The sequence below is a fragment of the Quercus lobata genome, chromosome 7, assembly GCF_001633185.2.
Source record: "Quercus lobata isolate SW786 chromosome 7, ValleyOak3.0 Primary Assembly, whole genome shotgun sequence".
NCBI classification, from domain to species: Eukaryota; Viridiplantae; Streptophyta; class Magnoliopsida; order Fagales; family Fagaceae; genus Quercus; species Quercus lobata.
The window spans coordinates 39,135,003-39,205,847 of record NC_044910.1 but is presented as its reverse complement, the minus strand read 5'-3'; the positions used below and the strand labels follow the sequence as shown (position 1 = coordinate 39,205,847).

At 34.7% G+C, this 70,845-nt stretch overlaps 7 protein-coding genes and 1 non-coding gene across 13 annotated transcripts; 4 read left to right on the top strand and 4 right to left on the bottom strand.

Moving 5' to 3' along the window:
* The first annotated feature begins 3,631 nt into the window (after positions 1-3,631).
* LOC115954003 (NDR1/HIN1-like protein 10) lies at positions 3,632-4,593 on the top strand. The gene has a single exon (XM_031071853.1). The coding sequence runs from the start codon at positions 3,719-3,721 to the stop codon at positions 4,331-4,333; it is 615 nt and encodes a 204-aa protein (XP_030927713.1). The 5' UTR covers positions 3,632-3,718; the 3' UTR covers positions 4,334-4,593.
* Positions 4,594-5,059: 466 nt separating this feature from the next.
* Positions 5,060-8,807, bottom strand: LOC115954158 (iron-sulfur assembly protein IscA-like 1, mitochondrial). The gene is made up of 3 exons (XM_031072064.1): positions 8,560-8,807; positions 6,875-6,992; positions 5,060-5,652 (listed from the first exon to the last, which is right to left on the bottom strand). The coding sequence occupies exons 1-3, from the start codon at positions 8,738-8,740 to the stop codon at positions 5,559-5,561; spliced, it is 393 nt and encodes a 130-aa protein (XP_030927924.1). The 5' UTR covers positions 8,741-8,807; the 3' UTR covers positions 5,060-5,558.
* Positions 7,603-7,714, bottom strand: LOC115954360. Its single transcript, XR_004083897.1, has one exon. It is a non-coding gene; the product is annotated as a small nucleolar RNA U19 (small nucleolar RNA).
* A 66-nt stretch (positions 8,808-8,873) lies between the features above and the next one.
* LOC115954157 (transmembrane 9 superfamily member 4-like) lies at positions 8,874-12,682 on the top strand. 3 transcript variants are annotated; one of them, XM_031072062.1, is made up of 7 exons: positions 8,874-9,317; positions 9,899-9,942; positions 10,304-10,886; positions 10,972-11,115; positions 11,273-11,432; positions 11,538-12,022; positions 12,233-12,682. In XM_031072062.1, the coding sequence occupies exons 1-7, from the start codon at positions 9,130-9,132 to the stop codon at positions 12,447-12,449; spliced, it is 1,821 nt and encodes a 606-aa protein (XP_030927922.1). In that variant the 5' UTR covers positions 8,874-9,129; the 3' UTR covers positions 12,450-12,682. The 3 variants fall into 3 exon arrangements, with proteins under 3 accessions (XP_030927922.1, XP_030927921.1, XP_030927923.1); XM_031072061.1 differs by having other exon boundaries at positions 11,258-11,432; XM_031072063.1 differs by having other exon boundaries at positions 11,258-11,432; positions 12,217-12,379.
* A 13,470-nt stretch (positions 12,683-26,152) lies between these two features.
* Positions 26,153-29,540, bottom strand: LOC115952437 (MDIS1-interacting receptor like kinase 2-like). 2 transcript variants are annotated; one of them, XM_031069611.1, is made up of 3 exons: positions 28,509-29,540; positions 26,942-28,436; positions 26,153-26,711 (listed from the first exon to the last, which is right to left on the bottom strand). In XM_031069611.1, the coding sequence occupies exons 1-3, from the start codon at positions 29,454-29,456 to the stop codon at positions 26,296-26,298; spliced, it is 2,859 nt and encodes a 952-aa protein (XP_030925471.1). In that variant the 5' UTR covers positions 29,457-29,540; the 3' UTR covers positions 26,153-26,295. The 2 variants fall into 2 exon arrangements, with proteins under 2 accessions (XP_030925471.1, XP_030925470.1); XM_031069610.1 differs by having other exon boundaries at positions 26,942-29,540.
* A 12,333-nt stretch (positions 29,541-41,873) lies between these two features.
* Positions 41,874-45,321, top strand: LOC115954243 (transmembrane 9 superfamily member 5-like). 3 transcript variants are annotated; one of them, XM_031072154.1, is made up of 6 exons: positions 42,476-42,532; positions 42,888-43,504; positions 43,590-43,733; positions 43,891-44,050; positions 44,156-44,640; positions 44,867-45,321. In XM_031072154.1, exons 2-6 carry the CDS (start codon positions 43,104-43,106, stop codon positions 45,081-45,083), a joined length of 1,407 nt encoding a protein of 468 aa, XP_030928014.1. In that variant the 5' UTR covers positions 42,476-42,532; positions 42,888-43,103; the 3' UTR covers positions 45,084-45,321. The 3 variants fall into 3 exon arrangements, with proteins under 3 accessions (XP_030928015.1, XP_030928014.1, XP_030928013.1); XM_031072153.1 differs by having other exon boundaries at positions 43,876-44,050; XM_031072155.1 differs by lacking the exons at positions 42,476-42,532; positions 42,888-43,504 and adding an exon at positions 41,874-42,052 and having other exon boundaries at positions 43,876-44,050.
* A 7,963-nt stretch (positions 45,322-53,284) lies between these two features.
* Positions 53,285-53,920, top strand: LOC115952030 (transmembrane 9 superfamily member 5-like). The gene has a single exon (XM_031069126.1). The coding sequence runs from the start codon at positions 53,285-53,287 to the stop codon at positions 53,918-53,920; it is 636 nt and encodes a 211-aa protein (XP_030924986.1).
* A 7,817-nt stretch (positions 53,921-61,737) lies between these two features.
* LOC115952029 (MDIS1-interacting receptor like kinase 2-like) lies at positions 61,738-64,622 on the bottom strand. Its single transcript, XM_031069125.1, has 2 exons — positions 62,441-64,622; positions 61,738-62,218 (listed from the first exon to the last, which is right to left on the bottom strand). The coding sequence occupies exons 1-2, from the start codon at positions 64,620-64,622 to the stop codon at positions 61,803-61,805; spliced, it is 2,598 nt and encodes an 865-aa protein (XP_030924985.1). The 3' UTR covers positions 61,738-61,802.
* Between the last annotated feature and the right edge of the window lie 6,223 nt (positions 64,623-70,845).

Below are 70,845 nucleotides of genomic sequence, written 5' to 3'. Positions count from 1 at the left end.
ATGTGGTGTACTTTAAGTTCACCAATTAAGTCATATGATTGTACTAATCAATAAATCACATAATTGAATATAGTGAATCGATTCTTAGTGTGGGAATAAACATTGTTGACTGAGTGTAGGTAAAAGCTTGATTAATTCTTTCACTTGGCCATGCCTTCATAGAAAATTATATGTCCTTGATTATCCAAAATCAATAATAACATCTCTTAAATTAATAAAAAGAGAATTCAATTTCATTGACCTTATGTTTGGATGGAGGAAGACAAGAGAATAGGAGAATTGAAGATGACTAAAATCTACTAAGTTTTAATGTATTCCAAATTTTCCAATCATATTCTCCTCTATTAATTTTGTCTCCTCTCCCTTCATCCCCTTCATGCCCTTCAATTTGAAATAGCTTAGCTACGGAACCTTCCAAAAGTCGATGGCTTTGGACTTTGGAAGTCATAAGAAAACGTCCCGATTGTCATTTCCTCTATACACGCGTGGGATTAAGTTTCCTTCCTACGGATTAATTGCTCCAAGCAACAGCGTCTAGTTGTGCCATTCTCAATAGTCAATACTAGTTTTCGCTAGCTCTTGATTTGTCAGTCATGGCTAACTGATGTGGCTGCAGCTATGACTGCTGCTTCCTCAGGTTCAACTGCATCGTCACAATAATCCTTTTACTCGTTGGCCTCATTGGCGTCATCTTCCATCTCAACCACGTTGATTGTTCCAAAAGTTTAAACTTCTAAAAATTTGTGAATGTAATCATATATAATTCTAACACCTTTGAGTTTTAAGGGTCTATTTACCTCCTCTCTTCTCTCCCTCGATCTCTCTCAAGCCAAAAATAGGATAAGAGAATCTAGCAAACGGTTTTAATATACCTGGTGCAAGATTGTTTATTTTTTCACAATTGATTCTCACGCATTTACTATTTTACAAATTTTTTACATCAACTTTTATGTGTTAAAATGTGGATATTCTTGCATTAATTATGAATGTGTATGAAATAATAGATGTAAATGAGTATTCTAATGACATTATTTTAATAAAAGGATTTGAAATGGATAAAACTTAAAATGACATTGTTCTTATGTCACTCTCTCTCTCTCTCTCTCTCTCTCTCTCTCTCTCTCTCTCTCTCTCTCTCTCTCTCTCTCTCTCTCTCTAGAACTTGTCTTAAGACTTCCTATCTATGCAAAACATGATCTTCTCTATTTCAAGAAAAGATTTGATTTCTTGGATTTAACAATTTATATTTAGTTATATTAGTTAAAATTTTAAATGACGAGGTATTGGATATTCTTTTAAATTTATTATTTAAAGTTTTATGGGGCCTAACGTAAAAACGAAGTTAAAAAAAAAAAATGGAAGTTAATAAGGCTGAATTGGGCTTGAGATCTACCTCTGATGCTGGGCTCCCCCAAAAAAATTAGGTTGACCTTCGAGCTTAGTTTGCATTTATGTATATAAGGCCTAGCCTGATCCCGGCCCAAATAATCGTGTATGCTTCAATACTAGTGCTTTCATGAAGGGAAGGGAAATGCAATTCTCGTATCAAGATCGAGTTTCGTAAAGCAAGTCCTCCGCTTATTGAATGCAAAAAAACTAAAAATGTTGCAATTAGATCTCTCATTTTTAAATTTATTTCACTAATAACATTTCATCATTTTTTTCTTTTAAAGTATCACTATTATTATTTTTCCGTCCTTTATTGACTAGTTTTACTAGAGTGTTCTTTTGTCTTTCTTTTATATTTAACTTGCTACGTATATTTTCTATCTTTTTATCATTTTGTGTTTCAATTTTCTCTAACATTTCTTTTACTATGCCTTTCCTTATCATTCATTTTTCTTTGTCTTCATCCATTATGTCTAGCTTCTTCTTTTGCATTATTTCTATAGCACTATTTTCTTTCTTTTCTATCAGAGTAATTTTTAGTGTTTTCAAATCTTCTTTATTTAAGTCATCTTTTTCAAAGTCTTTCTTATTGTCTTTATATGTTATAGTTATAGGTCTTTCGGTTGCTTTTAGTTCTCTATCATCTTTTCTACTATTATTTATATTCCAATTTTCTATTGCACTATTCCTTTCATCATGCCAATTATCTGTCATGATTTTTGTTAAAGGTGATCTATACCACTCAAGATAAAGGCAGTTTTCATTTCCTCTAAAAGTGAACAATATTGTTTTCCTTTTCACCTTATAAAAACTCAAACAATTCAATTGCTTTTTATTTTGTTCGTAAAAGAAATACTGCTTGTTGTTTATTAGTTCAATAAAAAAATTAATGAGGCATAGGCTTTACAATTAGTGTAGTATTTATTACAAACAAATTATTTTACATAGTTTTATGACACTCAAAAACAAGTCTTTAGGACACTCAAAAACAAGTCACGATTTCTATGCTTTTGGGTGTGTGTATAAAACTGTGTAAAACAGTATGTGTATAACAAGTTTAACCCTTAATATTAATTCTAGGCTAAAATGGAAATTGCACTATCTAAAATTCATTTCAATTCTTTACTTTTACTTTCGTTCAATTGAGTCGTCTAAATTTCAAATTTATTCAATTTAGACATTTTGTCCAATTTTGTTAAAAATTTGTCATTAAAAAAAATATTTTCCTCACGTGATAAAAATCTACAAAATTAATATAAAAAAATTTATAGACTTTTTTATGCGAGAATTTCTTTTATATTTTTTTTCTTCTATTAGTTAATCGCATATTTAATGACATTTTTTTTGAAGGAATTTGACAAAATGATTGAAGTGATTAAATTTGAAACTTAAATGCAACTCAATTGAACAAAAAATAAAGTTAGAATCCAAGTCAAACTTAGAGTGTGCAATTTGCATTTTAGGGTTTAAGCTTAATTCTAATGTTATTGTTTATTGTTTTATGCCACCTCTCATATGAGTAATTCTTAGATATGCCCAGAGTACAGTAAATAGTAATTCATCTTCTCACATTTATGGTAAGGTCCATTCATTAAATTTATGGTAGAGTCTATTGAAGCTCATCAAGAAAAACACACTGAATCATGAAATGAAGATTTACTTCTTTCAAATTATCAGATCCTCCTTCTCACAACCATTTCTCGCAATACTTTCATCATTCTCAACACCTAGCAACCACTATTGCTTCATAATCATCTTGAACCCAATCTTTTCAATACATGTGAAAAGAGGAAGCAGAGTACTTAAAACAATTTTTGACTACGACTTATGACGACGGAGTCAATGGCGGTCCCAACTCCCACATGGGTTGAGAATCTTGAGTAAGTACGTACTACGTACGGTCACACCAGGCATTCGATTTCAATGGACAATAGTTCCCTCAAAGCTCAAGTTTTCCATGGAGACACGGTTGACCAATCTGAAGTAGCCGCCTAGAAACCGCACCAAAAAGGTAACCAACAGCTTTGGAAGTTTCCTACAAAACCAAATAATCATGTGTCGAACTAGCTAGAAACCTAGAAATTACGAGGAAGTAGGAACCATTGCTCAGCCTATCACACGGCGCAACTACCGTGTCACCGAAATTATTTGGCTGCTTCACTCACACGCCTTTGGATTTTGATTCTCCTGTATAAGAGTTCTAAGATTCACTTCCTTTGTCCAGAATATACAGAGACTCAATTTTTGAATTTTTTTCACTACTACTTTCTAAGACTTTCAACAAAACAAAGAAACTCTCATCCTTTTTCAGCTCTTGATTTTCCAAGCCATGGCTAGCTCAAAGTCTGGCGCTTGCTGGCTTTTCAAACTCATCTTTATTGCCTTTTTATTATGCTTCTTTGCAGTCTTAATTTTCTGGCTTATTTTCCGTCCCAAAGAGGTGAAATTCCATGTCACAGATGCCACACTCACGCAGTTCAATTTCAACACCACCACCAACACGCTTTACTATAACCTCTCTGTCAACATCACCCTCAGAAACTCTAACAAAAGGGTCGGTGTAAACTACAACAGCATTGAAGCCATTGCTTGCTACCAAAACAAGTTGTTCTCTACTGTGAGTTTGACTCCATTTTACCAGGGGCACAAGAACACGAGCATTCTAAGGCCGCTTTTTGAAGGGCAGAAAGATATGTCGCTTCAGGTTCACGACCTTTCGAAGATGAATGAGGAGAAGAGTGGTGGGGTTTTTGGTATTGATATAAAGCTCTCGGTTCAGATAAGCATCAATTATGGTAAGTTCAAGACTTTCCAATTCAAGCCGAGAATGATCTATTGTCCATTGAAAGTTCCTTTGAGTGATAATGGAACTGTTGCTGAAGGTTTTAAGACAACACAATGTAATGACGCTTCTTTTTTCTCAGCCCCCGATGATACAGATTGAGAGTTTGAGACTACATCTAACCCTGTATAGATAGAATCATCAGCTGGAGGGATTAGAGTTCTTAGCGACTTTATTATGAAATTCAATAGCGAGGATTAATTTGTGTAGCACCCCCACATATGGGCTAACATAATCAATAATTATAAATTTTGTATAGGACTCGTGTGAGGTGGTAGACAAATTGGGAGGTGAAATTGTTAAATTGTAGTAAATATTTGTTTTGAACCTATCATTGCTTTATGAAATTTCAAATTTCTTTTAATAAGTGTATTGAGTTTTACCACATCATCTACAATTTTAGAAATTTCATAATAAGTTCCTTTGAGCTATAACGCCGATGGGATAGTTGAAGCTTTTAGGACAACTCAATGTCACAATTTCTTTCTCCAACTCTAAAATGCTACCGATTTAGAGTTGAGACTTCATCTAACCTGTCCAAACAGAATGACCAACTTTGGGGACTAGAATTCTTAAAGAGTAACATTAGTATGAAATTCAATAAAGATAAGGGTGACAACAAAAATTCACACTCTCTACCACCTTCACATCTGGGCCACCATAATCTACAATTAAAATCATCCATATTCTAGCTTGGAATAATATTTTATTATACTTCAATAAGTTCGGGTTATTCATTCCACTAAAAATTAAGTTTAAGTTTAGCCTCTCTCTATTTACTGCAACTCCAATGATTAGCCATTCTATCATGACCTCACAATTGATATATACCTTGCATAAACTTCTTTAATTATTAGAAAAGTCACAAAATTACAATTTGACAAAATTGTTCCCAAAATGTCCTGAAACTTACATCTTAACCTGGCAATGTTTTCTTTCAAAGGCTAAAGACACGGATCTAACTCATCAAGAATGTAGGAGTTGTAACACTATAAGTTGTCTCAAGATTCATTTTCAACAGTTTTTACATGTAAGCTGCTTAACATATTCTGGTCCTTACCAACGTAACAATTACATAAAAAAAGAACATGGCAAGATTAACGTTTTTGTAAGCCCAATGAGCATCAGTTCCAGAGAAGAGTGTATACACTAGAGCCATGTTAGCATGGCCGCTACTGCTAAGAGAGGTAACTGGAGACGCCAAAGCTTTCATTCTTCATCGTTCTTCAGGTAAAAATTTAGCAGACAACCATTGATACTAAGCTTGGCTGATGAATAATAAAACAAAGGGTTCCTTACAGTTTTGATCACAAGTTTAACCATGACCCTACTTGGCAGCTCCTGTACTGTTTGTTGTCATGAAGGATTCCCCACAACCACACTCCCCTTTAGAGTTCGGATTGATAAATACAAACTCAGATCTGACCAAAAAAGGATATACAATACAATTATGTGCAAACTCAGAGATGCAACAGCAATAGGACAAAAGCAAATAAAGCCGACGCAAAATTAAGCACAATGGAATTGTCATTCTTGTTAGTACTTGTAGCATAACTGATAAAGGATTTCAAACAGTTGAGAAATGGAGATATTTATTAAGGTCACATCCATGGGCTCTTTCTAAGGCAGATTGAACTACCAAGGTCCTAAATTGTAGAGAAATCCAGTGACCACCACCTCTGGCTTGCATGTGTAACTGGTATTCAAATCAAAAGGATAAATGACAAGTTATGTATCCCACAAGATATCTCTATGATTTGCAGACAATATTAAGTAATGATCAAAGCATACATAGCCAATTAAAGAGGGTAAAAAAGGGGCCTGGGGGGTATCAACCATCTAAAAAAGCTATTTAACATCAGAATGGTTGGTGGGGATGATAGAAGGTTGTAGTGTTGCATCATCAGCATTTGTGGCAGAAAAGTAGTATGGGTGCTAAAAGTCAGAAGTTAAGGTTGGTTATCATATTCATGACAGTTCAGGTATCAGTCAATGTCATCTTGAAGAGATGCAGAGTATGGTGATCATAGCATCAATCTTGGATCTCTTGGTCATGTATGAGGTGGTCATGGCATGCTATCATGGTTAGTGGTGGTGCACTGGCAATGGATGGTGGTTCTAGTAAGAGTCCCTTACAAAATAGCTTCTTGGAGTGGGGTAATGAAGAAAGAAAATAATGAAAATGCCAAGCTTATAGAAATGGAAATGGCAGAAATATTTACTCCTAAATGATTATATAATGGTTTTTTAACCATTCAGCTCCTCTCAAATTAGAGAATTCACCTTCCTTAGAAATTACAAGGAATTCGGAGGCATATTTTCCTCCAATCAGTTTGCCCGTGTTAGTACTCAATTCTATTCTGACATCAGGTACCCTATGGCCAGACCAAAACAATGAATGAAAAACTAGAAGAATTTGAAGAGTAATTCCAGTTCCAGAATAGCAGAAGCTCAGTCAATGCAGGCACAATCTAGGGAGTAGCTAAGAAGAGCTTATTTTGATTTAGTGGAATCATGATTCAGATCCAAATACACTCCAACAATGTATTAAACAACCCCCACAACCCCAAACAGAAAAAAAAAAAAAAAAAAAAAAAAAAAAAAAAAAAAAAAAAAAAAAAAAAAAAAAAAAAAAAAGTGTACCTGAGTTTGTCATCTACAAAATCCATCTTGGTCCCAATTACATGCATGAGGGCCTTTGGATCTATTAATATCTTTACACCCTTGTCCTCAACCAATTCGTCAAACTTCCCTTTCTCATCTATCATATTGTACACGGTATAGAATTGAGAATCAGTTCAACAAAATACTTTCAAGGGAAAAAAACATGGATGATCAGTTCAATGAATCATATGTAACACCTTCTAGCACAAAAATAAAAAAGGCATGGTTAGTAGAAGAAGACAAATGTCCATCTGGCCACAATTTTTCATGACGTTATTTAGCTCATCAACATGCATAATCACTTAGATAATTTGCTAATGACTCTTAACATACTTTTCACATTATGATTTCAGATTTGCATCCATTGTCGAGAAAGATTAAGAAACAAGTTTGACCTTAAATATGGACTCAAAATTTATATGATTTCTTCCTGTGTCTTTGTGGCTTTTTGTGGGTTCTCATATAAAGAAAAGAAATAAGAAAAACGAAGAAACAATAAGCAGAACTATAAAAAGGCATATAGGAAAGGAACAACAAAGATAACTGAGCCTCATCCTCAATCTAATTCATGATGATGAAACTAAGCACCATACACCATATTACTTTTGCCTCTGTCTAAACTGAAGAGCCGCATTAGTCCACTCTGCAGCTCCAGTTATTCAAAAGGCAACTTTTCTGTTCTTAGGAAAAATATATGCTGTCGTAGATTATGTCCTAAGACTGCTTGGAGGACAATCGACAAAGAAGCAAAAGTCCTCTCAAAAGACTTAAGAAGACCAATAATGATCCATTAATCTTTGCCTCCTAACTAAGCCAATATGGCACATGATAACTCATATGGCTACTCAAAGAGGCAGTGAGTTTTAGAAGCAAAAATTGAAAAAAAAAAAAAAATTTCGGCGAGTTGCTAAAGTGATGACATGAGTTTATATTTAGAGCTGCATTTTCATATTAAACAATACCACATGGGGGGTTTTGTGTTAAACAATTAACGGTTTTACACATAAAACGATACCACAGGTGGGTTAAGTGTTACACTCAAAACCTCAAGTGGATTCTGTGTTTTTAGAACAAAAAGCAAACAGCAAGAGGTTTTTTGTATTTTTCCTAAGAAAAATGGTAAACACCCAGTGAAAAATGATTTAAGAATTTGTGATTTATCATCTATTTAATCTCTTAGAAACCTAGCAATTCTGCCTATTAAAGCCCATAAGAGAAGCCACATGAGATCAAAGATTGTTCAAGTATTGCAAAACCTCTAAGTGATCCTTGGTAATGGTTTTGCAATCTTTATTAATTTTGGTGGAAGAACTCAACATTAGTGGAACCTGAATACATGACCTCACTCACACTACACGGTTATTTTTTTCATGTGCCTGGGGGATTGCCATTTACAAATCTTGTTGAATTGTGGCACTGCAAATGTCAATTTTACTAAGTATGGTCTAGGTCTAGTAAAAAACAATTAAATCAAACCCAATTTATAATACCGATTTCCAACATATCCAACCCTTAAAATTTTCATTACTATTATTAATTTTTTTTTAATCTAACATACAAATTCATTCAAATCTAAAATTATATAAAAGCATCGCAAAATTGAAAGGGCAAAAAAGACATGTGAGATTGAAATCTAAGATCAAAGAGGAAAGAGTAAGAACCACCTGAGTAGTTGAGGGTGTAGGATAAGCCGTTACAGCCGCGTGCTTTAACGCCCAATTTGAGAAAGGGTCGCTGGCGCTGCTGTAGCAGGTGGCGTATTCTGGCGGCGGCGGCGTCCGTTAAGTTCAGGACTTGCCGCCTCGCCACGTGTCCCATCTTCTCCGCCACCATTCGAGAAGCCATGAAAATGAAAATATTGAAATCTAATGAAAAAGTCTGAATCACACAAAATTAAAGCAAAGTTATTATTGTCTCAAAAATCCCAAACCCAATTTAAATTCCCAATTCCCACTAAGGGTAATTTAGTCAATTCACTCCTAACCTCCCAGAACCAGAAGTTTCAAGAAGGATTACCGTGAGATAGCTATTTCACCAACATGTGACTCCATCACTGCCCGCAAAAATAACTAACTACCCTGCAGTCGAACAGAATCCAAGTCAATCTTTTACCGTCCAAAATATCTGATCAACTCCATCAAAAAGATCAACGAACAGTATATAAGCAAGCGACACTAACAGCTTTTCCCTCCTAAATTTCAAGTTCTTCAAAATCTCAATCTCACAGAGAATCCATGGCTCGTAGAGTACGAACGAGTTTCTTGGTTCTGATACTGGTTGCTCTTCCAGCTTTGGTATACGCGATTCAGACTATGAGATATGCGCCTTTCATGGAGGTAAAACGAGATGGGGAGTACAAGGAAGGCGATTACATTCCTCTCTTCGTCGGCAAAGCTTATCCTAATGAAGGAGATGATCCATGGTAATTAGTTTCTCCATTTTTTTTCCTTGAAAATCTCGTCTCTTTCAACGTTTTCTAATCATCTTCTATGTGAATTTGAAATTTTTTTTTTTTTTTTTTTTCTGATTCTTTTGATTTGGTTGTAATATTTCTTATTTAATATCTAGCTACCGTTCTCTATGTTATGAGCTTTTTACTTTGGTTGCTAAGAGTTTTATTTTATCTATTGAAGCCGGAGATGAAAAAGTAAAGTAAAATGCACTTTGATTTTTAGGTCTCAATGTTTTGATTTTGTTTAAGAAATCTTTAAATTTCTTGAGAAAATAATAATTTTTTTGTTGTTAGATTAGATCCATATTGTTAGTGAGCATCAAAGGTGTTTGATTTTGTTCTCAAAGTTTGTGTATACATTTTGCGAATCCCTGATATAATTAAAAAAAAAAAAAAACTTTCAAGTCAATTTTTAAGTCGGTTATAATATTGTGAGCTTTAACAGGAGAGAAAATATTTCTTTAAAAGAAGGTTTTTTTTGGGGACCTCCTTATAAATTTGATGCATCTCTGTTTGTATATTAATTTGTAATTTTTTTTTTTCAATTGCAGTGAGGCATATTCCTATTTTGATTTGCCATTCTGCCCTCCTGGAGGTAAGAATTACTTTCTTGGTTTGTGCTTAGTTTTACAATTTTTGCACATATTGTCTTATGATCTTAGTTTCTACTTTCTAACTAGGAGCCTAGGAGCACGGACATGGACACAGACATGGGTGGTACTGAGTAGCAATTTTTGAAAAATTATAACATGATAGGGCATATAGGACATATTATGACACGGGTACAGCACCTCAAATGAAGTGTACGTGCATCCTAGTTTTCTAGGCATAGATAACATAACGAATTCATTGGTTAGTTGCAAATTAGTATAAAATTTATCTTGTTAGACTTTTATGAACTTAGTTTCTGGGCAAATTTGCATTTTTCTAACCGACATATCCATCACGGTATGTAGATCCAATACCCAACAGAAAGAAATCGTTTGAAGAAGTTATAGCAGGGGATTGCTATGTGAACACTGGGTATGAATTGAGGTTCATGACGGAAACAAAGAAGAGACCCCTTTGTGAGAAAATTCTGACGAGAGAAGAAGTTGCGAAAGTTAAAGAAGCCATTGAAAATAAAACTGTGTACGGGATGTACTTTGATAACATTCGCTTCAAAATGCAAGTTGGAGAAAAGAGTGCAACCTCCTACGATCCTATGCATTATGTTTTCAATCACCTGGACTTTCATATCCTTTACTTAGAAAACAAAGTCAAATACATATATGTTATTGATGACTACGATATTGCTGAGGATATATCTAAGGACAAGGAAATCCATGTCAACTTCACGTATTCTGTCTCCTGGGAAGATTTTGAATATATAGAGTTATATTTGAACCAACAAATAAGTATTCTGTCTTCGGTCAGTGACTCGTCGGAGAAAGTTGGGGGAGACGATCCTATGCCTTATACTACAAATATAGTCATTTGCGCCTGGCTTCTGTTGCTTTGTATTGTGATTGTGACATACCATAGAAAGTATTTTACTCGGTATCTCTCCATTCCTTATGTTTATATAGTTCCATTCAAGCAGGCCATTGTATTCACCTAATGATGATCAAATCACCTTCTGCAGGAGGAATGCTTTTCAAGCTGAAATGATGACCAAAGCAACAGGGCTTGTTCTTCCAAGTCGTATTCATGGCTATAGGTGCAGGTGTCCTCCGTACTCGTCCCTACTTGGGGCCATTCTGGGTGTTGGAACTCAACTCTTCATTATGTAAGCCATATCTGCCACATGTTTGTTAATTCAATTTTTTCCCTCCAATTCTGAATTCTAGCTTCTTTGGTTGAAAGTCTATAGCTATTTTGGGTTTTTTGGTCCGATTTTATTCTGAAAAATGTTGTCACATGTCACTTAGGAATTCTATTTGCAGAGTTTGCATCCTCTTTGTTTTGGCTGTATATACTGGTCGCCAATATCCCTGCAATCATGAGAGCTTGTATACTTGGATCATCACGAGTTATGTTCTCACATCATTGGTTTCTGGGTACAAGGCTGCTTCATTCCACTCTAGTTTCACAAGAAGTAGATGGGTAATACGGTAGTTGTAATTAACATATACAGTATCACAGTAGTTTCTGTATTAAAGTCTTTACAGTTCAGGTTTTTAATTATGTGGCGAATGATTTTTCTTGCAGAGAGAATGTGTTTTACAAACTGGGGCCCTGTACTTTGTTCCCGTGTTCATAACAGGTCTTGCCATAATTACATTAAAGGTGATCACAACAGGGGTGTCGCTTCCGCACGATTGGTATAATTATCTTTGGAAAATCATTTCATTACCCCTCTCTTTCGGAATCCTTATTTTGGGTGGCATATTGGGGCAGTCTTCCCTAAGAGAATCTGAAATAACTTGTTCCACCGTACACTTTCAAAGTGAGATTCGTAATCAGGCTTGGTACATGAAGACACCTGCTCACATGTTCTTTGGGGGCCTTCTGCCTTTCTGCATGATCTTCTTCATGATGAATGATATCTATGCAAGCTTGTACAGTTTGAAAGTCTGTGGTGCATTTAGTACTATGTTTACGGCCTTCCTTCTTGTCATCATGCTGACTGTGTCGGTGGGAATGGGCTGTACACACTATCAGCTGTCCAATCAAGATAACCAATGGTGGTGGAGGTAATTCTCTTACAAATGTTATAAACACAATAAATTTCACAACTTTTTCACATTTGAGGTGGAAGATTGAAGCCCAAATCATGCTTTTCTAGCTTTTGTTCCTAATTTGATGAAAAATCAAATCTTTTATTTCCATGACACAATATACTAATCTCTTCTCTTCCGATATCTATCTATCCATTGATCTATCTAAGTCTATCTGCAATGCAGATCTGTGTTTCGTGGGGGATCAATTGCCATTTTTATGTTTGCGTATGGCCTCTATTTCTATGCTAGAGCAAGCGCTAGAATTTCAATGAACCTGCTACAGTTCCTGGGCTACAATGCTTGCATATTCTATGCTGTTTTCTTGATACTTGGAACCATTGGCTTCTATGCTTCATCAATTATTTCCAAACGCGTACACCGAGGTCTAAAAGAGTTGTGACCTGGAAACTCAATTCAATAGGATCTGTGGGATGATATGAGCTTTGCTTAGATAAGTACTGGAAGTTAGCCTTGGCAGCTGAGTTGGCATTATAGTCAGTCGTTAGTTAGGATGTGTATTGGGAAGGGAATTGTACCATAAGAAGCCATAGTTAATTGTAAAGGATCATATCAGAAATGTTAAGCAAATTGTTCTCTTCATTTTCTATTTCTTGTTTTTACTTCTTAATTCCAAGGAGGCTAGTTCTCTTGAAGAACTACTTCAATTCCTTTAGAATCCAAAAATTCTTATTATATAAAATTAAATTAAAAAAGTAATTCCTTGATTCAATCCATTTGTCACGAAATAATTGAAAGCAAAACTACATATTCATTTATTTCATACAAATTGTCACACCAATTCAGGTATCAGTCAATGTCATCTTGAGGAGAGGCAGAGGATGGTGATTGTAGCGTCAATCTTGGACCTCTTGCTCTTGAATGAGGTGGTCATCGCATGGAAGGTGGTTCTGGTAATAGTCCCGTGCAAAATAGCAAGCTTATAGCAATGGAAGCAATATTTAGTCATAAATGATCAAAGTAGAGAATAAAATTCACCTTCACTGAAAATTACAAGTAATTTGGAGGCATGTTTTTCTCCTATCAGTTTGTCTTTTTAGTACTCAATTCCATTCTGATCGAAATCAGGTACCCTATCACCAGACCAAAACAACAAATGAAAAACTGGAAGAATTAGAAGGGTAATTCCAGTTCAATCAATGCAGCATCAATGAAAATAGTGAAGGACATGTGTGCTTCCACTGATCGTTGCTTATATACAAAATTGCAAATGTATACCAACTCTCATATCACAACTCAGCTAATAAGGGGTGAGGGATAAGGCCAATTATCTACCTCTAATTTCTGAACATAGAAAATCGACAGATCCTAGTTTTTGTTTGGATACCAATACCACCATAATCCCAAGATTTGACTTGTAATAATTTTGGTGATCAATAAACAAATATGAGGAGAAAATCACAATTTACTTGAGCCCTAGTCAATCTATAAGTCAGATCAATAAACAAGTGGAGGAGAAATGCACAACATTCGCACCGACTTATCTAAGTTTTAGTTAAAAGTTTAAACTAGCAGCAACCCCACGTGATTCATGACAATATATAGTTATTATCGTAATGAGGTATAATATGTAAACAAGTGGAGGAGAAAAGCACAACATTCGCACCGACTTATCTAAGTTTTAGTTAAAAGTTTAAACTAGCAGCAACCCCACGTGATTCATGACAATATATAGTTATTATCGTAATGAGGTATAATATGTAATTTATTTTCTGAAATTTGCTAAAGATAATTTATTTTTACTAAAAATAAAAAAATTTCTAAGAGTAGTTCCATTTCTTTGTCTCTTGACTCTCCATGAATATATCATTATATTATTTTGGATGTGTTCAATTGATATTATTGTTTTTTGAGGTGATTCAAATTCTTCTAACTTCATTTTCCAAAAAAAAAAAAAAAAAATCTTCTAACTTCTATTAAAGTGCATTTATGTTTTCCTAATCTCTTTTTTAGTACAACTAAACTTTTTAAGTTTCAAATTTATTATTCAAATTTCTCTTTTTCTTAGGACGATTATCATCTATATAATATTCAAAAACTAAAGCGTAGCATTTATTATTGCTATACTTATGTTAAGCCACATTAGAAATTAGAGATATTGGTCCTAATTCAATCCATTTTAGTCCATTTTGGTTCATTTTGGTCAACTTCAATCCATTTTTATCAATTTTGGTCCAATTTGGTCCATTTCAATCCACTGGGGTCCATTTGGTCTATTTTAATCAACTTTGGTATATTAGTAAAGATAGAAAAATGGAAAATAATTTTATAAATTGTTTAATTTTTAGAGGGAATAAATTATCTTCAACAAATTTTACTAAATTTTAGAGAACAAATTATTATTATAACACAATTACAAAATAATTATTTATTCTCACGCACCATATGAATCGACTAGTTCAAATGGTGCGTGAATAGCTAGTTCTAATGAATAGCTATTTAAATTATATTTTGATATAAACTCAAATTTTCACATCCAAAAAAAAAATTTGTTCATGTGGGTTATTTGGTTCAATATTACATGGGTTATTGGCCTATTGGATAATGTGTTATTTCACCAACTTGTGACTCGATTACTGCCCGCAACATAATTCTGTTATCCAAAATAATTAACCACCCGCCAGTCCAACAGAATCCAAGTCAATCTTTTACTGTCCAAAATTTCTGATAAACTCCATCAAAAAAGAACGACCTAGATTAAAAGAACCCGCGTAACGAACCGTATACAAACAAGCAACACTAACAGCTTTTCCCTCCTAAATACTCAAGCTCTTCAAAATCTGTCTCTCACTTTCTCTCTCAGAATCACAGAGAATCCATGGCTCGTAGAGAAACAACAAGTTTCTTGGTTCTGATATTGGTTGCTCTTCCGGCTCTGGTATTCGCAATTCGAACTCTGAGAACTGAACCTTCAAGGAAGCAAGATTAGGGGTAAAAGGAAGGCGAGGTAATGTGCAAAATAGCAGTGCAAAAGAATTGTATATAGTTAGTTAGGCAACGTTTGAAACAATAAAAGAAGGTAGCATATCCAGTTTTAGAAACTCGAGATCCTTATTAGAACTCGAGTCCAAAAGACTCGCTTTGTGAGTGTGAAAATGCCACATAGATCTCGAGTCTTTAAGACTCGAGTTTTATGCGAAAAAAATTTCACCTATAGTGGCGTTTTTAAGCTTTACAGTGACGTTTTAAAGCCCTATAGCAGCGTTTTCCTGCAAAAATTTTTTATAAGTACAGGTTTTTAGGGAGTCCTATAGTGGCGTTTTTAAGCCCTATAGTGATGTTTTATAGACTTATAGCGGCGTTTTTATTCAATTTATGGAAATCGAGTCTTTAAAACTTGATTATTAGCTTAATTTTTTCCCACTTTAAACTAATCCACTTACAAATCGAGACTTAAAAACTCGATTTTTATCTTGGAACTCGAGTTTTAGACACTCGAGATGCTAGTTTTTAACATTGTTTTGAAACGTGACAATTAACTAAATTTTTTAATATTTATTGTTATTTAGAAAAAAAATTCCAAGGAAGGCGATTACATTCCTCTCCTCGCCAGCATAGCTTATCCTAATCAAAGAGGTCCATGGTAATTCATTTCTACATGTCTCTTTGAAATCTCTCATCTCTTTCAACGTTTTCTAATCATATTTTTAGTGATAACTAGTCGCTAACCCGTGCGATGCACGGGATAGTTAAACAAAATTTATACACATTCACTTTTATTGGTACAATCATTTGAAAATAATTCTAACTAATACCTAAATGTAAGAGATACATTGACTTACTATTTAAAGTAGCATTCTGAAGAATTTACACATATTGTGCAACTGAGCCTTAATTTCTCATCAACGGTTAGAAATATAAACTGCAAATATATAAATAAAGACCATGACTTGAGAAGGACGCATTAAACTTCAAATTAGAGTAGTAATGTTACTTTCTCAATCTTTGCTTAGTTGTAATAATAATATAGAGGAAATTCAAAACATGGAAAGAAAATAAAAATTACAACAATTAATTCCATTATCTTTCATGCTATACTTTGTAATTGTACAGAATTAAGTCAACCCAATTTAAGTAGTTGTAATAAAATTGGTTTCTACTATTCTCTATTCTATAGAGATATGAACATATTGGATTTCTCAAACAATTACCGGTATTGCAATAAAATGATTTATTATTGAGAATAAGAAACAAAGAAAATCTCTCTATAGTTTAAGAAACACAATATACTAAAATTAAAGAGAGAAAATTTTCGAAGGACAAAATATTATAGATAATTTTAAAGAATTTTGGTTTAATTCCTGAACACTGTAACTCCATAAAATTCATACTAATAATAATATTTTATGATAGCGTAGTTAGAATTTTGGTTTAATTCTTGAACACTGAATTGGAAATTGATTACATGAGTATTCAATGGTGAACAAAAATGAAGTTAAAATTTGAGCATTGTAACAACTTCTTCACACAGTATTCTATGGGTAGCAACGAATTTAATTTGATTGTGTTACAATATAATCCAAACTACACAGTATTCTACGGGTAGCAACGAATTTAATTTGTTTGTGTTACTATATAATCTAAACTTATTAATATATCAGGACTTTGAATTAACTCAATAAAACTATCAAAGCCTTTCCACTACAAGAACATGTGAAGATTCTGTTAATTTGAGCAAACTTAAACCCCTCCATCCACTTAAATTTTAGAAACAGATTATACACTTAAAATGATTAGTAATTTATAGCACTTACCCCCCACTATTAGTATACAGACACCAAGTGCGGTCATCATAACCCTTTGAAAAAACCTTCCCCAATTGGACCCTATCAAAAAAAAAAAAAAAAAACACCCAATTAACAAAATTGATCCAAAAGGGTCTAAAAAGCACACAAAATCAATTCAAAAAACAAAAATATGAGACAAAGTAATTACTTTCCGCTGCCACTGAAATCATCTTCTGTATTGCTGTTCCAAATTGCAACACTTATCTCTCTAAGGCTTTCAATTAACAAAAACACAAACTTCTCTTGGAATACCGGAGTATTATGACCATCTATACACACACACACACAAAAAAAACAAAATCAACATAACTCACTATAACTCTATAGAAGCCTCAAAAATATAAAGAGAAATTAAAGGAGTTGAATTTGATATTTAAGTTTGGAGAGAGAGAGTTTGCAGAAACCGTGGCTTTATATTTCTTAACTTGAGAGAGGGATAAGGTTGCTAGGGTTTTGAGGAGTTATAATGTTTTTATTTTTATTTTTATTTTTTTAAATATTGTGTTGACGTGGAAAATTATGGTGCCAGCAAAGGTTTCGGTTTTATATATATATATAGATTAAAAAGAAAAATACTTTTTGGACCTCCTGATGAATTTGATGCATCTCTGTTTATTTATTTATTTTCGATTGCAGTGAGGCACATTCGTATTTTGATTTGCCATTCTGCCCTCCTAGATGTAAGAATAATTTTCTTGGTTTGTGAATTTAGTTTCTAGGCATAGATAAGATAATTTGGCAAAATTTGCTGAATAGTACATTTTTAGAAAAATTTTAAGTGAATAACATGTGTTTGAAGTTATTTTGTTATGTAGACGGTTTTTGGAACTCGAGTTTGGTAAAATTGAGTTCCTACCCACAAAAAAAAAAAAAAAAAAAATCACATTGGAACTTGAGTTTAGGAAACTTCAGCCGCATGCTATACATCAAATTTTTTTTCTAAAAATGTACTATTCAGTAAATTTTGCCTAATTAATTCAATAGGATCTGCTCTCAAATTAGTATAAAATTTATGATTTCCCAATCCTATGCATTTTCTAACCGACAACTTGATATATAGATCCAATGCCCAACAGAAAGAAATCGTTTCAAGAAGTTACAGCAGGGGATTGCTATGTCAACACTGGGTATGTATCGAGATTCAAGACGGAAACAGTGGAGAAACTCCTTTGTGAGAAAAATCTGACGAGAGAAGAAGTTGCGAAATTTAGAGATGCAATTTTAAATGAAACTATGTACGAGTTGTACTATGATAACATTGGATTGAAAGTGAGAGTTGGAGATAACAGGTCAGCAGATGAGTACGGCAATTTCCAGGACCCAAATGTAATAGGTCAAAGGATTTATATTTTCAGTCACCTGGACTTTCATATCCTTTACTTGGGAAACAGAGTGACAGCTATATATGTTATGAATTACGACGAGACTGTAGCGGATGTGTCTGAGGACACTGAAGTCAATGTCAAGTTCACGTATTCTGTGTACTGGGATGATTTCGATCCCAATGAAAAGCTTTTGGACGAAACACATGTTCTGTCATCGGTCAGTGACTTGTTTAAGCCCTTTGGAGGAGATGATCCTATGTCTTATGCTACAAATATCATCATTTTCGTCTGGAGTGGGTTGCTTTGTATTGTGATTGTGACGTACCTTAGAGATTATTTTACTCGGTACTCATTCCATTTCTTTATGGTTGTGTACTTCCATTCAAGCAGGCCATTGTATTCACCTAACGATGATCAAATCAAATTCTACTGCAGGAACTCTTTTCGTATTCATGGTTATAGGTGCAGGTGTCCTCGGTACTCGTCCCTACTTGGGGCCATTTTGGGTGTTGGAACTCAACTCTTCATTATGTAAGCCATATGTTTGTTAATTCAATTTTTTCACTCCAATTCTGAATTCTAGCTATTTTGGGTTTTTTTGGTCCAATTTTATTCTGAAAAATGTTGTCACATGTCACTTAAGAATTCCATTTGCAGAGTTTTCATCCTCTTCGTTTTGGCTGTATAAACTGGTAGCCCATATACCTGCAATCATGAGAGACTGTATACTTGGATCATCACGAGTTATGTTCTCACATCATTGGTTTCTGGGTACAAGGCTGCTTCATTCCACTCTAGTTTCACAAGAAGTGGATGGGTAATACAGTATCACAGTAGTTTGTGTTTTAAAGTCTTTATGGTTCAGGTTTTTAATTATGTGGCAAATGATTTTTTCCTGCAGAGAGAATGTGTTTTCCAAACTGGGATCCTGTACTTTGTCCCAGGGTTCATAACAGGTCTTGCCATAATTACATTAAAGGCAATCACAACAGGGGTGTCACTTCCGCATGATTGGTATAATTATCTTTGGAAAATCATTTTGTTACCCTTTGCTTTTGGAATCCTAACTTTGGGTGGCAGATTGGGGCAGTCTTCCCTAAAAGAATCCGAAATAGCTTGTTCCAGCATAAACTTCCAAAGTGAGATTCATAATCAGGCTTGGTACATGAAGACACTTGCTCATGAAGTGTTCTTTGGGGGCCTTCTGCCTTTCTGCGTTTTCTACATTTTGATGGATGAAATCTATGCAAGCTTGTACAATTTGAAAGTCTGTGGTGCAATTAGTACTATGTTTGGGGCCTTCCTTATTGTCATCATACAAATTATGACAGTGGATGTGGCTTGTGAACGCTATCACTTGTCTAGGCAAGATCGCCAATGGTGGTGGAGGTAATCCTCTTACAAGAATGTTATAAACACTATAATTTCACAACTTTTTCACATTTGTGGGGCAAGATTGAAGCTTAAATCATGTTTAAATTCATTTAATTTTAAGCTCAAATTATGCTTTTCTAGCTTTTATTCCTAATTTGATTAAAAAAAAAAAAAAATCAAATATCTATCCATCTATCTGTTGATCTAAGTCAATCTGCAATTCAGATCTGTGTTTCGTGGGGGATCAGTCGCCATTTTCATGTTTGCGTATGGCCCCTATTTCTATGCTAGAGCAAACACCAGAATTTCAATGAACCTGCTAGAGTTCCTGGGCTACAATGCTTGCATATTCTACGCTGTCTTCTTGATACTTGGAACCATTGGCTTCTATCATTCATCAACTATTTCCAATCATTGACCAGGAAACTTAATTCGATAGGAGTCGTGCTTTGCTGAAGTGATAAGTACTGAAAGTTAGTTGCATTGGCAGTTAGCCTTGGCTTCTGAGTTGGCATTATAGTCAGTTGTTAGTTAGGATTAGTTAGTTGATACTGTTGTAACGGATTGGGATTTGGGGACTTGTGTTGGGAAGGGAATTGTACTATAAGAAGCTATAGCTAATTGTAAGCAAATTGCTCTCTTCCTTGTCTATCTCTTAGTTTCTATTTCTTGTTCTTACTTCTTAGTTCCAAGGAGGCCTAGTTCCCTTGAAGAACTACTTCAATTCCATAAGATTATTTTGATTGTTATCATAAAAAATAAAAATAAAATAAAAAAATTCCTTGAATCAATCCATTCGTCACAAACTAACTGAAACCAAAAATACATAATACAAACTGTCTCACCAATTTAGGTATCAGGGAATGTCATCTTGAAGAGAGGCAGAGGATGGTGATTGTAGCGTCAATCTTGGACCTCTTGGTCTTGTATGAGGTGGTCATGTCATGTTGCGGTGGTTGGTGGTGGTGCCCTGGCAATGGATGGTGGTTCTGGTAAGAATCCCTTACAAAATATCTTTGTGGTGTAGGGTAACGGAGACAGAAAATAAGGAAACACCAAGCTTATAGTAGTGGCAATGGAAGCAATATTTAGTCATAAATGATCATATCAGTTCCTATCAAAGGAGAGAATAAAATTCACCTTCACTGGAAGTTACAAGGAATTTGGAGGCATATTTTCCTCATGTCAGTTTGCCTTTTTAGTACTCAATTCCGTTCTGATCGACATCAGGTACCCTATGGCTAGACCAACTTGAAAAACTTGAAGAATTAGAGGGGTAATTCCAGTTCAATCAATGCAGCATCAATGAAAATAATATCTAAAACACAGAATTGTATCTAAAACCAAAAATAAAAAATAAAGTCACAACAAAATTTAAACTTTTTATTTTTAATATCTAAAACACAGAATCGTATATTAAAATTTATCAATCGAAGAAAAAAAAGAAGATTCAAGCACATTTAGAATCTAAAACCCTAAAAATCACAATTTATAACCAAAAAAAAAAAAAGATGTAGAATTTTATGATTGATGATGTTGACTGTCACATCCATGGCCAAAGACCCCATAGTATGTGATATATATTCCAACTTTGAAAGAATACGAACGTGATTCTCACAATAGCAATATGAGAAAGGATAAGGAGAGCTAATTCTTTCTACAATATTAATAAATAATTCACAAATGGCAGCTGGTTGATTGCAACTTGCAAGGCTTGTCATGTTAGATGGTACGTAGTTGAAAATTAAAATTCTGACAGTGGCCGAGTAGATTATTTAGCGAAGACAAATCTCTTGATTTTTTAGGTGGTCTCAATTATTGAAGTTATGGTCGTTTGATTTTTTAGTGAAGACAATTAATTAATTCCTTACTGGTGACTTGCAAAGAAGGGGAACCACCCATGAGGTCCAATTTAACTCAACTGGGTTTCTTCTTATAAACTTCAAGTCAAGATCCTGTTACTGTCTAATTTATATATTGCGCGTCTGTATTTGCTCTCTCGAAGATTTTTAGATTTACCATTGCAAAAAATCTAGTACCACAAATAGATGCACAACTCTTATTACAACTGTGATGTAGGAAACAGTTTATTTAACTTTTGTAATTTTTTTAATCACAATATTTTCTTATGTAATTTTTGTTATTTTAGATTTAGGTGATTTATTTCCTTATTTTCAGGTGCATTTAATGCTTTTTAGGCCAAATTTGGTTCCTATTATGGTTAGGTATCAATTAGGAGTTATTTTAAAATATATTTTCTTGTTTGTCAAGTTTTACGGAGCCTTAAATAGGCCCTAAATCGGTAAACGTTTTTCATAGTTTATTATCATTAAAAATTTAGACATTTGTCTATTGTTGTCTCTAGTGATTCTAAGCCTATCACCTTGTGGATCTAAAGAACCCTTCGTCAATGAGTGGCAGACAAAAAGTAGTGAGTTCATGTAAAAGTAACATACAATCTATCATAGTTTGTTAGGTAGAAAAGTTGTGGTAAAGGTTGTGATTATTATTTTTTTTTTAATTTTTTTATGGTATTAGAATTACTTTGGTCATTAAAGCAGCTTCATTTCTATTGCATAAACCTACTCCTCTCAGTCAGTCAATATAGGCTTCCGAATTATAAATCAAAAGAACCTTAAAAAAGAAAAAAGAAAAGTGGATGGTTTACCCAAGGTTTACCTCACAGATTATCTATTCAACCACATATCAAAGTAGAACCATCAAGGGGAACTAGATTTTTTTACTCGTTGGATTCATGCTAGCCTTCGTTCTTGCATTTTCGTGATTATTGGAAATTACGAGCGGGATAAGTTGGTCCTTTCCTATTGAAGAAATTGACAGTGGTTTGTAATAAGTGGGAAAGAATACGAAATTGATAATTTTTTACTTGAAATTTATAATAGCTAACCCAAGTTTGGGGCAAGGTGTGTTTGGTCAAGATTAAATTGATTGAGAGTGATTTCGAAAATCATATGATCAAGATTGGTGGAAATACTATGAAAGATTTAATTAAAGTTAAATATGATGGTGACTCCATAAACCATAATTCCAAGATTCAATTGACTTATTCAAAGGGCCAAAATGGGTAACTAAGCATAATTTTTCAACTATCTAGTTAGTAGTTCCAGTTTCCAAATTATATTATTTACTAGCATCTCTAGTCTTTGAGACTCGATTTTGGTCTATAAATCGAGTCTCAAAGACTCGATTTTCATGGTCTAATCACGTCTGATGTGGCATTTTTTTGCCACGTGGTAACCACTTGAAAATCGAGCCTCTAAAGCTCGATTTATAAACCAAAAAATTTTAAAAAAACATTTGAAGTATCATGTACCAGCCAAAATACCCAAAAACAAATTCTAGAAATCCTAGAACACAACAAGATCAGAGGGAGAGAGAGCTCACCTCTAGGGATGGCAACGGGTCGGGTTCGGGCCGGGTTTTTCTATATCCGGACCCGACCCGCGGGACAAGACCCATGGCCCGGACCCGGCCCGTTAACTAAGCGGATTTTTTCCCCGGGCCCCGCGGGCCCCACGAGCCCCGTTAAAGGACTGGGCCCAATTCGTGGCCTAACCAAAAAAAAAAAAAAAAATTCCAGATCCAAACAGAAACACAGATCCAAACACAAACACAAACACAAACAAAGAAATCAGAGACACAAATTTCAGATCTACATTTTCACCACAAAATTTTCAGATCTATGATTTTCATTTTTCCCTTTCAGAAATCATAAACACAAACACAAATACAAACACAAATTCACATGATTGAGGCGAACTGAACCCAGAAAAAAAAAAAAAAAAAAAAAAAAAAAAAAAAAAAAAAAAAAAAAAAAAAAAAAATGGAGACACTGCGAGATCGGCGACGGCGATGACGAAACGAAGTTGAGACTTGAGAGAAACGGGAACGGCGAGGACGAAACAGCCTCCTTCCCTTCTTAAATCTATTGGAACGACGAGGATCTTTAGCTATTCTGGTATTGGTACTTCCATCGGTCAGAAACAGGAGTCCTGCTAGCTTTTTTCTGATGAGTTCGTGATGTTCATCACGCTATACATACAGCTTGTGGCTGTGCGTGTGAGATCACTGAGAGATGAAGAGATGAGAGGCAGTGATTGAGAGAGCTGAGGAGATGAGAGGCGTGAGAGGCGTGAGAGGCTGAACTGAGGAGAGGAAATGAAATTTTAGGGTTTAACTATATATATATAGGAGGGTAATCTAGTAATTTTCGTATATAATATAACCGGGTCTTAATCGGGTCGGGTTTCGGGTTTTTTAATAAAACCCGGACCCGACCCGAACCCGCTTCGGGTTTTTTTTAAAAAACCCATACCCGACCCTATTCTTTATCGGACCGGGTAAAATCTGGCCCATTAGGGTCGGACCGGGCTGGGTATTCGCGGGTCGGATCTAAATTGCCATCCCTACTCACCTCACTGGCGCGTGGCCTGGGCTCGCATGAAGGCTAAGTCGCGCGACAGCCTGGGTCGCGTGCAGCCTGGGCTCGCGCAACGGCCTTGGTCGCGCGAGGCCTGGGCTCGCACGACGGCCTAGGTCGCGCGCGGCCTGGGTTCTAGTGATTTTTTTTCTTCGATCTCACTCCGATCTCCATCTTCTTCGATGTTTTGGTGGTCTTTTTTCTCCGATCTCGATCTTTTCTCTCTTTTCTGTTTCTAGGTTTTTTTTTTCTCTGGTTCTCCTCTGATGTTTTGGTCTGATTTGTTCTTATATATAAGGGTTATAAATCGAGTCTTAGATACTCGATTTCCATGTAATCACCACGTGGAAAAATATGCCACATCGGACGTAATTAGAGCATAGAAATCGAGTCTTTGATGCTTGATTTGTAGGCCAAAATCGAGTCTTTTAGACTCAAGATGCTAATAAATAATATAATTTGTGAACTAGAACTACTAACTAGATAGTTGGGAAATTATGGCTAATTTCCCATTTTGTCCTATTCAAAACCACATTCTTTTGAGCTAATGCGGCATTTTTTTTTAACGTGTAATTTAATCCCGTTCTCCCTTCCATTTCTTCTCTTTGTCTCTAAGGATTACACACTTCTCCAATACGGTAATTATTTAGTCAAAATCCTATCTAATCTAGGTTCTAAAAAAAAGAAAAGCTACCTTGGATGTTTATCTTTTGACAAAATTGCAGAGGTAATGGCATAAACACTGCTAATCTACGTAAGGTTAGGATGTCATTTTTTCTTTTTCTTTTTTAAGGGTGTTTTTAAATTGCTATTGAGAGATTGTTCAAGATATGATTATGTGAAGTACATCCCTAGGAGGTTGGTTTGGTTCTATTTAAGTCTTTGTTTGTTTCATGGGAAAGTTTGCTATATTTATTTCCTTGGATTTATCAATTATGAAAATATAATTTTTGTTATATAAGACTTGTACGACTATGACCCTGTGAGTAATGAACATTTTCAACCCACTTCTGATTGCATGGACACGACATAACCTTTCATCAACCATTCAATTGCACAATTCAACAAGTTATGAAATTAGGTGTAAAAATGGGTATATCCATAGGTCGATGGGAAGATTATTTTTTGAATTGTCATTGTACAACTCTAGTAGCATAGACTGGCTCTTAGACCTAGAAAAAAAAAATAAGAAAAAAAAAACCACAAGAATTGTACGTTATCCAATGTTTATTATAGTATTTTCTTGCTATTAGAATTCCCTCATATTTGTTTTTAGGTCTATGCATTATTTATTGGCATCAAGGGTATTTTGGGGATTTCTACTTGGTAGGGTACTCTATATATAAACATTGTTATAATCCTAATTTCTCATATAGCGGGTGAAAGAAGCTCCCTCCTTGGCTCCTTTGGATGAAGGCACATGAAAGAACCACATAAAATCTATCCATTGTATTCCTTTTCAATCTTGCTTAGTCTGATTTTTCAAAACAGTTGCAATATATATATCTATTGTAGAACATAGAGCTCAAATTTTTATCATAATTCAAATAGTAAAAAGACACTAGTAGAATTATCTAAGCCAATTGTAGAATCATATGAAATTTGGTGACCAAAAGGGAATCTCCATGAGAATCAGAATTTATTGCCTAATGGTGGCAACCTACTTCACTATACAGACAAATCCGTTCATTTAGATCTATCTTTTATTAAATTTGCTACGTATGTTTATTTTTATTTTTATTTTTTTGTTATAATTCTCAAATTAAAAGTCATAATAAGGTCTCAATTACTAGAAGGTTGAATTAGTAGGTCCTGGGTTACAAAAACAACAAAGGTGTTAGCAGTGGATGATTGGAATGGAAAAGGATGGGGGAGTTAGAGGTATTGAGTGTGCGATTGTAATGCGGGTCGAAAGAGGATAACATCATATTGGTGTAATTTAGAACGGATAGTGCAAGTAGAAAGTCTTTCATTATGTTTTTGTGAGAGAGGGTTGTGTGTGTTGGGAGTAGATAGCAAGGGAGGTAGAGATTTTATTCATTGTTTTCCCTACAAATTTTTCATTATTATTGTTGAATCTTATGTGAGTAAGTCAAACAAATATGAAATCTTCGAGTCAAGCATCAAGCATATAGATCATCCTTTGCAACCTCCGCGATTGCATTAGAAAAGTGGTGAAGACTTAAATTTCATATTACAAAATACAGGTTACAGATCATAAAGAACAACAATTACAACTTACAAACAGGATTTTTAAGCTATTGTTATTGTAATACACAACAATTTTTTCATAGATGCTCTTCAAACATTATCTTTCTCAACCAGAAAACAAGGACCTTCAAAATGGGTTTCACTCTCTCCAACCATATAAGTTTCTTGGTTTCTTAGCTGCCATACTGAAACTGCATGTAAGGGGTTTATTATTGGTTTCTTGTGACAAAGAAATTCTTGAGACACTGATTTCATTGTTGGCCTAGACTTTGGTTTAGCACGTAAGCAAGCAAATGAAATTGCAGCAACAAGAAAAACATCCTGTGCAACCAAACGATTTGGAGGTGGGAGACGCTTGTCTAATATTTCATTTAGCATCACACTTTGAGATGATGATAATGATGTCAAGAGTTCGCCTGGATGCCTTCCCATTAATATTTCTAATGCCACCACTCCAAAGCTATAAACATCACTTTTTTCAGTCACCTTCATAGTGTAGGCCAATTCTGCAAATATTGGTCAAAAAATAGGTATGAAAAAATTAATATCTTTCGTTTAACTTTAATCTCTTTTTTTTTTTTTTTTTTCTAGACGTTTGGACAAAACTTGCTAGTGTATAAAACTTCCATCATAAAAGTAATTGTTTCTAACTAGAATGACTATATAGAAAGCTCTACATGTGACTATACATTCAAAATAATGTCTAGGATAATTACGAAAATAATATATAATTCACCTGGAGCAATATAACCGTAAGTCCCAGCCATTAAAGTTTGATTGGAGGTATCTGAATCAAGGAGTCTAGCCGTGCCAAAATCTGACACAAATGCCTCTAACTCAGAGTTCAATAGAATATTGTTGCTTGTTACATCTCGATGGACAATTACTGGGACACCTTCATGATGCATATAAGATAATGCATGTGCTGTACTTTTGATTATGTTCACCCTCTTCATCCAATCCAATTCTACAGCCTCAGCATTGTTGTGTAGGACACAAAATAGACTTCCCCTTTCCATATACTCATAGACCAAAAACATGCATCGTTTGTGCAAACAATAACCGTGCAGTTTCACAATATTCCGATGTCGAATTTCCGTTAAAATTTTGACCTCATTTTTGAAACTCTTGTCAAAATTTGGATCCTCAGCCTCTAAGCGATGAAGTTTCTTTAAGGCAACCACTTTACCATTAGGCAACTGTGCTTTGTAAACACTACCATAACCACCTGTTCCAATACAATATCTAATGTCAAAGTCCTCTGTTGCTTCAATGATGTCTTCATATGCAATTTTTCCATCATAATTCCATATTGAGAACAAATCTCCATTCTTTGTTTCCCTTGACTCAGATGACATTTTCCTAACTCTACATCGAGAGCGGAAAAAATACCCAAGAAGTAAAAACATAGTGCAAGCAATTAAGGGAACAAAAAATTTTATTTGATGGACAATGGATCTTGGGCAAGGAGGGAAGCCTTTGACATGACCACATAAATCTTTGTTGCCGATGAAGTTTGAAGGTGCATAATTATCGTAGCCATACATATCTGGGATCCGACCATAGAAAGAATTGTGGGAAAAGTTCACTTCATTTAATGAAGCTGAAAGATCCGGAATATTTCCAGTAAGATTATTGCAACTGAGATCCAACTTAAAAAAGTGAATGTCACTAATTTGAGATGGAATGCTTCCAGTTAAATGGTTATGGCTCAATAACAATTCACTCAACCTCTTGCAATCAGCTATTTCTTTGGGAATGGGGCCACTGATTTGGTTCCAACTAAGGGACAACGTTTCCAACTCAGTTAATTGACCTATAATCGAAGGAACTTGACCAACAATTTTGTTATTGCTAAGGTTGAAGTGACGCAGATGCTCCATATCGCCTATTAAGTTAGGAAAGGAGCCATTGAAGTTATTGTAGCTGACATCCAAAAATTCTAAACTCATAAGAGGTATTTCTCCTCCACTAATAGAATTATAACTGAGGTCAATCCATCTCAATGGAAAAAAGCTACTGTTCAGAAAGGGAATGCTTCCAGTTAAGTAGTTGTGGCTGAAGATTATGTTGTGGAGTGAAGAGCAATTAAAAATGTACACAGGGATGGAACCACTAATTTGGTTCCCACTAAGGGACAAATTTTGCAAGCTAGTTAAATGACCCATAGTCAAAGGGATTGGACCAACAATATTGTTATTATTGATATGCAAGTCTTCCAAATTCGTCATGTTGCCAAGAGATGAAGGGAGGGGGCCAATAAGCTTGTTATTATTGATGGACAGGTATCTCAAATACTTCATGTTGCCTATTTCAGGAGGAATGGAACCATTGACTTGGTTTGAATCAAGAAATAAAGAGATCAAATTGGTTAGATGACCAAGAGATGAAGGGAGGGGGCCAATAAGCTTGTTATTTTTGATGTACAGTTCCCTCAAATTCGTCATGTTGCCTATTTCTAGTGGAATGTGACCATTGATTTGATTCATAGAAAGAGACAAAGAAACCAAATTGGTTAGATGACATATAGACAAAGGGATTGGACCAGTGATTTTATTAAAAGACAAATCCAAGATGAAAAGATTGGTTAAAAGGCCAAGAGCAGAAGGGATTGCTCTGGTAAATTTGTTATCACTCAATCTGAATTCTAGAAGATTCTTTAAATTACCTAATCCTTTGGGTATGGAACCACTGACTAGATTAAAGGAAATGTCAAATGCCTGTAATCTAGTGAGGTTTGCGAGAGAAAGAGGTAACTCACCGATGATAGAATTTGAAGAAATGTTAAATTTCACCAATCGAGTGAGGTTTCCAAGTGAAGGAGGCAACTTACCTGCGAGAGAATTAAGGGAAAGATCAAGGTGGGTGAGCTTCGAAAGGGTGCCTATCTCAACTGAAATGCTCCCCGTAAGCCCATTATCAGAAAGATCAAGACGGACTAAATTTGGGAAGGAAGAGATGTTGAGTTTACTGATCTCATCTCGCAGATAGTAACTACCCCTGTCAATCTCTATGACGCTTCCACCAGCATTGCATATGATTCCATAGAAGTGGCAATGATCTACGAATGTATCGTTGGAGTAATCATACCACCACCCACTCTCCAGGAGAGCCTTCGCTTCTAGTTCAAGCGCTGATGAATTAGATGCTGCCACAGAGCCAGCTGCAATAACCATAGTTGTGGAGTGCATCAAGATATAAAGAACCCATAATGCTACTATCAGAATGGAAATGGAAACAGAGGGAGCCATGTTAGAGCTTATGATTGATTGATGAGTGCGTTGCAAAGGGGCAAATATTTGATTGTTATATATTCATCACTCAACACACTTTAATCATTGAAATACAGTCCTTACCAACCCAAGACTGGTAGTCAATTTAACGAATGTGCTACTTTTTTCTTTTCCTCCCCCTTTTTTATTTTTTTATTATTTTTCTTTTAGCTTTTCTATTTTTTACTTTGAATGAATACCAACGTGATTATCACGAGGCATCGTCTTTTTTAACCCTGTTGAAGTGCAGAAATTTACATGAATCTACCGGCATGATTTCCACGTAATCATCTTGGAAATTTCGTTTTAAATAGAAACTCATAATGCAATTGCGTCTTGTTAGATTACTAATAGTGGAATTGCTGCAAAGTTTGCAATTTTTTTTTCTTTTTTTTAAGAATCTGAATAATGTAATCGGCAAATGGTTTTATAGCCAATATCTATTTCTTACGCATATCAAAGGTTCTATATGGGAGAAATTATTAAGTGTTTTCAAAATATCATAAATGTGTATTTTTTTTTTTTCACATAACTGTAAGTTTCACTAATTAAATTTATGATAGAATCTATAATTCCTATGAAAGAGAAGAGTATACATTAATAATACTCTCGAAACATTTAATAATTTTTCCTGCATAAGATCCTTAGATTAGTGGAATCAGTAAATGATGTAATGATCCTAATTTATTTCTAACACTTCATTAAAGGTTTCCTTCGCTTTTTTTTTTTTTTTGAGAAACGTTTCCTTCGCTTTTAGTTTTAAAGCTGATGATTTTTTGGGGTGCAAAGCCCCGTGTGGGTCCAGCCCACATGGGTCAACGCTCATTTATGAGCTTGCCTCTAGTCTTCAAGTAAGCCATGTCTCTTAATGAGACTTGACTTAACCGTGTTGAACACGCTGAAGGAACAATACGTTGGGACCAAAGGGGCCTTGGTCCCCCAAAATATTTGAAAAAAATTTAGTATATATATATATATATATATATAGTAGAGTTATTTTAATAAAGAAATTATATATTTTGAATATTTTTACAACGAATTTTAAGTGACAAATTATTATTGACCGTTAAGAATATGTAAAAAAGTTATTTAAGTTGTGGATTAAAATTAGAACTAGTAACAATTTATCACTTAAAATTTATTATGAAATTATTGTAAAAATATTGTAAAGATAGCACTTAAATTATTTTCTTCGACTAGATAATCACGTGTGTGGTTAAAATGCTTCCTGCAAAAGCATGTGTGTAGTTGTGTAGGCTACTTCCACTTTACTCTTTTATGTGAAATTATTTGTTGTAAAATTTATGTGAAAGTATTGTGCCTGTAGCACTACACTTATACACTTATAGTATTTAATTTTATAAAATAAAAAAAAAATGTTCAAAATTTTTGCTCATTTGTTAAAATTAAAAAAAAAAAAAAAAAAAAAAAAACCCTTCTCTCTGAGACTTTGGCTTACTTTGTTGTTGAGAGTGGAATGAAACTGTTTTTCTCTATACTTTTTATGGGGCCAGAGAATTTATGATCCCTGCCCACCTTGCATTAGGGCCCAAGGCCCACGCCGAAGAGAGATGTTGTCGAGGACATGCAACAAAAGTCCAAATGGCCTACAGATGTAGCCGAGGACAATCCTGTCCTCGGCATCCCAAAACTTAGAAGGAAATAACAACACGCCATCAAAGGCAACCTCCAGAGCGCTCCCAGAAGAAAGGGCGAGTACAGTAGGACGCGCACGGGGGTACAGTGTAGGAGTGGTTCAAGGAAAAGCTGTCACCTCCACATTGAATGCGCCAACAAACGTCCTGGCCGCATTAATGGGGAAAGGACCCCTGAATAGTGTGGTTTCGGTTACTGCAACTAACAGAAGGTGGGAGAAGGCGGCTGATGAGACAAGCACTCGAATAGTTACCTGCCTGATTAACAGATGGAAGGTCAGAATCAACTGAGAAGGGCTATATAATGTAAGAATTCATCTACGCCTAAAGCAAGAGGCGGAGAGCATTATGTATCGTCTCTAGGACCATTATAACTTAGCGTAAGAGGAATAATAAGAACATTAAGCTCCTCGGACGAAGTCCAAGGATCGGAGCCACCCAGGCCGTGCCGAGGAGAAAGTTTTCTTGGATAAGCTCAGTTCACCTCTGTACGATCATCATGAATACCATGACTAATGACTGAGAAGGGCTATATAATGTAAGAATTCATCCACGCCTAAAGCAAGAGGCGAAGAGCATTATGTATCGTCTCTAGGACCATTATAACTTAGCGTAAGAGGAATAATAAGAACATTAAGCTCCTCGGACGAGGTCCAAGGATCGGAGCCACCCAGGCCGTGCCAAGGAGAAAGTCTTCTTGGATTAGCTCAGTTCACCTCTGTGCGATCATCATGAACACCATGACTAATAACTGTCCGTTCATCAAGGCCTAGCCTTTTAGCCCACTCTCTACAAATTTATTGTTTGGGCCTTTAACGTTTGAACCCGATACGAATTTGGGATCATTACAAATTGAGTCCTTATACTTTTTTTCTTCATAAGCAAAAAATTACACTACCATTACAACCAACAGATCTCTATCTACATATGTGATTCTCTTCTCATTCTCCTTATCTCTCTTTCACTTCTATATTTTCTTAGTTTTTCTCTTCATTTGACCAAGTAGTTTGATAAATGCTTTGTAGATTTCCAAGTCCAAAAAGTCTTTTAGTGCTTGCTTAAATTCTAAGAAAGCAACCACGTGTATGCTTAAAAATACACTTCAAAAGAAAAAACTTATATTAGTTACTATTTTTTTTTCTTAATTTCAAATTTGCTCCTAGTCCTATTCCTAGGTGTGTTACTATTCTTCTTTATCATATATTTTTATTTAATTAATATTACATATAAATACAATAAGTTGCTATTAATTTGAAAAAAAATGAAGTATTAATTATTTAATTATATTTTTTTATGAGTTTAATGGTTGTTATCTTACCAATCTTTAAACTATTAATAAATTTTTTAGACTATTAATATTGTACAATATAGTTATATTATATTTTAGATTATTGTATATAATATGAAAGTTGTATATATAGAAAAAAAAATATATCATTTTATTTTTTACTTGCCTCCATGACAAATTTGTAGTTCTGTCGTTGCTAACTCCCCTAGAAAAATATCTTGGAACTGCCACGGTTAAAGTGGTTCCTGGTATATGAAACTGATACTAATCAACAGTAAATTAGAAAATATGCTTCAAAGGGAACCAAGGCCACAATAAACAATGGAAGTCTGCATGGATTAAGGATATTATAAATAAAGCTATGAGTTAAAAACTGTAGAAGATTTATCCAGTGTAAATGCATCTTTGAATTTTTTTTTTTTTTTTCTTTCCTCCTAATGCAACTGAGGTGAACATTGTCACATGGCACTGAAGTTGGATGACTATTTCAACAGCAGCATCTAGCACATTTTGCTAGAATATTCGCGTGGGAGTAATTCTGTTTGTTAACTCTTAAAAATCTCACATTGGATAATTACCACAAGAAGGAGTGGATGATAAAATTTAATTTCGTCACATTGGAACCAAGGATACAATAACAATTGAAGTTGCAAGGAGTAGGATGATAAGCTACGAGTAATAAAAAGCTGAAAAAGATTAATTCAATGTAAAAGCATCCTGGATTTTTTTCTTAGTTGGATTTTCCTCCTAATGCAGCGGCATCTAGCACATTTTGTTGGAAAATTCACGTGGAAGTAATATGGTTAGTTAAGTGTTAGAAAACCCACATTGGATAATTACCACGAGATTGAGTCGATTAGAAAATAAAAATGGGTCAAAATCCGTAGGTATAAACTTTGAGTCGATTAGTTTTATCCTTATATATTAGAGGATATATAGTTGAAAAATTAAAATTCGGTTGAGTACTAAAAATCTGATAGGTGATCGAGTACATTATTGGTGCTCTCATATAGCAAAAGCTCTAGTTGCTACTTGCTAGAAGTCGTGGTCCGATTTTTCAGTGAAGACAAATTGATTACCAGCGACCTGTGTGCAACGAAGGGGAACCACCCATGCCAATGCAATGTGGACCAAACTCACCTAGCCCCAATCATGGGTTAGCTACTTTGCTCTTATAAACTTTAAGTCAAGATCCTATTACTCTCAAAGAAATATTGCTCTTTGGAAAATTTTGGATTTTTTTCGTTGTGTCATCATCTCCCAATCAAAGCAAGCTAATTTTCCATTGCAGGGGTCCCTTTTCACGCGTTTTGGGTATTGCGGTTACTGTTTAATAAACAGTAACTGCAAAGGTTGACTTTCTGTAGTGAACAGTGCATATATGCACTGTTCATGGACCCTTAAATTTCATTTTTTATCAATTTTTTCATTAAAAATAGGTCCCACAGTACTATTCACACATTTAAAAATTATTTTGCTACAGTGTTTTCAGTTTTCAATTTTCAATTTCAGTAAAATAAGTTCTATCCAAACACACCCTTAGTTTGGCCAAATTAAAAAATCACATAAACTAAAGAAGTCCTTCAAAAACTAAAATAAACAAAATTTCATAAATAATTAACAAACTAAAGCTAATGTTTGACTACAAGTCACGGGCAACCTGTGAAAATATTGAACTCATTACCACCACCGTCCATCTTACTTTTACAAGAACTTTGTAATAAAGTCACTTGGGATTAAGAATAGACTGATGGCCGTATTGACTGGACACTGGAGTCAGTCTTTGCAAAAAAGGTTCAGAGAAGTCATGGTCCTTTGATATTTCAGTGAAGACAATCCTTAATGGCGACTTGCAAAGAAGGGGAGCCACCCATGCAATTGCAAAAAGGGGACCAAACTCACCTAGCCCCAATTATGGGTTGGCTCTTAGAAACTTCAAGTCTTGACCCTATTACTGTCAAAGAAATAAATATTGCACGTCTGTATTTGATATGTTGAGGATTTTTTTATTATTATTCATAGTGCATCGTTTCCCGACCAAGGCAGCTACTTTTCTATTGCATAAACTAACTCTACTCAATCAAAACGGCCTTCTGAATTATTAATCAAAAGAACCTTAAATTTATTTATATATATAAAAAAAATAAATAAATAAAAACAAAGTTTTTCAACGCAACAACTTTCCCGCTAGGCAATTGTGCTTTGTAAACACTACCATAACTATCTGTTCCAATGCAATATCTAATATTAAAGTCCTCTGTGACCTTAATGATTTCTTCATATGCAATTTTTCCATCATAATTCCATATTGAGAACATGTCCCCATTTTTTGCAGTCCTTGTCTCTGATTTTGTTTTCTTAACCTGACATCGAGAGTGAAAAGTATACCCAATAAGTAAAAGTGCAAAGAAAATGGTAAAGGGAAACAAAATTTTTACTAGGGGCATGGTTTGAGAAGTTGGAGGGCAATGAGCAAATCCTTTGATGTCACCACATAAATCCTTATTGCCAAAAAATCGTTTGAATGCATAATTTTGGAAAATATCTGGGATTCAACCCTCCAAAGAATTGTATGACAAGTTAAATTGAGCTATGTTAATGAGAAAAATGAGAATTTTGCTCATAAGGTTATTGTAGCTGAGGTTAACATAAATTAGGAGGGACAAGTCTCTAATCCCAAAAGGAACAATTTCAATTAAGTAGTTATGGCTTAAAGATAAGGAGTTTAACAACGAGCAATTAGCCAAGGTGGAGGGGATTTGACCAACTATCTTGTTATTGCTAAAGTTCAACTCAATCAAAATCTTCATATTGCCTATTTCTAGGGGAATGGAACCGTTGATATGGTTTGAATCAAGAAACAAATATGACAAATTCTTTACAAATCTTTTTTCAGATACTTTAGAACCACTAATCATATTAAAAGACAAATCCAAATACTGGAGATTGGTTAAAAGGCCCATAGTTGAAGGAATTGATCCTGTGAGTTTGTTATAACGCAGATCTAATATTTGAAGATTTTTAAAATTTCCCAATTCTTTGGGAATGGGCCCACATATTAGATTTTGGTAAATGTAAAAAGATTCCAATTGAGTGAGGTTCGTGAGAAAAAGAGGGAAGTGATTTGTAAGATTATTACTAGAAAGAGATTGGAAGGTGAGCTTTGAAAGTGTAAATATTTGTTGAGGGATGCTCCCTCGAAGTCCAGTATTCCGAAAACTTAGACTTAACTAAATTTGGCAAGGAAGAGAAGTTGAATTTCCTAAACTTACCTCCCACATAGATCCCATCCATGTAAATTCCTATAATGCTTCCACCATCATTGCATATAATTCCATTCCACTAGCACTAATTTAAGGAGGTATCGTTGGAGTGACCATTTCAGTTTATTTCAGTCCATTTGGACTATTTGGACCTTAAATTGATTCTTTTTTTAGGTTGCATTTTCAGTTTTGGGCTCAAATTTTTTTTTTTAATTGAAAAGTTAAAATTTTTCTTCTGTTTGGGCCAAACTCTTTAGTTTTGAACTTAAAAACACAAACAAATTAGACATTAGAAATTAAAGTTATGTACCCTAAAAAAAAAAATGATATACACTTCTGTTAAACCATATTAATATAGTATTTTGATATACTTTAGTGCATTTAGTCCATTTGGTTTATTTTGGTCCACTTTGGTTTACTTGGGTCTATTCAGTCCATTTCGATCCACTTTGGTCGATTTAGTCCAATTAAGCCCACATTTGTGACAAACACTTCTTACATAAGGCAAGTAAATTCAAACAACTAAATATCCAATGACAAAACTTAGATATAACACCTTATGTGTTATTCTTTAAATTCGCCACTTAAGGTTTAGTCATATGGCTACTTAACTGAAAAATGTACTTCTATCGCATGAGAAAAAATCTATATAACAAAATCTTAAAATGAGAATTTAAGAAACAATACCTAAATACTATATCTAAGTCTTGCCCATTATTCAAATCATGCTTCTATCATTATATGCTGGATGCATTACCCATACATATCTTCCTTTGATTCCCATTAAGGGTAATTTCGTCAATTAACTCCTCAGCTACTAGAAGTTTCAAGCAGCACCTTGAGATAGTTACTTCACCAATTTGTGACTCGTTCACTGCCCGGTGCCCGCATCTAATTCTGTTATCCCATATAATTAGTCCAACAGAATCCAAGTCAATCTTATACTGTCCAAAATTTCTGATTAACTCCATCAAAAAAGATCAACGGCCTAGATTAAAAGAACACCCGCATAACGAACTGTAGATAAAAGCATGCAATACTAATAGCTTTTCCCTCCTAAATATTCAAGCTCTTCAAAATATCTCTCTCTCTCTCTCTCTCTCAGAATCACAGAGAATCCATGGCTGGTGGAGAAACAACAAGTTTGTTGGTTCCGATACTGATTGCTCTGCCAGTTTTGGTATTTGCAATTCAATCTTTGAGAACTGAGCCTTCAGGGAAGGAAGGTCGAGAGTACAAGGAAGGCGATTACATTCCTCTCTTCGCCAACATAGCTACATTGTTATTCATGGTCTAGGAATTGGATGACTGACATTTACCAATCATGTTGCGTTGAAATATACTCGGCATAGGTCACTTTTAGTTTTAGTAAGCTCAAGTCTAGGTAAAAAGAATTAAATGAAAATTGCAAAGGACAAATGCTTCCATTGACCACTGATCATGTAAGTTGCATATACATAACATAAGCAAATGTTTACCATCTCTCAAGTCACAACCTCTATTTCTGAACATGGAAAATCGACAGATCCTAGTTTAAGTTCGAAAACAAATACCACTATAATCCCAAGATTTGACTTGGAATAATTTTGGTGATCAATGTACAAGTGGAGAAGAAAAGTGCTATTTGCTTAAGCTCTAGACAATCTAAAAGTCAGATATTAAATTCTTAAAAAAAAAATTTTTTTTTTAAAAACTACTACTTCTTCGACTTTAGTTCACCATATTTTCATGCAATAGCATCGAACTCTCTTCTTTCTCTATTACGTATAAATATTCATTTCATTCATTACTATTATATTTTTCTGTCTCTAAAAATCTTTCATATATTTTCAATCTCTTCTCATCATTTCACAATCTTTTTGCCTCGTCAAGCTTCCCATTGACGTCGTTGGACCGCCTTATACAAACCAACCTATTGAACATCAACCTTATAAATCCTTGTGGCGGCCTCCCTATCAAATCTCGTTGGGGCCAATGGTTCCAACTCCATTAAAATGATCCCCTTATAGCAGTGGCGGCTCCAAGATTTTTTTTTCTAGGGGGGTCAGCAATGGCAAAATTAGGAATTTGTCATTTGTCATGAGGAGTGAGTAAAAAATTAAATGATCAATCTTTTTGTGTATAGATAAACTTCCATATTATATACAATAATTTAAAATAATATTCTAAATATAATTTAGTATACAATATAACTATATTATACAATAGTCTAAAACTGTTATAAAATAGGTAAGACAACGACTATTGAATGCATAAACTAATATAATTAAATTACTAATCATACATTTTTGTCAAGTTAATAATAACTTATTATATTTATATGTAATATCAATTATATATAAAAATATGATGAAGAAGGAGAAGACTAGTAACACACTTAGGAGTAGGACTAGAAGTAAATGTGAAACTAAGAAAATAAAATAGTAATTGATATAAGTTTTTGCGTTTGAAGTGGATGACTTCTTAAACATACACATAGACATAGTCACTCTCTTTGAATTGGAGATAAAAAGAAAAACAAAGAAAAAAATAGAAGGGAGAAACTAAGATAAAGAGAATGAGGAAAAAATTACAGATATAGATACAAATTTGTACAGATGTGTTGGTTGTAATAGTGATGTAATTTCTTTTATTAATAAAAAAGAAAAGTGCAAGGAAAAACAACTTCACTTCTTTGTCAACTGTAAAGTAGGACTGATATTGGGTCGGGTTTACTGTGACCCGAAACCCGACCCAATAGAAATCGGGTTTGGTTGCCTGAAACCCGGCCCGACTCAAAAAATCGGGTCTGTAATTGGATCAGTTTTCCGGGTCTCGAGTCGGGTCTTGGGTTGGGTCTTGCTGAGCGAACCCACCTCATTTTGTTTTTTTTTTTTTTTTTGTTTTTTTTTCTTCACAAACTTCCAACCCATTAAATTTTTCACTTCCCAGTTTCGACAAACCAGACCCACTGAATCCACCGAGCCACTCATCCTCTAAGGTTTGTCGGCTCTCTCTCCCTTCTCTCTTAACCCATCTCTCACAGAAAAAGAAAGCCACTCATTGTAAAGCCCTTCGAAGATGCCTCCTTCGGTGGTGCTTCTTCTAGCAGCTGAATCCATGGCGATTTTGGCTTGCTGGGTCTCTCTTTTTTACTCTCGCTTCTTAATCTTTGATCTTGTTCACTAGGGTTCAGTGAGAGCTCTAGCTTGCTCGTTCTTGATTCGATGAATGAAATGGAGAATTGGGAATTTGGGGGGTTGATTTTGTAATTGTCGCAGTCAGTGTTTCTGGTTTGGAGAGAGATGGACCGGTTTATGATGAGAATATTCTTCTGGGCTGGGCTTATTGGGCTTTCTTGCTGTACATTTTGGACTATTATTAACTTTTTTATCTTGTTGTGGGTGGAGATCTGAATGAGTTTTATTTCGTGGGTTTTGGTTTGTTTGAAATGAAGATCGCAGTTCCGTTTCATCTTTGCAAAGTTGTCTCTACGGTTAGGACTAAGCAAAGTTGTCTCTACGGTACGTGGATGATGGCTATGGTGAGTTGTCTGAGGTCGACACTGATGGTGGGTTGTGATGTCTTGTGAGATTGAGACTTGGGAGGTAGCTGAGGGAGGCAGAGAGACCTTTGTTGGAGTAGGGTTTTTTTTTTTTTTTTTTAATTATAAAAAATCGGGTTCAGACTAGAATATATATATGACCCAACGCCGACCCGAAAACCGACCCGAACCCGAAAACCGACCCGAATATTCTCAGACCTGCCCAAAACCTGTCGGGTTGGTCGGGTTTTCGGGTGGGCTAGGTCCATTGCTCAGTCTTACCGTAAAGTAAGCCAAAATCATGGAAAGAATATTCATATATATATATATATATATATATATATATTAATGAATAAGCAAAATTTTTGGAACTGACACAATACTTTCAAAAAAATTCCACAACAAAATCTAGGTGGTCAATTGTTAAAGGTAGATAAAAATATATATATATTGTTTGTTGTAAAAATATTATTGTAAAAATATTGTGAAATTAAAATTAAGATGATCATATTCAAGCTTCAAGCTTATTTCAATTGGGTTCAAAGAAAATTTAGGATTAGGGTGTTCAAATTTTTATTGTAGGGGTCAAAATGAAAAAAAGAATAAAAATTTTATATATAAAATTTTTGTTTGGGCCAGTCAGGGGGTTCATTTGAAACCCTGGCATTTGAACCCCCTGGCCTTAATGTAAAGCCGCCCATGCCTTATAGGTATCCTTGAAGTACTTGCAAGGACAACTGACATGATCGACCAAGTCGTCAAAGTGAGCAAATTTTAATCGTTTGACAGTATTCACACCAACTTCTCTAGAAGTTTAGTTAAATTTTATGTTAGTTGAGTTGGCCAATTTTTCATGTACTCATCAAACTCAAACTCTCTATTCTTTTCCTGTTTTGATAGAAATATTCATTTTATTTTTTTATATCTCCCAAAAAAAAACTTCCTTTTTTTTTTTTTTTTTTTTTTTAGAATTTGATTTTGTCACCAACAACAACAACACTCTTTACTACAACCTATCACTCAACATCACCCTCAGGAAGTGAACTCCAACAATTGGGGTCAGCATATATCACCAACGTGTCCAAGCCATTGCATATTATAAGTACTTAGCTTGGGTGGCAGCAATTGTTGTCTCTTAAGCCTCGCCATCTTTCAAAGGTCAACGCCAAGAAAGTGATGGTGTTTATAGTATTGATGTGTAAAGCTATCTTTTAAGATAAGCGTGAGGCTCTCGTAGTAAGATCAAGACTCTCTCTATTAAGCCGCCCATATATGGCAAGTGGTTTTTAGAGTACCTAGTGCCAATAACCAAGTGGACTGAAATGAATCGAATGGAATGAAATAGACTACAGTAGATTGTAATGGGTTGAAATAGACTGAAATGGACCAAATCGTCTAAAATGGACCGAATAAACTTAAGTGGACCGAGATAGACCAAATGGACCAAAATGCTATGTTAATGTGCTCAATAGGAACATAGCAACAATAAATTCTACACTTCAACTTTTACATATTTCTCACAAAAAAGAAGTTGACAAATTTCAATGATCAAAAATATCTTTTGATCTAAGTGAGAAAAAAAATGTAGCTTATATGGTGAAAAGGGCACTCCTATTATTAAGTGAGAATAATGGTACCATATGAAGTTGACATTCTTATTGTATAGCAAAGATGTGATGATGTCTTTGTATAAAATAGTCCCTTATATCTGTACAGAGAAGAAAATAAGAATGAGTAAGCATTTTATGGAAGCTAGGTTTTGAGGAGAGAGAGGCTTATTCCATTGAAAGAGATGAGAGAGAAATAGAAAATTTTGATTAACATACTACTCATTTCATATATGATATTTGCAGTATGCTTCTAACCATATTTTGGCTTTGTAGATTGACCTCTTTTTGTAATATGCATTAGGGCATATATTTTGCTTGGATTTTAACTAAGATTTCTACCACACATTTCCTATCATGTACTCTTCATCGGTGATTTCATTCTTCATTTTAATTTTTCTATACTTAAAATGATCTATTGAAAATTTTGAAGTATAAGACCATTTTAAGCTAGGTGGCGAAAAGTAAGTAGACTGCAATATTACTTATTTTTATATTTTTTAAGACACCCACAAAATGGCTTCAAATCAAAACATAGGCCACATTGTAAAAGAACACTTTATAAATATAGTAAATTAAGATAGGTAAAGTCATACATATACTTATCCAAGTCATGCTATGTAATAAAATAACATTCTATCATTATATATTCTATTTCAATTAAGAAATGCTAGGTCTTTTTGTATTTGTAGATTTATGTGCAAGTTCAATTTCCAGTCGTATTAAGGGTAATTTCGTCAATTAACTTCTAAGCTCGCAGAAGTTTCAATGAGTACCTTGAGATAGTTAGTTCACCAACTTGTGACTCGATCACTGCCTGCAACATAAATCTGTTATCCAAAATAATTAACTTCCCGCCAGTTAAACAGAATCCAGGTCAATCTTTTACCGTCCAAAATTTCTGATCAACTCCATCAAAAAAACAACGACCCAGATTAAAAAGAACCCGCATGACGATAAGTATATAAGCAAGCAATACTAACAGCTTTTCCCTCCTAAATATTCAAGCTCTTCAAAATCTCTCTCTCTCTCTCTCTCTCTCTCACAGAATCACAGAGAATCCATGGCTGGTAGAAAAATAACAAGTTTGTTGGTTCTAATACTGATTGCTTTGCCAGTTTCGGTATTTGCAATTCAAACTCTGAGAACTGAGCCTTCAAGGAAGGAAGATCGAGAGTACAAGGAAGGCAATTACATTCCTCTCTTCGCCAACACAGCTTATCTTAATCAAAATCCATGGTAATTTCCTCATTTCTCTGTGAAATCTCATATTTTCATCGTTTGCTTATGATCTCCTACTTGAACTTGAGCTTGGAATTTTATTTTTTATTTTTTATAATTTTTATTCTTTTGATTTGGTTCTAATTTTTATTTGTTTATAATTTGTTGCTGAGAATTTCTGTTTTTCTTTTTTATCTATTGAATTTGTGCTAAGAATTTGAAAAATTAAAAAAAATGAAGCTTTAGGTCTCAATATCTTGATTTTGTTTAAGAAACTGTTTGTTAAGTAAATCTATAAAACTCTAGAATACTCTGGAAAACTGAGATATTATTGATTGTAGGAATGAATACAAGCAACTCAGTGAAATACATAGCTACTGATCCTATTTATATACAATATAAGCAAGTAAAGGTTAAGCAAAACTAACTCCCACACTTGGCGGGTACTGTACACGTGTATCACAAATGGTAACTGCCTCTAACTTCTCAGTTCAAAAGGTAACTGCTCTGTCTTCTTCTTCTTTTTTGAGAAAAGGTGACTGCTCTGTTTTAGTTTTACAATTTGCACATATTGTCTTATGATCTTAGCTTCTACTTTCTAACTAGGAGCCTAGAATGCACAGACATGGACACAGACATGGGTGGTATTGTATGATACGGTGACACAAGCAATTTTTAAAAAATTATAACATGACAGGGCAGATTGGACATGTTATGACATGGGTACGGCACCCCAAATGAAGTATACGTGCATCCTAGCTTTCTAGGCATAGATAACATAATGAATTCATTGGTTTTTTGCATATTAGTATAAAATTTATCTTAGACTTTTATAAACTTAGTTTCTGGGCAGGTTTGCATTTTCTAATATCCATCACGATATGTAGATCCAATACCCAACAGAAAGAAATCGTTTGAAGAAGTTATAGCAGGGGATTGCTATGTGAACACTGGGTATGAATTGAGGTTCAAGACGGAAACAAAGAAGAGACCCCTTTGTGAGAAAATTCTGACGAGAGAAGAAGTTGCGAAAGTTAAAGAAGCCATTGAAAATAAAACTGTGTACGGGATGTACTTTGATAATATTCGCTTCAAAATGCAAGTTGGAGAAAAGAGTGCAACCTCCTACGATCCTATGCATTATATTTTCAATCACCTGGACTTTCATATCCTTTACTTAGAAAACAAAGTCAAATACATATATGTTATTGATGACTACGATATTGCTGAGGATATATCTAAGGACAAGGAAATCTATGTCAACTTCACGTATTCTGTCTCCTGGGAAGATTTTGAATATATAGAGTTATATTTGAACCAACAAATAAGTATTCTGTCTTCGGTCAGTGACTCGTCGGAGAAAGTTGGGGGAGACGATCCTATGCCTTATACTACAAATATAGTCATTTGCGCCTGGCTTCTGTTGCTTTGTATTGTGATTGTGACATACCATAGAAAGTATTTTACTCGGTATCTCTCCATTCCTTATGTTTGTATAGTTCCATTCAAGCAGGCCATTGTATTCACCTAATGATGATCAAATCACCTTCTGCAGGAGGAATGCTTTTCAAGCTGAAATGATGACCAAAGCAACAGGGCTTGTTCTTCCAAGTCGTATTCATGGCTATAGGTGCAGGTGTCCTCCGTACTCGTCCCTACTTGGGGCCATTCTGGGTGTTGGAACTCAACTCTTCATTATGTAAGCCATATCTGCCACATGTTTGTTAATTCAATTTTTTCCCTCCAATTCTGAATTCTAGCTTCTTTGGTTGAAAGTCTATAGCTATTTTGGGTTTTTTGGTCCGACTTTATTCTGAAAAATGTTGTCACATGTCACTTAGGAATTCTATTTGCAGAGTTTGCATCCTCTTCGTTTTGGCTGTATATACTGGTCGCCAATATCCCTGCAATCATGAGAGCTTGTATACTTGGATCATCACGAGTTATGTTCTCACATCATTGGTTTCTGGGTACAAGGCTGCTTCATTCCACTCTAGTTTCACAAGAAGTAGATGGGTAATACAGTAGTTGTAATTAACATATACAGTATCACAGTAGTTTCTGTATTAAAGTCTTTACAGTTCAGGTTTTTAATCATGTGGCGAATGATTTTTCTTGCAGAGAGAATGTGTTTTACAAACTGGGGCCCTGTACTTCGTTCCCGTGTTCATAACAGGTCTTGCCATAATTACATTAAAGGTGATCACAACAGGGGTGTCACTTCCGCACGATTGGTATAATTATCTTTGGAAAATCAGTTCATTACCCCTCTCTTTCGGAATCCTTATTTTGGATGGCATATTGGGGCAGTCTTCCCTAAGAGAATCTGAAATAACTTGTTCCACCGTACACTTTCAAAGTGAGTTTCGTAATCAGGCTTGGTACATGAAGACACCTGCTCACATGTTCTTTGGGGGTCTTCTGCCTTTCTGCATGATCTTCTTCATGATGAATGATATCTATGCAAGCTTGTACAGTTTGAAAGTCTGTGGTGCATTTAGTACTATGTTTACGGCCTTCCTTCTTGTCATCATACTGACTGTGTCGGTGGGAATGGGCTGTACACACTATCAGCTGTCCAATCAAGATAACCAATGGTGGTGGAGGTAATTCTCTTACAAATGTTATAAACACAATAAATTTCACAACTTTTTCACATTTGAGGTGGAAGATTGAAAGCCCAAATCAAATGTTATAAACCAACTTTTTCACAGCTTTTGTTCCTAATTTGATGAAAAATCATATCTTTTATTTCCATGACACAATATACTAATCTCTTCTCTTCCGATGTCTATCTATCCATTGATCTATCTTAGTCTATCTGCAATGCAGATCTGTGTTTCGTGGGGGATCAATTGCCATTTTTATGTTTGCGTATGGCCTCTATTTCTATGCTAGAGCAAGCGCTAGAATTTCAATGAACCTGCTACAGTTCCTGGGCTACAATGCTTGCATATTCTATGCTGTCTTCTTGATACTTGGAACCATTGGCTTCTATGCTTCATCAATTATTTCCAAAAGTGTACACCGAGGTCTAAAAGAGTTGTGACCTGGAAACTCAATTCAATAGGATCTGTGGGATGATATGAGCTGTGCTTTGCTTAGATAAGTACTGGAAGTTAGCCTTGGCAGCTGAGTTGGCATTATAGTCAGTCGTTAGTTAGGATGTGTATTGGGAAGGGAATTGTACCATAAGAAGCCATAGTTAATTGTAAAGGATCATATCAGAAATGTTAAGCAAATTGTTCTCTTCATTTTCTATTTCTTGTTTTTACTTCTTAATTCCAAGGAGGCTAGTTCTCTTGAAGAACTACTTCAATTCCTTTAGAATCCAAAAATTCTTATTATATAAAATAAAATTAAAAAAGTAATTCCTTGATTCAATCCATTTGTCACGAAATAACTGAAAGCAAAACTACATATTCATTTATTTCATACAAATTGTCACACAAATTCATTTATTCATTTAGTTCAATCAATGCAGCATCAATGAAAATAGTGAAGGACATGTGCGCTTCCACTGATCTTGTGAGTTGCTTATATACAAAATTGCAAATGTATACCCACTCTCATATCACAACTCAGCTAATAAGGGGGGAGGAATAAGGCCAATTATCTACCTCTAATTTCTGAACATAGAAAATCGACAGATCCTAGTTTTTGTTCGGATACCAATACCACCATAATCCCAAGATTTGACTTGTAATAATTTTGGTGATCAATAAACAAATATGAGGAGAAAATCACAATTTACTTGAGCCCTAGTCAATCTAAAAGTCAGATCAATAAACAAGTGGAGGAGAAAAGCACAACATTTGCATCGACTTATCTAAGTTTTAGTTAAAAGTTTAAACTAGCAGCAACCCCACGTGATTCATGACAATATATAGTTATTATCGTAACTAGCCGCAAACCCACGTGATGCGTGAGAATATATAAATATTTTGTAATGGGGTGTAATATATAAAAATTAACAATTACTTCAAATATTATTTATTTTAAAAAAAATTTCTACAAGTGTTTTTCATCTTTTTATATCTACAAAGTACAAATATATCATACTATTATATTTTGTATGTTTGATTAATATTTTTTTAAGATGAACTATATTTTTCTAACTTTTGTTGTAGTGTGTTATATTTGATATACAACTAAACTTTATAAGTTTCAAATTTTTTATTCAAAATTTTCATCTCTTAAGGAATAATGAGATTATCATAATAATAAAAATTCATCACAAAATTACAATATTATCTTAACAAAAATTAAAATGAAAAAAAAAAAGGAATAAAAGACATACTTTATATAATTTATTACTCAAAATTGGTAAGTATATTCAAATTCATAGCCATGTAGAATGTGTTTTGACATAAACTCAAATTCCCATTTCTAAAAAACTAAGTATTAACCCAAATCAAAATTCAACCAAGCTTTAAAAGGGAGAGAGAAGACTCTGTAATGGGAAATTAAAAAAAAAAAAAAAAAAAAAAACCAAAACATATATTTAAAAATAAAAAACCATCAACCTTAATCAGAATTATAAGAAAGAACAAAAATCCACAAGAGAGGGAGAAAGAGGGTATTTACAATTTTTTTGTGGGGAAACTATGGATTGAATGGAAGAAATGATATCGAATTTATACAAAATAAAATGGGGAGAAGAAGAGCCAAAATATAATATAGAGAAAATTATGAAGGAAGTATGACAGTAAAGTAGAGAGTAGTGGGAAGATAAAGACAGTAAAGTAGAGAATAGTGGGGAGATAAAGAGGTAAAAATTTAATAGACCCTCACTTATACTAATTTCCATCAAAGACCAAATTCTCAAACATGTGCCATTGATTCTACTCATGTCCACTACACACATTCATCAACGTGTCTATATACAAATCATCCACTTGCCATTACATTCATTTTATCAATGTTTTGAATTTCCACAAAGAATCAAAATAGTGCATATACGAATTGTAAATGTGTGAGTCACTTCTATTATCATGATGTTGTGGTCAAAGTCAGTGGCAAACTTATTGAACTCAACCAATTGTTTTTGCCTTAGAAAAGATGGCTATTAGCATTCCAAGTCATGAAGTTTTTGGCTATGGGAAATTATCATAATGTATCAGCTGCTATGCCCCAAAAATAGTAGTTGCTCCTACCTTCATTGCATCACATCAACTATATCATATTATGTTTAATAAGGAAAGAAATAGAAAAATATGAAATTTAAAACTCAAGTATAGGAGTATTGTTATGTTTTGTCTAAAACTCATGTACACAATATTCTAGACCTTCAATAGGAGACAACTCCAAAAAGAAAATCAAGTAGTTGAAAGAAAGTAGAATAATCCAAAATCTAAAACTAAAACCCCAACTGTTGTTCATGTACACAATATTATAGATAGATATTCAAGAATCAAGAACCAATTAGTTTCTCCATTCGCATAACAATTAGCTTAAAGTTAGATACTAATGGAATTTTAAAAGAATTAAGTTCTTTGAATTTCCTCACTCCTAAAATCCCAAACAATTTCTCAAAATCTAAATAGTCCCCAAAGTTGTTCGTCAACCAAATAGGCCAACTAAGGTCCAAAACACAAAAATTCCGGCCACAACACAATAATCTACTTAAGCTGGTGTGCTTTGAAGAATTAGAGTTTCATTTTAAAAAGTTAAGATAAAAAGATTTAAATTGTTACACACCAAGTTCTATACAAAAAATAAATAAAAAATAAAAATAATTTAAGCTTCAAACTCTACTTTGTTTTCTCTTCCATTGGCCCACAATTTTTGGGACACCAAACAGTCCAATTAAATAACAAACAACAAATTATTAATATAAGGAAAGAGAAATCTTATATAGCTAATGTGTGTTGAACCATAAAGAGCAAATTATCAAGTACCACCCAAGAAAAACAAAAAATTTATTTCCCTTTCCTTCAAAAGGTTCTAAGAAAAAAAAATAATTACCAATTGATTGGTATGAACTTCAATAGAATAAAAAGCTTCCAGTGATTGCAAGGCTTAATTGTTGATATCTATCAAGAAATTGACAAACAAAACAAAGATAAAAATGAAATTTAGGTCAACATATAAAATGATAGGAAAAGGAGAACAATAACGATTTTTCTTTGATAAAAATGAATAACATGCTTACTATAAAATAAAGACCAAAACGGAAAACATCACATTAAAGTTAATTATCAAACAGAAAAACATTTTGGCAAACATATTGAAACTAACATTCCTGAAATCTAGAGAAGGGCAACCATAAAGAAATTTATAACAAACATGATCAAATGCTCAATTCAAATCAATTTTGAAAAAGAAAAAACATATTTGAATAGTTTTGAGACCATGAAAACTCAAACTCATTCATCATGAAATCCCAAAATTGAATTACATTTTTTTTTTCCTAGTATTGAGATGGAAATAAATAAATAATAAGAATAATACAGCAATAACAAAAAGAACCATTAGTAGAAAAAAAAAGTGGTTGAAACAATTTAAAAAAATCAACCAAAAGAGAAACAAAATTGGAGAAAGAGAGATAGTATTGACCTTTTTGTCATGGATAACTTGGAAAAAATAGGCGAGAGAAGTGTAAATGAAGTAAGAAGAAATTTATATGAAAATTAAGATGGAAGAGAAAGGGTGGAAGTAGATGAAAGGTTGAATGAAGTGAAACTATTGAATTTAAGAAGATATAATGGAAAAATTTTTAAAATCTAAAGAAAATCAAATGAAAATTAAAAAAAATAAAATTATTGGAGGGGATGAAATATTGAACTAAAAAGACAATAATTGAAGAAGATGAAAAGTTGAACAAAGTTAGAATTGCAAATTAAAAAAAAAAAAAAAAAAAAAAAAAAAGATGCTAAAGATGTAGTGCATAAAAAACTTTATAAAATTTATTACAAAACCCATTATTATATATAGTATAGATATGTATAGACATTATTTTTGGTTTTTTTTATTCTTCATTGATAATATTATTTAGTTATAAACATCTAAATTAAAGTAGATAAATATGTGAAGGTAAAATTATATATAATGTTAAACCACCAAAGATGAATATATAAAGTCAATTATCTATTTATATTTTTTTTTAAACATGTCTGTGGGGACCGGCCCAGAATAATAGGTTGGCTGGGCCCTGGGCCCGTCCGAGGACCAGTCCGTCCGAGGAGACATTGTGGCCCAGAATCCTTATTTAGGCCCACTGGGGCAAAGAGAACATGTCCGAGGAGTAATTCCTCCTCGGACATTCCAAAATCCGGGTCAAAGGTGCGTCCCAGCTACTGTAGTCCTCCCTCCAAATACGTAAAAAGAAAGGAAACCCAAAATATCTCAGCAAAACTGCCACCACCACATTAAATGCACCACAACTACTCTCCTGGCCGCATTAATGAAAAGAAGACCCATGAACAGTGCTACCTTGGCCACTGCAACTCACAAAGAACTGATAAGGGTGTCTGATGGGACAGGTGTTTAAGTAGGGGTTTGGATGATCAACAAGTGTAAAGCCCAGATGATAGGAGAGGGCCTATATAATATGTAAAAGTCCCCCAAGAGAGGGGGAGAAGAAAAACGGAAAAAAAGAGAGGAGAGAACACTGTAGAGAAATTTTATTTGCATGAATTTGTGCCCATTAATCAAGTTTGAGACCTTATCATTTGAGAAGGATCTCCCTTCACTGCTATCTCCTTTTGTTCTTGTTTCTGTATCCCCTGAGCCCATGCAACAAACCGTTTAAGCTAACTGGAACCCAGTTCTTTAACCCATACTCTACAAAAAATTCATTGTGTGGGACCTTTTGGGCCAAGACTTGACCAACAAGGATCAGGTCAACTAAAATCGTGTCCCTACAATGTCAATAATATAAAAAATAGAAACGTTTTAAATATTTAAAAAAGCATTTTTAGTAGATTGTAATATAAAAAAATTAAAAAAAAAAAAAAAAAAACTCAATATTTTATGTAACTTTTCCCATAAAATCAATATTGTTGAAATCTTTTATATTCAAAAAACACTGAAACACATAAACAAAGAGATTAATTGTGCAGAATTGCAAGAGTATATATGTGATATTAGTATTTCATTTACAACATATATATGATATATACATGATTCATGGTCAATTGGTATGAACCATAATAATTACATCCTCTTTAATGATAGCAGCGGCAATTTTAGGTTGCATTAGTAACTTAAATCTTTAACAGTGAGGCCATCTCTCCCCTATAGCCTTTAATTTCATGCACACTTCAAGCATCGTAGTTGCTATGAACTGTAACAATTACATCCTCTTCAATGATAGCAGCAGCAGATTTAGGTTGCATTAGTACCTCAAAATCTTCTTTAACAGCGAGGCCATCTCTCTCCAATAGCCTTCTATTTCATGCACACTTTAAGCATCATTGGCCTTCTATAGGTACAAGGCTGAACACAGCTAAAAGCAATCCTAGGGAACTGAAGTATTTCACCATCATATCCTTTCTACAACAAAGATTTATTAATGACATCATACAGACCAAACGTTGATTCCAAAAAGTTATGAAAATTAGTTAAGAATTATAAACCTAAAGCAGAGATGCAAGTAAAAAAAAAAATCAACACAGAGAGAGAGAGAGAGAGAGAGAGAGAGAGAGAGAGAGAGAGAGAGAGAGAGAGAGAGAGAAATAACCTTTTTTTATGAGAAAAAACTATGCAAAGAATGGAAGAGAATGACAAATTTATAGTGAAATAGTGTGAATAAGAAGAGACAAAATAAGAGAAGATGAAAGGAAAGATGAAAAGTAATATTAAAGTAGATGGTAGTGGGGACATGAAAAGGTAAGGGGGGGAGATGAAAAGATAAAGGAGGGAGAAAGGTTGGAGTAAGTGTAAATATTAAAAAAAAAAAAGTAAATGTTAAAAAAATTAGTGAAAAATTGGAAAAAATTGGAAAAAAATGGGATAATGATGTGGTGGAAGTAAATAAATAAATAGTGGGCTGGATTTATTATAGGGTGATAATAGAAGTAAATAAATAAGAAGTGTGCTGTATTTATAGGGCTGAGATTTATAGAGCTGAAAATTGTAAAAATCATTTTAAAATTGTAGGACAAATTATATTTATAAAAAAAAGAATGACATGGCAGCTGATGTGGCACAACGTGAGAGCAACAACATTAAACGCTATGCTTCAGCTTTTAGTAATAAAAAGAATGACATGGCAGCTGATGTGGCACAACGTGAGAGCAACAACATTAAACGCTATGTTTCAGCTTTTAGTAATATATAGATGAGGTATAATATGTAATTTATTTTCTGAAATTTGCTAAAGATAATTTATTTTTACTAAAAATAAAAAAATTTTAAGAGTAGTTCCATTTCTTTGTCTCTTGACTCTCCATGAATATATCATTATATTATTTTGGATGTGTTCAATTGATATTATTGTTTTTTGAGGTGATTCAAATTCTTCTAACTTCATTTTCAAAAAAAAAAAAAAAAATCTTCTAACTTCTATTAAAGTGCATTATGTTTTCCTAATCTCTTTTTTAATACAACTAAATTTTTTAAGTTTCAAATTTCTCTTTTTCTTAGGACGATTATCATCTATATAATATTTAAAAACTGAAGCGTAGCATTTATTGTTACTATATTTATGTTAAGCCACATTAGAAATTAGAGATATTGGTCCTAATTCAATCCATTTTAGTCCATTTGGGTAAACTTCAGTCAATTTTTATCAATTTTGGTCAAATTTGGTCCATTTCAATCCACTTGGGTCCATTTGGTCTATTTTAATCAACTTTGGTATATTAGTAAAGATAGAAAAATGGAAAATAATTTTATAAATTGTTTAATTTTTAGAGAGCATAAATTATCTTCAACAAATTTTACTAAATTTTAGAGAACAAATTATTATTATAATATAATTACAAAATAATTATTTATTCTCACGCACCATATGAATCTATGACTAGTTCAAATGGTGCGTGAATAGCTAGTTCTAATAAATAGCTATGTAAATTATATTTTGATATAAACTCAAATTTTCACATCCAAAAAAAAAAAATCGTTCATGTGGGTTATTTGGTTCAATATTACATGGGTTATTGGCCTATTGGATAATGTGTTATTTCACCAACTTGTGACTTGATTACTGCCCGCAACATAATTCTGTTATCCAAAATAATTAACCACCCGCCAGTCCAACAGAATCCAAGTCAATCTTTTACCGTCCAAAATTTCTGATTAACTCCATCAAAAAAGAACGACCTAGATTAAAAGAACCCGCGTAACGAACCGTATACAAACAAGCAACACTAACAGCTTTTCCCTCCTAAATACTCAAGCTCTTCAAAATCTGTCTCTCACTTTCTCTCTCAGAATCACAGAGAATCCATGGCTCGTAGAGAAACAACAAGTTTCTTGGTTCTGATACTGGTTACTCTTCCGGCTCTGGTATTCGCAATTCGAACTCTGAGAACTGAACCTTCAAGGAAGCAAGATCAGGGGTACAAGGAAGGCAATTACATTCCTCTCCTCGCCAGCATAGCTTATCCTAATCAAAGAGGTCCATGGTAATTCATTTCTACATTTCTCTTTGAAATCTCTCATCTCTTTCAACGTTTTCTAATCATATTGTTAGTGAGCAACAAAGGTTGTGTATACTTTTTGTGAATGCCTGAGATAATTAAAAAGGAAAATACTTTTTGGACCTCCTCATGAATTTGATGCATCTCTGTCTATTTTTTTTTTTTTTTTCAATTGTAGTGAGGCATATTTGTATTTTGATTTGCCATTCTGCCCTCCTGGATGTAAGAATAATTTTCTTGGTTTGTGAATTTAGTTTCTAGGCGTAGATAAGATAATTAATTTGGGCAAAATTTGTTGAATAGTACATTTTAAGAAAATTTTTAGTTATTTAGTTATATAAACTGTTTTTGGAACTCGAGTTTGGCAAAATAGAGTTCCAACCCAAAATCGAGTTTAACAAACTCGAGGTCCAACTAGTATAGGTCTGGCGTGGAGTTAAAAAAAAAAAAAAAAAAAAAAAAAAAAAAAAAAAAAAAAACCACGTGGAATTCAAGTTTAGGAAACTTCAGTCGCATGTTATTCACCAAATTTTTTTTTCTAAAAAGGTACTATTTAGCAAATTTTGCCTAATTAATTCAATAGGATCTACTCTCAAATTAGTATAAAATTTATGATTTCCCATTCCTATGCATTTTCTAACTGACATCGCAATAAATAGATCCAATGCCCAACAGAAAGAAATCGCTTCAAGAAGTTACAGCAGGGGATTGCTATGTCAACACTGGGTATGTATTGAGATTCAAGACGAAAACAGTGGAGAAACTTCTTTGTGAGAAAACTCTGACGAGAGAAGAGGTTGCGAAATTTAGAGATGCAGTTTTAAATGAAACTATGTACGAGTTATACTATGATAACATTGGATTGAAAGTGAGAGTTGGAGATAACAGGTCCGTAGATGAGTACGGCAATTTGCAGGACCCAAATGTAATAGGTCAAAGGATTTATATTTTCAGTCACCTGGACTTTCATATCCTTTACTTGGGTAACAAAGTGACAGCTATATATGTTATGAATTACGACGAGACTGTAGCGGATGTGTCTGAGGACACTGAAGTCAATGTCAAGTTCACGTATTCCGTCTACTGGGATGAATTTGATCCCAATGAAAAGCTTTTGGACGAAACACATGTTCTGTCATCGGTCAGTGACTTGTTCGAGCCCGTTGGAGGAGATGATCCTATGTCTTATGCTAAAAATATCATCATTTTCGTCTGGATTGGGTTGCTTTGTATTGTGATTGTGACATACCTTAGAGATTATTTTACTCGGTACTCACTCCATTCCTTTTTGTTGGTGTAGTTCCATTCAAGCAGGCCATTGTATTCACCTAACGATGATCAAATCAAATTCTACTGCAGGAACTCTTTTCGTATTCATGGTTATAGATGCAGGTGTCTTCGGTATTCATCCCTACTTGGGGCCATTCTAGGTGTTGGAACTCAACTGTTCATTATGTAAGCCATATGTTTGTTAATTCAATTTTTTCCCTCCAATTCTGAATTCTAGCTATTTTGGGTTTTTTGGGCGATTTTATTCTGAAAAATGTTGTCACATGTCACTTACGAATTCCATTTGCAGAGTTTGCATCCTCTTCATTTTGGCTTTATATACTGGTAGCCTATATACTTGCAATCATGAGAGACTGTATACTTGGATCATCACGAGTTATGTTCTTACATCATTGGTTTCTGGATACAAGGCTGCTTCATTCCACTCTAGTTTCACAAGAAGTGGATGGGTAATACAGTAGTTGTAATTAACGTATACAGTATCACAGTAGTTTCTGTATTAAAGTCTTTATGATTCAGGTTTTTAATTATGTGGCAAACGATTTTTCTTGCAGAGAGAATGTGTTTTCCAAACTGGGACCCTATACTTTGTCCCGGTGTTCATAACAGGTCTTGCCATAATTACATTAAAGGCAATCACAACAGGGGTGTCACTTCTGCACGATTGGTATAATTATCTTTGGAAAATCATTATGTTACCCTTTGCTTTCGGAATCCTAACTTTGGGTGGCAGATTGGGGCAGTCTTCCCTAAAAGAATCCGAAATAGCTTGTTCCAGCATAAACTTCCAAAGTGAGATTCATAATCAGGCTTGGTACATGAAGACACTTGCTCATGAAGTGTTCTTTGGGGGCCTTCTGCCTTTCTGCGTTATCTACATTTTGATGGATGAAATCTATGCAAGCTTGTACAATTTGAAAGTCTGTGGTGCAATTAGTACTATGTTTGGGGCATTCCTTATTGTCATCATACAAACTATGTTTGGGGCCTTCCTTATTCCTAATTTGATTTTTTTTTTTAAAATCAAATATCTATCCATCTATCTGTTGATCTAAGTCAATCTGCAATGCAGATCTGTGTTTCGTGGGGGATCAGTCGCCATTTTCATGTTTGCGTATGGCCCCTATTTCTATGCTAGAGCAAACGCTAGAATTTCAATGAACCTGCTAGAGTTCCTGGGCTACAATGCTTGCATATTCTACGCTGTCTTCTTGATACTTGGAACCATTGGCTTCTATCATTCATCAACTATTTCCAATCATTGACCAGGAAACTTAATTCGATCAGAGTTGTGCTTTGCTGAAGTGATAAGTACTGAAAGTTAGTTGCATTGGCAGTTAGCCTTGGCTTCTGAGTTGGCATTATAGTCAGTTGTTAGTTAGGATTAGTTGATATTGTTGTAACGGATTGGGATTTGGGGACTTGTGTTGGGAAGGGAATTGTACTATAAGAAGCTATAGCTAATTGTAAGCAAATTGCTCTCTTCCTTGTCTATCTCTTAGTTTCTATTTCTTGTTCTTACTTCTTAATTCCAAGGAGGCCTAGTTCCCTTGAAGAACTACTTAATTCCATAAGATTATTTTGATTGTTATCATAAAAAATAAAAATAAATTAAAAAATTCCTTGAATCAATCCATTCGTCACAAACTAACTGAAACCAAAAATACATAATACAAACTGTCTCACCAATTCAGATATCAAGGAATGTCATCTTGAAGAGAGGCAGAGGATGGTGATTGTAGCGTCAATCTTGGACCTCTTGGTCTTGTATGAGGTGGTCATGTCATGTTGCGGTGGTTGGTGGTGGTGCCCTGGCAATGGATGGTGGTTCTGGTAAGAATCCCTTACAAAATAGCTTCATGGTGTAGGGTAACAGAGACAGAAAATAATGAAACACCAAGCTTATAGTAGTGGCAATGGAAGCAATATTTAGTCATAAATGATGATATCAGTTCCTATCAAAGGAGAGAATAAAATTCACCTTCACTGGAAGTTACAAGGAATTTGGAGGCATATTTTCCTCATGTCAGTTTGCCTTTTTAGTACTCAATTCTGTTCTGATCGACATCAGGTACCCTATGGCCAGACCAAAACAATAAATGAAAAACTTGAAGAATTAGAGGTGTAATTCCAGTTCAATCAATGCAGCATTAATGAAAATTGTGAAGGATGTGTGCGCTTCCACTGATGTTGTGAGTTGCTTATATGCAAAATTGCAAATGTATACCAACTCTCAAGTCACAACTCAGCTAATAAGGGGTGAGGGATAAGGCCAATTATCTACTTCTAATTTCTGAACATAGAAAATCGACAGATCCTAGTTTTCGTTCTTACAAATAATCTCAAATTTCTTACAAATATTCTCTTGAAATTATGGAATTATATGGTACATTGCAAAATCACACCCATGAAATTTGGTATTTAGATTTTATATCTTGAAATTTTAGAAATTTGATTTTACACCATTTAGTATAGTTCCCTTAGCAAAAACACATCCATCGTTAGTTTTGGGTGTTTTGGCCAAATCATCCCAAAATGACGCTGTTTCAATTGGATTAAAGTGAAGAGCTGCTCTTCAAAACGGTGCTGTTTTGCTCAGAAATCAGAACACAAAATCTGTAATCATTCCACACCGCTTCACAGGTTCTCCTAAATCAAAACAAACCCCAAACCTCAAATTTTCTCTTCTACTCATATGGTAAAAATTAACTTCAGTTACTGTCAAACAAATATTCCACCTGTATTTTCTCTCTAAAATATTTTTGGATTATTAAATCATAGTGCCATCATAACCCAGATCAAAGCAGCTAATTTTCTATCGCATGGGTCCCTTTGCATAGATTGAGTCCAGTCAATACGGGCTTCTGAATTATTAATCGAAAGAATGGAAACGGAAGCTTTGGATGCCCATGTTGAAGTGTATGAATTATGATTGATATTTAATGAGTGCGCTAAAATTTTCTTCACTTTTTGACTTTGAATGAATACCAACGTGATTCTCACGAAGTATCGTCTTTTTGAAAATCCTATTGAAGCGCAGAAATTTACATGAAATTTATTCGCATGAAATCATTTTGGAAATTTACCAGCCTGTCTTTCTTAGCAATCATTTCCACTTTTGAATCCTTGCAATTTTAGGACTGTTGCGAAGAATCTGACTAGTGCAATCAGTAAATGGTTTAAGGCCACGATTTATTTCTTACACTTTATTAAAGGTTTCATATGAGGTCTTTAGATTAATTAATTAGTGGAGCTAGTACTCAACGTGCCCTTCGTCGTGTAAGAAAGTTTTATATGAAAGTGATAAATATATAAGGATAATAATTTATGAAACACTTTTTTCCATTATCAAAATAAACAACAACACCTACAAAGCCTTGGTCATTAATCCCCGAGTTTTTTGGACCAATTACAAATATATATTCTTGGACAAAGTTTAACTACAAAATTGATTGTAGTTTAAGGCTACAAGCTTACTCAATAAAATAAATATTACAACATATTTTGAAAATTTAACCGTTGAATTACATATTTTTTACGCTTTTAATACACATGTTGAATTTTGTGTCAATTAAATATTATTTACTTTATGATTTATAAGCTTGTATTTTGTGTATAATTTTAAATTACAAAAACTTGTAATTTAAAAATTTTCTTGATATTTTATTTTCTTGAAATTTTGCAAGTATAAGAGATATAAGAAGAAGATGTAATTCAATGGTGGATTTGTCAAAATTCACCTCCAATAAAAAAATATTAAGTTTGTAGCCTAAAGCTAAAACTAATTTTGTAGTTAAACTTTGTTCTATATTTTTTTCCTTCATTCTATTTTATTCACAAATCATAGTATATGATTTTCCAATATATATATATATATATATATATGATTTTTGACATTTTGTTACTTCCTTAATTAACAGGCCTTTTGAACTGCTACTAATATTATTACTCTATTATTAAAATGAAAAAAAAATTCTCAAGAATTCAAAAGGAAAAGTAAGAAAAATATTTATTCATAAATAAGATTTACACAAATTTTATATTATGCATCATCGAAATATGTTAAAAATTGGCAATTATTGACAAAAATAAAACTCTCAAAATCCAAACTTTCTCTACCTAATATCTACTAAAACACAAAATATATTTCTTTAAAAATATTAAATCAGTGAAAAGTAAAAAAATAAATTGAAAAGAACAATTTGAAATCTAACAAAACTACAATTCGAAACCGAAAAGAAAAAATAAACTCACAAAAAAATCTAAACTTTTTTCTTTATAATATCTAAAACACAGAATTGTATCTAAAACCAAAAATAATAAATAAAGTCACAACAAAATTTAAACTTTTTTTTTTTTAATATCTAAAACACAGAATCGTATATTAAAATTTATCAATCGAAGAAAAAAAAGAAGATTCAAGCACATTTAGAATCTAAAACCCTAAAAATCACAATTATAACCAAAAAAAAAAAAAAAAAAAAGATGTAGAATTTTATGATTGATGATGTTGACTGTCACATCCATGGCAAAGACCCCATAGTATGTGATATATATTCCAACTTTGAAAGAATACGAACGTGATTCTCACAATAGCAATATGAAAAAGGATAAGGAGAGCTAATTCTTTCTACAATATTAATAAATAATTCACAAATGGCAGCTGGTTGATTGCAAGGCTTGTCATGTTAGATAGTACGTAGTTGAAAATTAAAATTCTGACAGTGGCCGAGTAGATTATTTAGCGAAGACAAATCTCTTGATTTTTTAGGTGGTCTCATTTATTGAAGTTATGGTCGTTTGATTTTTTAGTGAAGACAATTAATTAATTCCTTACTGGTGACTTGCAAAGAAGGGGAACCACCCATGAGGTCCAATTTAACTCAACTGGGTTTCTTCTTATAAACTTCAAGTCAAGATCCTGTTACTGTCTAATATATATATATTGCGCATCTGTATTTGCTCTCTCGAAGATTTTTAGATTTAACATTGCAAAAAATCTAGTACCACAAATAGGTACACAACTCTTACTACAACTGTGATATAGGACACAGTTTATTTAAATTTTGTAATTTTTTTAATCACAATATTTTCTTATGTAATTTTTGTTATTTTAAATTTAGGTGATTTATTTCCTTATTTTCAGGTGTATTTAATGATTTTTAGGTGCATTTAATGCTTTTTAGGCCAAATTTGATTCATGATATGGTTAGATATCAATTAGGAGTTATTTTAGAATATATTTTCTTGTTTGTCAAGTTTTATGGAGCCTTAAATAGGCCCCTAAGTCTGTAAACGTTTTTCATAGTTTATTATCAATAAAAATTTAGACATTTGTCTATTGTTTTCTCTAGTGATTCCAAGCATATCACCTTGTGGATCTAAAGAACCCCTCGTGGATTCGAGGTTTACTATCCAGAAACTAACAATACGTTTCTGTCCATCAAAAAGAGCATTGTCTCTGACTCTTCGTGGTAAACAGTGAGTGGCAGACAAAAAGTAGTGAGTTCATATAAAAGTAATATATGAATCATAGTTTGTTATGTAAAAGAGTTGTGGTAAAAGTTGTGATTTTTTTTTTTTTTTTTTTTTTACATTATTAGAATTACTTTGGTCATTAAAGCAGCTTCATTTCTATTGCATAAACTGACTCCTCTCAGTCAGTCAATACAGGCTTTCGAATTATAAATCAAAAGAACCTTAAAAAAGAAAAAAGAAAAGTGGATGGTTTACCCAAGGTTTGCCTCACAGATTATCTACTCAACCACATATCAAAGTAGAACCATCAAGGGGAACTAGATTTTTTTACTCGTTGGATTCATGCTAGCCTTCATTCTTGCATTTTTGTGATTATTGGAAATTACGAGTGGGATAAGTTGGTCCTTTCCTATTGAAGAAATAGAACAGTGGTTTGTAATAAGTGGGAAAGAATACGAAATTGATAATTTTTTACTTGAAATTTATAATAGCTAACCCAGGTTTGGGGCAAGGTGTATTTGGTCAAGATTAAATTGATTGAGAGTGATTTCGAAAATCATATGATCAAGATTGTTGGAAATACTATGAAAGATTTAATTAAAGTTAAATATGATGGTGACTCCATAAACCATAATTCCAAGATTCAATTGACTTATTCAAAACCACATTCTTTTGAGCTAATGGGGCATTTTTTTTTAATGTGTAATTTAATCCCGTTCTCCTTTCCATTCCTTCTCTTTGTCTCTAAGGATTACACACTTCTCCAATACGGTAATTATTTAGTCAAAATCCTATCTAATCTAGGTTCTAAAAAAAAGAAAAGCTACCTTGGATGTTTATCTTTTGACAAAATTGCAGAGGTAATGGCATAAACACTGCTAATCTACGTAAGGTTAGGATGTCATTTTTTCTTTTTCTTTTTTAAGGGTGTTTTTAAATTGCTATTGAGAGACTGTTCAAGATATGATTATGTGAAGTACATCCCTAGGAGGTTGGTTTGGTTCTATTTAAGTCTTTGTTTGTTTCATGGGAAAGTTTGCCATATTTTTTTCCTTGGATTTATCAATTATGAAAAGATAATTTTTGTTATATAAGACTTGTGCGACTATGACCCTGTGAGTAATGAACATTTTCAACCCACTAATGATTGCATGGACACAACATAACCTTTCATCAACCATTCAATTGCACAATTCAACAAATTATGAAATTAGGTATAAAAATGGGTATATCCATAGGCTGACGGGAAGATTATTTTTTGAATTGTCATTGTACAACTCTAGTAGCATAGACTGGCTCTTAGACCTAGAAAAAAAAAAACCACAAGAATTGTTATCCAATGTTTATTATAGTATCTTGCTATTAGAGTTCCCTCATATTTGTCTTTAGGTCAATGTATTATTTATTGGCATCAAGGGTATTTTGGGGATTTCCACTGGGTAGGGTACGCTATATATAAACATGTTATAATCCTAATTTCTCATATAGCGGGTGAAAGCAGCTCCCTCCTTGGCTCCTTTGGATGAAGGCACATGAAAGAACCACATAAAATCTATCCATTGTATTCCTTTTCAATCTTGCTTAGTCTGATTTTTCAAAACAGTTGAAATATATATATCTATTGTAGAACATAGAGCTCAAATTTTTATCATAATTCAAATAGTAATAAGGCACTAGTAGAATTATCTAAGCCAATTCTAGAATCACATGAAATTTGGTGACCAAAAGGGAATCTCCATGAGAATTAGAATTTATTGCCTAATGGTGGCGACCTACTTCACTATACAGACAAATCCGTTCATTTAGATCTATCTTTTATTAAATTTGCTATGTATGTTTATTTTTATTTTTATTTTTTTGTAAAAATTCTCAAATTAAAAGTCATAATAAGGTCTCGATTACTAGAAGGTTGAATTAGTAGGTCATGGGGTTACAAAAACAACAAAGGTGTTAGCAGTGGATGATTGGAATGGAAAAGAATGGGGGAGTTAGAGGTATTGAGTGTGTGATTGTAATGTGGGTCGAAAGAGGATAACATCATATTGGTGTAATTTAGAACGGATAGTGCAAGTAGAAAGTCTTTCATTATGTTTATGTGAGAAAGGGTTACGTGTGTTGGGAGTAGATAGCAAGGGAGGTAGAGATTTTATTCATTGTTTTCCCTACAAATTTTTCATTATTATTGTTGAATCTTATGTGAGTAAGTCAAACAAGTATGAAATCTTTGAGTCAAGCATCAAGCATATAGATCAGCCTTTGCAACCTCCGCGATTACATTAGAAAAGTGGTGAAGACTTAAATTTCATATTACAAAATATAGGTTGCAGATTATAAAGAACAACAATTACAACTTACAAACAGAATTTTTAAGCTATTGTAATTGTAATACACAACAATTTTTTCATAGAAGCTCATCAAACATTATCTTTCTCAACCAGAAAACAAGGACTTTCAAAATGGGTTTCACTCTCTCCAACCATATAAGTTTCTTGGTTTCTTAGCTGCCATACTGAAACTGCATGTAAGGGGTTCATTATTGGTTTCTTGTGACAAAGAAATTCTTGAGACACTGATTTCATTGTCGGCCTAGACTTTGGTTTAGCACGTAAGCAAGCAAATGAAATTGCAGCAACAAGAAAAACATCCTGTGCAACCAAACGATTTGGAGGTGGGAGACGCTTGTCTAATATTTCATTTAGCATCACACTTTGAGGTGATGATAATGATGTCAAGAGTTCGCCTGGATGCCTTCCCATTAATATTTCTAATGCCACCACTCCAAAGCTATAAACATCACTTTTTTCAGTCACCTTCATAGTGTAGGCCAATTCTGCAAATATTGGACAAAAAATAGGTATGAAAAAATTAATATCTTTCGTTTAACTTTAATCTCCTTTTTTTTTCTAGACGTTTGGACAAAACTTGCTAGTGTATAAAACTTCCATCATAAAAGTAATTGTTTCTAACTAGAATGACTATTTAGAAAGCTCTACATTTGACTATACATTCAAAATAATATCAAGGATAATTACGAAAATAATATATAATTCACCTGGAGCAATATAACCGTAAGTCCCAGCCATTAAAGTTTGATTGGAGGTATCTGAATCAAGGAGTCTAGCTGTGCCAAAATCTGACACAAATGCCTCTAACTCAAAATTCAATAGAATATTGTTGCTTGTTATATCTCGATGGACAATTACTGGGACACCTTCATGATGCATATAAGATAATGCATGTGCTGTACTTTTGATTATGTTCACCCTCTTCATCCAATCCAATTCTACAGCCTCAGCATTGTTGTGTAGGACACAAAATAGACTTCCCCTTTCCATATACTCATAGACCAAAAACATGCATCGTTTGTGCAAACAATAACCGTGCAGTTTCACAATATTCCGATGTCGGATTTCCGTTAAAATTTTGACCTCATTTCTAAAACTCTTGTCAAAATTTGGATCCTCAGCCTCTAAGCGATGAAGTTTCTTTAAGGCAACCACTTTACCATTAGGCAACTGTGCTTTGTAAACACTACCATAACCACCTGTTCCAATACAATATCTAATGTCAAAGTCCTCTGTTGCTTCAATGATGTCTTCATATGCAATTTTTCCATCATAATTCCATATTGAGAACAAATCCCCATTCTTTGTTTCCCTTGACTCAGATGACATTTTCCTAACTCTACATCGAGAGCGGAAAAAATACCTAAGAAGTAAAAACGTAGTGAAAGCAAGTAAGGGAACAAAAAATTTTATTTGATGGACAATGGATCTATTGTTGCTTGGGCAAGGAGGGAAGCCTTCGACATCACCACATAAATCTTTGTTGCCGATGAAGTTTGAAGGTGCACAAGTATAGTAGTAGCCACACATATCTGGGATCTGACCATGGAAAGAATTGTGGGAAAAGTTCACTTCTGTTACTGAATGTGAAAGATCCGGAATATTTCCAGTAAGATTATTGTTGCTGAGATTCAAGAACTTTAAAGTTTGTGAATCCCCTAGTTTAAAAGGAATTTCCCCACTGATAGTATTATAACTTAGGTCCGTAGCATTTAAAAACTGAAGGTCACTAATTTGAGATGGAAGGCTTCCAGTTAAATGGTTATGGCTCAATTCCAATTCACTCAACCGCTTGCAACCAGCTATTTCTTTGGGGATGGAACCACTAATTTGGTTCCCACTAAGGGACAAAGTTTGCAAGCTAGTTAAATGACCTATAGTCAAAGGGATTGGACCAACAATATTGTTATTATTGAGATGCAAGTCTTCCAAATTCGTCATGTTGCCTATTTCAGGAGGAATGGAACCATTGAATTGGTTCGAATCAAGAAACAAAGAGTTCAAATTGGTTAGATGACCTATTTCTAGTGGAATGTGACCATTGATTTGATTCATAGAAAGAGACAAAGAAACCAAATTGGTTAGATGACCTATAGACAAAGGGATTGGACCAGTGAGATTGTTTTCTTGTAGGTCCAATTCCAACAAATTCTTTAGCAATCCAATTTCTGGCACTATAGAACCATTGATTTTATTAAAAGACAAATCCAAGATGGAAAGATTGGTTAAAAGGCCAAGAGCAGAAGGGATTGCTCCGGTAAATTTGTTATCACTCAATCTTAATTCTAGAAGATTCTTTAAATTACCTAATCCTTCGGGTATGGAACCACTGACTAGATTAGAGGAAATGTTAAATGCCTGTAATCTAGTGAGGTTTGCAAGTGAAAGAGGTAACTCACCGATGATAGAATTTGAAAAAATGTCAAATTTCACTAATTGAGTGAGGTTTCCAAATGAAGGAGGCAACCTACCTGTGAGATTATTAAAGGACAGATCAAGGTGGGTGAGCTTTGAAAGGGTGCCTATCTCAACTGGAATGCTCCCCGTAAGCCAATTACGAGAAAGATCAAGACGGACTAAATTTGGGAAGGAAGAGATGTTGAGTTTACTGATCTCATCTCCCTGATAGTACCTACCCCTGTCAATCTTTATGACGCTTCTACCAGCATTGCACATGATTCCATCCAACTCGCAATGATTTAAGAATGAATCGTTGGAGTGATCACTCCACCACCCACTCTCCAGGAGAGCCTTCGCTTCTAGTTCAAGCGCTGATGAATTAGATGCTGCCACAGAGCCAGCTGCAATAACCATAGTTGTGGAGTGCATCAAGATATAAAGAACCCATAATGCTACTATCAGAATAGAAATGGAAACAGAGGGAGCCATGTTAGAGTTTATGATTGATTGATGAGTGCGTTGCAAAGGGGCAAATGTTTGATTGAAATACAGTCCTTACCAACCCAAGACTGGAAGTCAATTTGACAAATGTGCTACATTTTTCTTTTCCTCCCCTTTTTTATTTTTTATTATTTTTCTTTTAGCTTTTCTATTTTTTACTTTGAATGAATACCAACGTGATTATCACGAAGCATCGTCTTTTTTAACCCTGTTGAAGTGCAGAAATTTACATGAATCTACCGGCATGATTTCCACGTAATCATCTTGGAAATTTCGTTTTGAATAGAAACTCATAATGCAATTGTGCCCCTGTTAGATTACTGACAGTGGAATTGCTGCGAAGATTGCAATTTTTTGGGGGGTGCAAAGCACCGTGTGGGTCCAGCCCATATGCCTTGTCAAAGCTCATTTATGACTTTGCCTCCAAAAGTTTTCAAGTAAGCCATGTCTGTTCATGGGACACTTAAGCATGTTGGACACGCTGAAGGAACAGTAGCGGAGTCACATAGGGACCAAAGGGGGCCTTGGTCCCCCCAAAATATTTGAAAAAAAACTAATATATATATATATATATATAGTAGAGTTATTTTAATAAAGAAATGCTATATTTACAATATTTTTACAACAAATTTTAAGTAGCAAATTATTATCGGCTGTTACGGGTACGCAAAAAAGTTATTTAAGTTGTAAATTAAAATTAGAACTAGTAACAACTTATCACTTAAAATTTATTGTGAAATTATTGTAAAAATATTGTGAATGTTACACTTAAATTATTCTCCTCCCCTAGATAACCATGTGTATGGTTAAAATACTTCATGCAAAAGCAGGTGTGTAGCTGTGTAGGCTACTCCCACTTTACCATGTACTTTTATTTTATTTTTCATTTTGTTTGATTTGACTTTTCTCATATTTTTATTTGTTCTTAAAATATTAAAATAATCAATATATCATAACATTATAAATGTATATGATTAAAATATATTATTTTTATCATTTAATTTATATATAAAATAATATAACATGTTGTGGGGCCCAATAATCCATGGACCAGGCCCATTTGCCCTTAGAGAGTCCAAAGGCCCGAGCCGAGGAGAACTACGGCCCAAGCTCTACAATGCAGAGCACCAAACATTTTTGGGGTGCAGCCGAGGACAACTCAGTCCTCGGCAGATCCAAAACCTCACCAAAAGAAGAAGGATAAAACCGGTATAGGGCCAAGCTTAAAAGAGAATCTAAGAATATCCGGGAAAGCTGCTCTCATTGCCATTCAATGCGCTGCCCCTGACAGAGCCGTACTCTTTAGCTTTATCAAACCATCCCCAACAATTCCGGGATTAGACTGATGGGACAAATGTCAGTTCTTGTAAAGATTGACCCTACACGTGGACGAAGGACAACGAATGCAAGCTAGTATAAAAGAAGAAAGTAAGTAAATCTGAAGAGGAGTCCCATCCCACCTCCAAAAAAGAAAGACTACATGGGGGAGAACATCTCAACAACACCGGACTTCACGGAAGAAAGTCCGTCGTTAGGTAACCGGGATAAGGCCTCAATGGTCCTTGGATCAGCTCCGAGGAGTCCCACCCCACGGGGTATGACGCCTTAGGGCTTAAATGTTCACGCCCAACTCCCTTTTTCTACATAAATTCCTCTAAAGCCATGACCAGGCATCGCCCCTTGACCAGCGGCTAGTTTTTCAAGCCCACTCTCTACAAATCATATTGTGAGGGATCTTTCATATGCGAGCCCAACATCATTATTGGGCCGCAGTGGAATCTTGACCTTACAATTGGCGCCGTCTGTGGGAAAGCTTGTGCGCCGACGCAGGTGGCAGTGAAATCAACTCATTGGCAAGCAGAAATTTTTGGGATCTCCTCCGTCTCCGGCGACATATAGTTGTTGCTCCGACGTAAACTTTTGCTAGGGGCTACGCCTCGCAGTGCTAAGGGCGCGGGCGTCTCTAGGGGCTTCCAGCCTCAGGCCAACTGTCCCCGCCCTGGTGTAGGGGCTGGTGGTTGAAAAATAAAACAAGTACATAAAAAAAATCTTACAAGTTTTGGACAGAACCAAGGCCTTGCATGGTCCTCGGACTCAAGCCTATGGGGAAACCAAGTACATAAAAAGATCATAAGTTTTGGACAGAACCAAGGCCTTGCATGGTCCTCGGACTCAAGCCTATGGGGAAACCAAGTACATAAAAAAATCTTATAAGTTTTGGACAGAACCAAGGCCTTGCATGGTCCTCGGACTCAAGCCTATGGGGAAACCAAGTACATAAAAAAAATCTTACAAGTTTTGGACAGAACCAAGGCCTTGCATGGTCCTCGGACTCAAGCCTATGGGGAAACCAAGTACATAAAAAAATCTTACAAGTTTTGGACAGAACCAAGGCCTTGCATGGTCCTCGGACTCAAGCCTATGGGGAAACCAAGTACATAAAAAAGATCATAAGTTTTGGACAGAACCAAGGCCTTGCAGGCCAAGTACATGCATGGTCCTCGGACTCAAGCCTATGGGGAAACCAAGTACATAAAAAATCTTAAGTTTTGGACAGAACCAAGGCCTTGCATGGTCCTCGGACTCAAGCCTATGGGGAAACCAAGTACATAAAAAGATCTTATAAGTTTTGGATAGAACCAAGGCCTTGCATGGTCCTCGGACTCAAGCCTATGGGGAAACCAAGTACATAAAAAGATCATAAGTTTTGGACAGAACCAAGGCCTTGCATGGTCCTCGGACTCAAGCCTATGGGGAAACCAAGTACATAAAAAAAATCTTACAAGTTTTGGACAGAACCAAGGCCTTGCATGGTCCTCGGACTCAAGCCTATGGGGAAACCAAGTACATAAAAATCTTATAAGTTTTGGACAGAACCAAGGCCTTGCATGGTCCTCGGACTCAAGCCTATGGGGAAACCAAGTACATAAAAATCTTACAAGTTTTGGACAGAACCAAGGCCTTGCATGGTCCTCGGACTCAAGCCTATGGGGAAACCAAGTACATAAAAATCTTATAAGTTTTGGACAGAACCAAGGCCTTGCATGGTCCTCGGACTCAAGCCTATGGGGAAACCAAGTACATAAAAAAAATCTTACAAGTTTTGGACAGAACCAAGGCCTTGCATGGTCCTCAGACTCAAGCCTATGGGGAAACCAAGTACATAAAAAAAATCTTACAAGTTTTGGACAGAACCAAGGCCTTGCATGGTCCTCGGACTCAAGCCTATGGGGAAACCAAGTACATAGAAAGATCATAAGTTTTTGGACAGAACCAAGGCCTTGCATGGTCCTCGGACTCAAATGGGAAACCAAGTACCATAAGTTTTGGACAGAACCAAGGCTTGCATGGACTCAACTATGGGAAACAAGTACTATGGCACATAAACCTCAAGATCCATCCGAAGAGAACTCCTCGTTAACAGTTGGGTCAATCCCTTAATTGCACGGGTTCCCCGGTCTACCCTCGGATCCCCCGTGCCAATGGGAATGGTGCGATACGGTACAGCATATTACCCGAAAGCACAAAGTCCTTCGCTACTCGACTATCATCTCGGACGAATTGTTTAGAGTTTATCGTTCTCGGAATTGGTCTAGCGTGCATCGCACAGCACTCAACAGCTATCCCGGTTAGTTCCATGACTTTAATCTATTGAGGATTACCATTGTTATACTTGATAATATTTGCGAGTTTAAACTAATAAGGATTTGTGTTAAAGTATTCTTCTGCCCAGAATATTGTTAAAGGCAGGCTTAGACTTAATATTCAGGCCCAAAGTGGTTGTTGCAAAAAAAAAAAAAAAAAAAAGTATGTATAAAGAAATAAACACATCTTTTATTAAGACAAAAGAACAGTACAGTGTACAATAAAAAGCTGAAACAAGCTCACATTAGAGTTAACTGCGTAAGTAAAAGAAAAGTACAAAAGAGTGAAGATGATGCCGAGGAGATATCTCAGAGGAGAGATTGGCTACTGTTCCAAGATGTCGTCTAAGGAAACCTTTCCTCGACGCTTCTACATGCCCATAACTCAGGCAGCCAAAGAACCTGACCTCAGGCTAACACCATCTACAGAAAAGGTGCAGGGAGCCGGAAGTTGGGAAGCCCCCGCAAAAATTTTCCTGCTACAAGGCAGACGGCGCTGATGGCGGAAATTCCTTCTTCGGACATACCAAAAATCTGGCATGACCAGAACCTGCTTCGGATTTTGACTAAAAGAGGGAGGAACCCCATTTTCCTCCTGTCAAAGCGAAGGACTGGCTCGAATCTGTGCCATCCTTGTCCATACCGTATCGCCTTGAGGATTCGGTGCCTCTGAAGCGCGCGGAGACCTTTCACCCCCATCCACGCCTCAAACATCTTGCTTTAAGGCAATGGCACTAGAAAGAGAGATCGCGGATATGGAAGAAATATGGTTCTGAGGAGAACAGGAGAGTTCATGTGCAAGTGAAGTGATCCCCTATCTTATTTATACCCAGAAGTGAACCGGTGGCATTTGATTCGTGCAAGTTTCCAAGGAACGCTACGGACGAAGCAGACTTGGCTCAATTTCCAACTTCATCCTCAGCCGTAGGATTTGAAGATCCTCGAGAAGGCGCACCTCGAACACTGGGACGCCAAAAAGTACCGCGTGACCAAAGACTACGGAAATGCCTCTTAATTTGTGGGCCTGGTAAATTCGCGGCCCAGGCCCGTTCTGCATGGAAGCCCACGGACTATGGCCCACACCAAGGAATAACCTTTGCCAAGGACAACTTCCTGCTCGGCAGCTTATGAGACACCTGAGGAAAGAGCATAAAGTTTTGGACAGAACCAAGGCCTTGCATGGTCCTCGGACTCAAGCCTATGGGGAAACCAAGTACAAAAATTATTATTATTACGAGTTTTGGATAGAACCAAGGCCTTGTATGGTCCTCGGACTCAAGCCTATGGGGAAACCAAGTACAAAAATTATTATTATTACCAATTTGGACAGAACCAAGGCCTTGTATGGTCCTCGGACTCAAGCCTATGGGGAAACCAAGTACAAAAATTATTATTATTACGAGTTTTGGACAGAACAAAGGCCTTGTATGGTCCTCGGACTCAAGCCTATGGGGAAACCAAGTACAAAAATTATTATTATTACGAGTTTTGGACAGAACCAAGGCCTTGTATGGTCCTCGGACTCAAGCCTATGGGGAAACCAAGTACAAAAATTATTATTATTACGAGTTCTGGACAGAATCAAGGCCTTGCATGGTCCTCGGACCCAAGCCAAGGGGGAAATCAACTGCTTGGATAAGAAAAGATTTGGATTTCATAAGGTGGGCTACTTGATAAAAATGTCAGATCACTTGACCCACGGCTTAAACACCATAAAAGGTTAAGGACAACAAATTGTGAGGAAGGTGGTGGAACGCCCCAGTATTCAATGGCCTAAGAGGGTTGTTCATTTAGTGGGCGGTATGTTTTCAAATGGTTATTCCTCACACGGCATCAAGCCTTCGTTTCTCTCCTCGGCTAGCAGGGGGTAAGTATTACTTTTTACTGGTCTGCCTTATTGTGCCAAGCACTTTTATTAAAATTATGGCAACATCTTTTTATTATTAAATATTTTGGTCTTAGTCGTCATTGATTTAGATGCGATATTATTGAGCCGAGCAGCACTTGCAAATTTATAAAAACAAAGAGACAGAATATGTGAAATGAAATAACAACAAATTTTTATTAATACGAAAAATTATTACAACGTACAAAAAGGGGCTCAAACAAGCCTATACAAAATGTGAACTACCTAAGTAACATCCGTAATACAGATATGTAAACAGTCAGGTGTCTTTTAAACTCGTCTTCAAAGTCTCTCCAATCTCTGTCTCAATACTGCTCATATTACGATGAGAACCTTCTTTGGAAAAAACGAAGAAGGAAATAGTAAGGAAGAAATCAATGAAGAAGATGGAGGAGATGAATGAAGAAGATGGAGGACATGAGTAAGGAAGGAGGAGAAGAAGAGGGAAGAGATAAAAAGAAAGAAAATGAGCAAAAGAGGGAAAAGAGAAAGCACCAGAATGGAACTGGTGCTGGGAAGACTATAAGAGGAAGGCGAAGGAGGGCACCAGTGAGCAAAGAGAGGGAGAAGCAGAAGCACTTCGCCCCTGCCTCAGCCCTGACTCCTAACAAACTGGTGCCATGTTAGGTACGCTCGTGAGGAGCCGGGTGGTGCTGATATT

Excerpts from the sequence above, each read along its gene's own strand:
- LOC115954003 (XM_031071853.1), top strand. The coding sequence starts at position 3,719 with ATGGCTAGCTCAAAGTCTGGCGCTTGCTGGCTTTTCAAACTCATCTTT.
- LOC115954158 (XM_031072064.1), bottom strand. The coding sequence starts at position 8,740 with ATGGCTTCTCGAATGGTGGCGGAGAAGATGGGACACGTGGCGAGGCGG. Across the intron at positions 6,993-8,559 it reads CTACACCCTCAACTACTCAG|ATGAGAAAGGGAAGTTTGAC; the intron begins GTGGTTCTTACT and ends ACAATATGATAG. Across the intron at positions 5,653-6,874 it reads TTTGTAGATGACAAACTCAG|ATCTGAGTTTGTATTTATCA; the intron begins GTACACTTTTTT and ends TTTTTTGGTCAG.
- LOC115954157 (XM_031072061.1), top strand. The coding sequence starts at position 9,130 with ATGGCTCGTAGAGTACGAACGAGTTTCTTGGTTCTGATACTGGTTGCT. Across the intron at positions 11,116-11,257 it reads GGAACTCAACTCTTCATTAT|GAATTCTATTTGCAGAGTTT; the intron begins GTAAGCCATATC and ends CATGTCACTTAG. Across the intron at positions 12,023-12,232 it reads GATAACCAATGGTGGTGGAG|ATCTGTGTTTCGTGGGGGAT; the intron begins GTAATTCTCTTA and ends TCTGCAATGCAG.
- LOC115952437 (XM_031069610.1), bottom strand. The coding sequence starts at position 29,456 with ATGGCTCCCTCTGTTTCCATTTCCATTCTGATAGTAGCATTATGGGTT. Across the intron at positions 26,712-26,941 it reads TTACGGTTATATTGCTCCAG|AATTGGCCTACACTATGAAG; the intron begins GTGAATTATATA and ends CAATATTTGCAG.
- LOC115954243 (XM_031072153.1), top strand. The coding sequence starts at position 43,104 with ATGTACTTTGATAATATTCGCTTCAAAATGCAAGTTGGAGAAAAGAGT. Across the intron at positions 43,505-43,589 it reads CATAGAAAGTATTTTACTCG|GAGGAATGCTTTTCAAGCTG; the intron begins GTATCTCTCCAT and ends CACCTTCTGCAG. Across the intron at positions 44,641-44,866 it reads GATAACCAATGGTGGTGGAG|ATCTGTGTTTCGTGGGGGAT; the intron begins GTAATTCTCTTA and ends TCTGCAATGCAG.
- LOC115952030 (XM_031069126.1), top strand. The coding sequence starts at position 53,285 with ATGCCCAACAGAAAGAAATCGCTTCAAGAAGTTACAGCAGGGGATTGC.
- LOC115952029 (XM_031069125.1), bottom strand. The coding sequence starts at position 64,622 with ATGGCTCCCTCTGTTTCCATTTCTATTCTGATAGTAGCATTATGGGTT. Across the intron at positions 62,219-62,440 it reads TTACGGTTATATTGCTCCAG|AATTGGCCTACACTATGAAG; the intron begins GTGAATTATATA and ends CAATATTTGCAG.